Source organism: Cryptomeria japonica, chromosome 5 (genome assembly GCF_030272615.1).
Source record: "Cryptomeria japonica chromosome 5, Sugi_1.0, whole genome shotgun sequence".
NCBI classification, from domain to species: Eukaryota; Viridiplantae; Streptophyta; class Pinopsida; order Cupressales; family Cupressaceae; genus Cryptomeria; species Cryptomeria japonica.
Window position 1 is genome coordinate 817,101,855 of NC_081409.1, and position 72,089 is coordinate 817,173,943.

The 72,089-nt window shown below is 32.9% G+C and overlaps 1 pseudogene; it reads left to right on the forward strand.

Moving 5' to 3' along the window:
* Nucleotides 1-39,712: 39,712 nt before the first annotated feature.
* LOC131043140 (proline-rich receptor-like protein kinase PERK1) lies at nucleotides 39,713-49,005 on the forward strand (annotated as a pseudogene).
* Nucleotides 49,006-72,089: the final 23,084 nt, after the last annotated feature.

Genomic DNA, 72,089 nt, shown 5'->3' on the forward strand with positions numbered 1-72,089 from the left:
GGGATTGAGATGTCAGTCAAGGGTGAGACTGAGACTCCTTAGGGTGGTGAAGGGATTGGGATGTCAGACAAGGGTAAGACTCCTCAAGGTGGTGAAACTAAAGGGATTGGGAGGCCATCAAAACACCCAAAACTTAAACTTAAAGATACTACCATAAAGTCTTTCTTTGCAATTGGCAAAGTTTTTGGTCCATCAACTTCTGCAGTTGCAGAAGCCATTCACAATAGCTCACCACCACCACAAGGTGGGATTGTAATTGAGTTAAATGCATCAAATGAGGATGACAATACTGACATGAAAGAAGATGTTCTAAGGGATACACACAATGAGATAATTCACTCGGATGCAAATGCTAGTACTGAAGATGATGTTGGTGGAAAGAAAAGAAAAATGAAAGTAAAACTGGGCCGAGAGTGGTAGATGACAAGGAGTTTTAAGATTGATTGGGTAGCAAAGTACCCATTCATTGAACTACTCCCAAACAATGATGAACAACCAATATAATGTAGGTGTAAGATTGGTAGCTAGAAAACTAAAAGAGAGAAGAAGATGCAGCTAAAGCTTGACACCATAGAAAAGAATATTGGTAAGTTTTATGAAAAACAGATCATAGACGGAAAGGAAACACCAATAGTAATATGAAAATCAAAGGAAGAATGTCTTCATGTTAAGTATGTCACGAAATATGAAGAGCATAACCACAGAATGACACTGATTGGTAATAGTGGATTTCGAAATACAATCAAGGCTGGGCTTGAACATGCAGCAAAAGATGCAAACTTGGCAAAGACTATTCAGATGAGTGTTATTTTTCATATTTTGTCGAGAGGGCGTCCTATGAAATATTTCCCAGAATTTAGTAATTTATTATCTTTTTTTACTGTTCCTCACTATCCTATGTCACAATAAACGATAGATGGGAAATGACAAACTGTCTCGCTGAGGTGGAAAATAAAAATTTACAAGAGAGTGTAAAAGAGTCAAATTTCATTTCATTATCCATAGATGAAGTTATTGCGGTAGATAACACTTCTTGGGTTTGTATGCATGTGTATATTGTAAAAGAAAATGTCCGCTGAGCTCATCTACTCTATGTTCATAAAATCAGGGGCAATTCAACAACAAAGAATTTATATTTGGAAGTTAAGAAAGCTTTGAATGAAATTGCTGGTATGGATGACTTGACAATTGCCAAGAAGTTGGTGTGTGTTGGAGCTAATGGATCTGTAGTAATACAAGGTCAAAGGACTGGTCTTTGCGCAAGATTACAAACAAGTATTGCACCATACATGGTTGGCATTCACTGCATGGCCCATCAAATGAATTTAGCATATAGAATTGTAAGCCATTTCCCTACAGTGTCAAAAGTTAAAGATTTGGTCCGCGAGCTCCACTCATACTTCTGCCGAAGTCCTAAATGTTTTGTAGAATTTTAGATTTTTTTTGAGGGAGTAACATCAGGAAAAAAGATTCTCAGGGATGTTGAGACCAGATGGATCTCCATGCATGGACTAGTGAAACGAGTTCTAACAGAATATCAATCCTTGATTGGACTAATGTATGAGCAATGCCTCATAGTAGACAAAGCTCTCGATCTCTTACATAAGTTAAGTGATATAGACACTCTATTAACTTTAGTTAGTCTTCTCCCCATGTTGGATTCAATGAACAAACTTGTTAAGAAAGCCCAAGATAGAACTATGTATATCAATGAGTATAGCACTACGTAAAATGACATGCTTGAACCTGGATGGTCTATGTTCAGATCTAACAGGGCGAAGCCCAAATTTTTTTAGGTGGCAAATAATTACAGATTTGAATCATGCTAAAAATGTTTTACATTTCAATACAAAAAATGAGTTGTGTCTTTGTAAAAGGATTTCAGATACCAATGCATCAATCTAAGACGGGCAAGTGAGGAAGAGTACAACCAGTTAAAAAGGAAAATTTTGATAGGATTTTTTAGTGATAATTTGAAGTCTATTGCATATGAACTTTCAACTGAGATTCATGAAAGATTCCCTCAAGAAGAAATACTTGAAGTCATGGGTTGTGTCTATCCGCAATTTTGACATTGAATTGGAGATAATCCAAATGATGCAAAGGTGTTTCATAAAAAACTAGAGGAATTGATATTGACATTTTCAAAAGATTCATATTGCAATGGATTGCCAATAGAAGGAATTTTAAATTTAGATCATCTTAAAAACAATGTAAGCACTTTGCATTGTTTATGAAACAACAGTTGGTTGACTTGAAGAATCCATTTGAACTTGGATCAATCACAAGGCTTTGGAAAAGGATAGATCAAAGTGAAGCATTGTGTATTGCAATACCAGAATATTTGAAACTTGCTGATTTATGTCAAACAATGATATTGGGGTTGGTGGAAATATTGGGGTGGGTGGAAAATGAGAGAGTTTTCAGTGCATTAGGGATTTTGAAATCAAAGATCATAAACAAATTAGACAAAAATTTGGAAACTTGCTTGAGGTTGTTTGTAACTCAGTATAATGTTAGAGATTTTCCATATGACAGGGCATTGGCAATCTGGAATTCCATGCGTGAAAGACGAGGGATGTGCAACACTTTAAAAGCTGGTGGTGCTACTGCTAGTGCTAGTGCTGAGACAAATGATGGATTGCAGACTTAGAGTCAGCATGAAGACAAAGAAATTTTTGAATACCCGACTCAGAATGAAGATGAACCTGTTAGTACTAGTCAGTTTCTGGATCTTGAGTCCATTTCAGATATAGAATAATAGATGCCTCACACTGAGTCCCTGAAGTGAATTAGTAGTCAATTTATAGGTATTTATAATTATACTACAGTTCCTAAGTCATATTATAATTTAAATTTGCAATACTATAGTTGTCATTGATGATTTTTGATATTGTATTCTTTGAATTTGTCAATCAGAATGGATACTTATAGTTATTTCATATTTTATATTGTGAATTTGAATTATTAGTAAACAATTAGAATTTATTTTCTGAATTATTAGTAAATTGGTTCCACATTATGCTGAACATGAAATGCAACAATTTGTGTCACAAGATCCATAAAATTATTCGTATTGCATAACTGTTAGAACATTTCTACTATTCTACATTAAATGCTTAACATAATGTTCATGGCGATTATGGTTTTGTGTTTGTTTTTTGTCTTAGTTGGCTAGTAAACCAAAGTTGTCATGCGTTGAAAATATGAATTACCCTCTCTTTATTTGTCCATGTCAATGTCAAGTGTGGTCAAACGGTTGGTCAGACAATGAGACATGTTTAATGTTTCATCTCTAACTCGGAAATAAATTTCATCTTTAACAATTTAAGTGGCGAGTTAGCAAGTGTTCGTTTGGATTTAAATCGCAAGGTCTCTAGTTTTTTGGGTGTTAGCATTTTATGTTAGCGAGCTGATATTGTTAATGAAATTGCTTTGGTCATGAGGTCTCGAATTGGTTTGATTTTATGCATTATAGCCATGAGAGTTAGCAAGTAGGTCATTAATGGTTTGTGTACCACTGCTCATGCCTGTTTATGAAGGTAATTAACATAAAACATCAATTTTTGTTGGTACTTGCTAGGTCGTTGCGATCAAGAGATAAATAGTTTTGAGATTTTATGGTTATCACTAGCTCGTAGGTCCTTTATCATCAAGTCAGTTTAAGTCACGACCTTGCGAGTACTAGGAGATTTTAGTTGTCACTACCTCGCAAGATGTTTTGCACTTGACCATTTTATGTTGCGAGGTTGCGACTAGGTGTGATTTTATGTTATCGCAAGGTCGCGAGGTTTTCATGGTTAAGTCATTTTTATTTGTGATCATGCAATGTGGTTGGTATCACAACTTAGTTGGTTTCATCTTTAGCTCGCAAGTTTTGAAGTTATTTAGCATTTTATGTTGCGATCTAGCGACAAGTAAGTTTTGGTCTGATTTTGTGGTCATCACATGCTTGCGGGTTTGTAAGTCTTAAGTCAAAAAGTGTTGTGAGCATGCGATGGCTGTTAAGTGTCTTGTTGTCGTGGTATCATAAGGGTTTAAGTCAAGTTAAGTTTTGAGTTGCGAGCTTATGATGAAATAAGTTGTTTTGTTAGATTTTCAGTGGTCACCAGCTCGCAGGTAAAGAAAGAATATTACAAATGTTGTTGCGAGATTGCGACTAAAGGGCTTGATGAAGATCAATGGCTATCGCTCAGTCACGAGATTCTTTGAGGATTCATAAAAGGGGTTGCGAGCTTGCGATTAAGAGGATTTGGTAGCATTGTCACTAACTTGCTAGTTACTTTGTAAATTGTTATAACCAGTTGCGAGTGTGCGATTAAAGATGGGGATTGACACGTGGACTTGTTTGCCAGGTTTTGTAAAAGTTTTGAATGGCAATTGCCAATCAAATAGAAGGGCATGAATTCAAATTCCACTTGAGTACTTCAGCTTTGAATTAGTGCCATAGTAGCTAGTTCATGCAAGTGTGGTAATTAATGAGACTTGAGAGAAGTGATGACGCCCAAATGCCATAAATTGCATGATCGAGGCAAGATTTTGTATAATTGCATTAATGCATTCTATCTTCGAGATAATCCAGTGAATTGAGCTCTACAACAAAATTGGAGAATTTGTAGTGTTGGGTGTGGGAAAATTTCAGAAAATTGGTTAAGTTTTTCTCCTGCAGCTAAAATGAGCAAGGTGATGAGTGGAACTGGAGGTTCCAAGCCCAAGGCCACGATAAGTGGAGGACCTTGAGGTTCCAAGCCCAATGCCACTAAGGAAAAGAAGGATAAGAAATACAAAGAAGAATTTGTAGACTTGCTACTAGGGACTCCTATTGCTTTGAATACAAATGATTTGGCATGGAATGATTTATGGAGCCAATGTAGAAAACTGACCACGCTTCATATGACTGGTTCTGCTTTGTTTCATTATTTCTGGAATAATAGGGTTAAGGGTGTCTTGATGTCAAACCCTTAGGATTTAAATATGGCAAATTTAATTGTGCTAGATGTGAATGTTGATGTGGATTTGATCAAAGAGTTGGCCAAACACTATTGCCTAGTATCTAGGGTAATCAGAAGAAAGAACCAGTCTACACTAGTTTCAATTAACAAATCTAGTTTTGTTGAAGCTTTCTAGATTATCGGTCTTGCATGTACAAATATAGATTTGGAGCAGATTGCAGAGGATTATGACAAATACAAAGGTGTTATCAAGAAGCATGCAATGCCTAGATACATGCCTAGGGTGAATAGGAAACTAGTTATAATTCCAGATAGTATCGAACCACGATTATATGCATTGTACAATCTATGGATTATGTAGTGTGTTGGGTTTTGATGGAGATTCAACAGTGTTAGCAGAATTATTGATGATGGCTATGGACATTCAGCACCTAGATGTTAACAAAGATTATGGTTATGTGGGATATGTGGTTTAATACATTCATAATGCTCTAGTTGAAATTCAGAGTGTTTCACCTAGCCCTACATTCAAGCATTATTCATTGCTGATGCATTTAATCTTGTTCTATAATGTTGAGTTCATGGATAAAGAATTAGAGATTTTCAGAGAAGAATTGGGTGTCTTAATTCCAATACAAAAATGGACCTAGGTTTGGGACAATAGTTCTCCCCATTCTTCTTTCCTTTTCTTTGAAAATTAGATTGTTTTGCTAATTATGGAAATGCTAGGAATAAATAGGGAACGATTGTCAATTAATTTTAGGAGAGTTTTGAGACTTTACCAATATGTTCCAAACTAGTCTATTTCACATAACTGGGGGCACTTTTTCTTTTTTGATAACTTTACTATGATTAGAGTCTATGGGTGTCCTCAGCCTCCCCATATTTTGCCAAACTTTGTTCTAATTAAGACTTCTTTTATGGAGTTTATTTGGCAATTGACCCTAATTGAAAAAGAATACCTTGACAAACATAGGAAGGGTTCTCTTCTTCCTAGGCTTTGGGTTGTGTCTAATTTTACCATTGGTAGGAGTTCCTTTGATGAAGTAAGCAATTTCCTTAAACAGTATAGGTTGGTTAATGTTGTGTCTAGTTTCTGTGATCCTGAACAATTTATTAAATGTGTATTGCCAAAAATGACACCTTGGACCACAATAAAGGACCATGAACCATTGGATGATGAAGATGTGGTTAGAAATTTGCTGAGAAAAGAGGAAGTACAATAAAGGAGAAGAAAAAGGAAAAATTTGATGAGAGTTGAAGTAGAATTGAAGGTTATTGACCCTAGTTTCTTAGGTCTTTTGCCCTAATAACCCGTACCTAGAGAGGATTAACAAAATGTTGAGTTTATATGAAACTCTGATGGAACAAATGCCTCAAATTCTTGAAGTGGTTGCTTAGCAGCAATACCCCCAAGATGGACATTCTTCACATGGCAAGAGGCCACTTAGTGTGTCTGATAATGATGTACAGAGTAGGGATGAAGTTCAATCTACTCAAGTCCCAACTACAAAGAAATAAAAAACCAAAGAGGTCAGTACAATTGTGAGGTGAGACCCTACTAGAGCAATTGTTACAGAACAAGGCCACTACTTTCATCAAATAAGGACACATCTCAGATAAGCGGGGTAGAAAGAAGAATGGGGAGAAACAAACGAAGCCATTTCTCAAGGCTTTGATGAGTGTGTGATGTTGTCAAATGAGTTCATGAGAGATGATGACTTTATTAAGTCAGATAAATTTAAGTTTTTTGACAAGGTTGAAACAAAAGCAATTAAGACAAAATCTGATCATTGAGGAAGGAAATGTAGAAAAGAAAGAGGAGATCATCAAGGCACTGCAAGAATATGATCCTAAAAGGGAGAAAATATATGTGGAACATGCAAGACAATTGTTTAAGAGTACTCATATGATTATGATGCCTAACTGGGATATCTAGTCTATTTTTATTATTGATCGGATTAGGAAGTAAGAAGACACAATGTTTAAAACTGAATTTGAAATTGGAGATGTAATAAGAGGATCAAGATTTAATCCTAAGTCAAAGATGCTTGTTGCTTGGTCTTTCGCCCCTTTTTCTCAAAAGCCCCACCTTCTAAATATTCAAGTAGAAAAGAAAGTTGATAGAATGATCTAGAATTTGCAGAACACAATTGACATGGAGATTGCCTCATTTTTTACTCAAGTTTCTTTCATGAACTTATCAAAAATGGAGGATTTGTCAAGAAGATACACAGAAATATATAGCCAATTGATTGCATTATCTGAAAAATATGAAGAGACACTCATGAAGAAGGGAACTCTGGAAGAAGAGTTAGTGGAGTTGAAAGAAAAAATTACAAATGAGCCCCCTCCAATATAGATTACAAAACAAGTACAAGAAATACCAGCTAATGTGACAACAAAAATGGAGGAATACATAGAGAAAATTGAAAAGCTTGAAAAGGAACAAAATGTCAAGGCTATCTCTATTGTGTTAGCAATTTTGAAACACAAGATTAATGTATTGAAAAGAAAATTGATGGTAGTGCATGATTTGCACATTTCTTTGAAAGAGGCAAGTAAAACATCCTCTGAGGCTGTCACTTTTCTTGGACATTTGTTCAATGTTTGGTCAGGAAGAAGCAGATTAATGGATAACCTAGATATTGTAATGATGTATAGTGATGAGTTTCCTCCCAAGATCAGTGACACTAAAGACATGGTGGAGGTAATGAATGCAGCTTATGCATTTTTCATAGGGATGGATGTGCTTATAAATGAAAAAATGTAGACATTTGGGGAAGGTTATAGTAAATTGGTGCCTTCAATTTATGGTAGTAATGGAGATTTGAAATCAGTTTCTAATTGGACTAGTGAATTTGATTTGATTCTGGAGGAAGAAGATATAATCAAGCATATAGATGAACAGGTTGATGCTGATTTCTTTAACGATATGCTTGATTAACTGTTCAAGGTTGAAAATTGACCATGCAAAGTTTATTGTTGACGTCGGGGCAATTATAGATGCCAGATGGACATATTTAGTTGCAAATTTGGAAGAGATAAAGGCATTCAATTGGCCAAAAGACAAAGAGGTAGACAGGTGGCAAGCCATGCTAAAGCAAAAGAAGAAATGTTAGGTTGCTACCCAAGATTCCTCACAATAATTCTAAGCTTGTTGAATCCTCATCTTATACAAGGGTTCCAAGATTAATTTCAGAGGGATGGCCATTTTTTCTTTTTTATTGATAGAGAGGGAGGGCTAGTTGGCCACTTTTATTGATGTTGAAAACTCTGATATAGTTATAATAGTTCAAATGTTCATGAATTTGATAAGTGCATAGTTGAATTACATTTTGAATTTACTTTCTGATATCATTATAAATATAATACCAATATCATTTGCAGTTTGAGATCTTCACATAATTGTCTTTGTGTTGAATTTATGTTTTCATTGTGAGTTGAATGGTCAAGGGTTTTTCAATTTATGTATGAATCTGGGTTGTGTATGTAATGGCATATTCATTCCTACTTATCTGCAAATGAATCTTATTGAAGTTTATTATTAGTTTGTCTTTGAGTTGTAAGTGGCTCTATGCCCTAGAATAAGGCACTGGTCTGTTGTCTTGATGTTGACTTGGTGAATTGACCTTCCAATTATAATAGTTGATTCATTGTGGGTAAATATGTTTTCTTGTTTGCCTTTTATTATGAAATTGTGATTTGTCTATAACATCTATCATGGAATTGGATCCTCAAAAATGAAAAATTACATACACCATAACAATGCAACAAATGAAAGAAGTTAAAACTCGTGATTCTGATCATTTGAAAGAGATAGAATTATACACCAGAGAGAAAGATCGGAATTTAATTTCTATTGAATAAAATTGCTACTTCCGTCGACCGTCACAAAATAAATTTATAAATAACTCCTTCAAGAACCTGCATAAAGCTTGACACTAAATGCTTTTAATTTTCTCTGTAAATGACTATAAAACTTGCTCCCTTCATCTAGAGTCTAGAATCACTACTGGAACCAAAAAAGGAACCCCAATGACTATACAACTTGCAAAACTACTTGATCCATGCCATTATCACCCTGATACCTTGAGATGGAATGTGAGATGTTACGTTCTATCCAATAGATCATTTCCAAATAGAGGAGGAAGCCTTCATGCCCAAGAATAGAGAAAATGGAAAGAGGAGCTCGAGCCTTCATGCCCATGATCAGGGAAAGTGGAAAGAGGAGCTTTAGGGTAAATGTAATATGTTGGAGAGGGGTTGTAGCTTCCATGTCATCACAAAGATGACTGTCTGCCACTCCCCACCCAAACAAATCCTTCTTTCATTCCTATGTGGGCTCCTTCTTCAAACCCCTTGCCATCCTGTGGCAAAGTAGAAGTAGAGGATGGTCCATGCTTGGCCTTTCTTGATAAGAAAAGGCTTTCACACCCCCTTTGGTAATCCTTCTCACTTTCACAACCCCTCTGATAATAAAAAAAATCACATAGGAGAAAAAAAAATACCCATTCGGTATCATAGAGCACACAACAACTCCATGCACGATCCTGCTCAAACATCATCTTCCTTTCTCCATGCACCATCGTCCTCGCTTGTCTAATCAACCTTGACTTAGGAGAAACCTTCAAACTAGTCCCTCAAGAATGAGTCGACATCCAAGCCTTAAAAATTCCTCGTACATATTAACTTGCCACCACAGTTGTCTTTAGCTCTCATGTTTGTTTAATGTTAGCATTTTTAGGTTGCGAGCTAGCGAACATATAGTTTGTGGTTAAGTTTTATGGTTATCACCATCTTACGAGGTAAAATGTCTAAAGATGTGATCAAGCTGCGAGCTGGCTACAAGTTGGTTTGGGTTTACATCATGAGGTCTCTAGCTTTTTCGGTGTTATCATTTTATGTTACCGACCTAGAGATTGTTAATGAAATTGCTTGGATCACGAGGTCTTGAGTTGGTCTAATGTCATACATTATAGCTGCGAGAGTTAGCGAGTAACTCATTTCATACAGTTGTCGCTAGCTCTCATGTTTGTTTAATGTTAGTACTTTTAGGTCGTGAGCTAGTGACTAGATAGTTTGTGGTTAGGTTTTATGGTTATCGCCAGCTCGCGAAGTTAAATGTTTGAAGACCTGATCAAGCCGCAAGCTTGTGAGTGAAGTGATAGCAGTTAATAGATAAACAATTTATGTTGGTGAGTACATGATAAGGTTTAAAGTAACCACTATCTCCAAGTCTTTGCGGTGATGAGGACTTAACATTTTATGGTCGATAATTAGCGAGTGGTAGTTCAGTTTCCCTCAGTCGCTACATCTCGAGGTTATGAAGGATTAGCATTTTCAGCTTGTGAGTTGGAGATAGAGTCGTAAGGGCTTGTCGCTAGGTCGCGAGATTTTTTAATGGGCAGTCTTTCAGGCAAAGAGTTGACGACTGTGTGCCACGTGTTTTAATAATTTAATATCTTGAAACCAACAATATTTTTTTTTATGGTTTCAAAATAGCTTGAAATTGCAAATATTTATTTTTATGGTTTGAAAATAGGTTGAAATCGCCAATATTTTTTTTTAATGGTTTGAAAATAGGTTGAAATCGCCAATGCAAATATTATTCTGGTTTTAAAACCATTACAATCCACCCATGCAAATATTTTTTTGGTTTTAAAAACATTACAATTCGCTAGGATTTTTCACAATTTTTGAGTGATCATGGCTATTTCGCCAATGGAGATTATTATTTTTTCTCCGTAAACCGCAAAAAATCACCAATAAAATTAAAATTTGCCTTGGGAATTATACAACTTTTGCCAAGTTTTTACACCTTGTCCAAGAGGGGGGGTTTCTTAAAGTTTTCCCTGCTTAAAACACCTATGATAAACATCTACCACTTTAGCTATTCTTGAATTTTAAATTCTAAAACTTTCCATATAGACAAGTGTGAGGCTTCCTCATGAGACTTGAATCACTCCACCCTCTCTTGCCCAACTTGGGTTTCCCCTAGAAGACCTATCAAAATTGAGCTTCAAACAACTAGTGTTGGGGATAGAGTGTCCATCTGATAGAATTATGGAAACCTATAGGAGGGGAAACAAATCTCGAAAGGATTGGCTCCATGCCCAACAATCTAGCGATCACTTAGTGCATAAGAAGCAATGGGTTAGAACATTTCTGTTTCACAAAAAACCATATTCTCCTTAACATTAGAGATAATCCTATTGGTGAGTTCTTCCCGTTTACACATTCTTTCTTTGAATATTCTATTATTGTACTTTTCCCTTAATCTCCATCTAGTGTGAAAAAATGATTGCCACAACAATTAATTAGATAAAGGGTGAGGGGAAGGCACATTCAGACCACTGGGCAAATTATCCTTGGCCATGTTATTGCAGATGCAATCAAGGATATTCATACCAACAATCTTGTACCTAACATTCCAAAAGAAAGGTTAATGGAACAAAATATGTTTGATACTATCCTCTTGTTTTCCATATAGCACACATATGTTAGCCATATGAATGTCATGGCTCTTTAGATTATCAACTATTAGAATTATTCCATGATAGACTATCCACAAGAAAAAGTAGATCATGGAAGTCATCTTACTTCTCTAGATCAAGTCTCATTTAAATAAAGGCATTAGGGAAGGCAAGGTGTTATCATAGCTAGATTTAATTTTAAAATTGTCATTTTTTTAGGGTGCCCAAACATGGACATCCTCATCTTCTCTAGTAAAAAACCTAATAGAATTGAGAATTCTAAGAAGCTCTTCAATTGAACACTTATTTTATTAGGTAAAGTCATGGACCTATAATCTCCACTCTATTGGTGAAGAATAAGGGACTCAGTAATCATAAAGGAAGGTTCCAAGGCTCATGGATATATAAAATTCAATAGCTACATAGATAGGATGAAATTCAAGAGGGATGGGGGAGGCCCACAGATCATTCTAGAACTAAATGTTTTAACTATTTATAGGTTTCCAAATCAAACCTTTGGAGAGAATGTCATGGGTCTTAAGGGGATTATTTCAAATATGAGACCCTTTGGGCACAACGTTTGAGTCCACTTTGCATCCCCAAAAATAAGTCTCTAGGTAATCTTAGCCAATAAAGCATCATTAAGGGAGCCAGCTCCCCTCATATTTAAATCCTTAGAATTATTAGCATGGTAGACTTTCTCATAGTCCACAAGGGACATACAATTATGTTGTTCCACTCTAGCCTAGAGGAATATTCTTTATATTTGGTATAATTGCTTAGCCCAAGAATAGGAATGTGAAAGAGGGAGAGAAGGTTCATAGAGGTACACTGCAAGAATGGTTTTAGAAGTTGGAGCTTCCCTACGCTACTAAGAATTACACCGTTTCAACCATCAAATTTATGTTGAAATCTTTCCAATGGACTCGACTAGACCGAATTGTCCACCTTACTAGCAATGAAAGGGAGACCCAGACACATAGAGGGTAAACAAGCCACCATGGAATTAAGAATATTTCCTATATTGTTCTATAGCTCTTGGTTGGTATTCATAAAATAGAGCGCACTTTTGTCTAGGTTGATATTTTTACCAAAAGAAATGGCATAATTAGAGAGGATGGTCCTCAATCGTTTGACTTGTGCAATAGATGCCTTAACCATTAGAAGTGTCTCTTCTACAAATTATTAGTGAGAGGTCAAAATGGGAGCCGGTGTAGTTTAATACCCTTTATAGAACCATTTTGTAGATATAGCATGATATCTCTACCCAAAGCCTCTACCATAAGAATGAAAAGGTAGGGGATAAAGGATCCCACTACTTCAATCTTCCAAAAGAATTGAATGACACATGGGGAACTCCATTTATTAACACCAAATAAATCAATGTTCAACTCAATATTTTGCCTTTAAAGACAAACTTACTCCAAACCAAAAAAAATGAAAGGCCAATCAACCATATCGCAAGCTTTAGAAATGTAATGTTTGAGAAGAATACCTTCTTTACTATTGTTGTCCATTGAGTGCAGCATTTTGTGAAGTTCTGGAATAGTATCTATGATTTGACGTCCAAGGAGAAAACTTTTTTGGTTACCATGAATTAAGGAAAGGAGAGAAAATTTAATCCTATTAATAATGAGCTTGGAGAAGATCTTTTATTGGGTATTACAAAGACTAATAGGCCTAAAATTAGACATTCTATTAGTGCAATCTATTTTAGAAATCAGTTTTCACATTTTTGAGGGAAATAAGAGAGTGTTCAAATCCCTCATAACAAGCCAATAAGAAACACGATTGAGATTCTAGTGATCAATCAAAGAGCACCATAGTTTCCTCCTCTAAACAACATTATTAGGGGCATGAACATTAGTGAGTCTCCAATTCTTGTTAGCCGTAATATTTTCCATGTCAATAGTCTGTATCTTAATATAAAAATCTCATTGTAATGAATTCATGTGCTATCATTTTTTTAAAAATTACATGATGAATATATTATTAAAAATTGCATCTTAAAATTTTATCTATAACACAAAATAATACATAACACATATATACAAGTAAATTTATAAAAATAAAAAATAATTAAATATAGACATAAAGAAATAAATATTAGAAGGCCTCACATAAATATATATATATCCCTCTCCCCTCTATTTTAAAATAAATGAAATAGTTTTATAATATTTGGAAAAGAAAATTAATAATTTTTAAATGATTTTTATCCATAAATATGTCTCATTCCTCTTACACAATTCTTTCATAAGAAATTGCAAACTATATTTTAAATGATATATCTCATGTATATTATAGAATTCTTCTATAAGGATAGGTAAACTAATTTGAATAGGTAAACTAATTTGAAAAATTCTCATTAATACAAAGGAAAGTAAATTTAGTTAGAAAATATATAGGACTGGCAAGATAGTTGAAAAATTCTCATAAGTATAAAATACAGGTAACTTTGAATATATTTACCTTTTTAATGTTGAAGAGGCACCTTGAAAATGGTATGTCTCATGTCCCTTACACAATTCATTTAGAAATATAAGTAAACTATGTTTACTTTTTACAAGGTTTATGATCAAAGTTCAAGAGGCACCTCTATAAATACAGGTAATTTTAATGTGTTTAATTTTTAGGAGATTTATGTTAAAAGTTGAAGAGGAATCTAGATAATGAAATAAAACAAAAGTAATCTACTTTGAAAGTATAAAAGACACATAAGATAGTAATCTATTTTGAGAATGGTATCTCTCCTTTCGGTTACACAATTGTTTTATAAATCTAGGTAAACTATATTTTTTTATCATTGAGGCTTATGATCAAAGTTCAAGAGGCACCTCTATAAATATACGTAATTTTTAATGTGTTTACTTTTTATGAGATTTGCAATCAAAGTTGAAGAGACACCTTGAGAATGATGTGTCATGTCACATAGTAAAATCATTTATAAATATAAGTAAACTATATTTAATTTTTATGAGGTTTATGGTCAAAGTTGAAGAGGAACCTCCATAATGATATGAAAGAAAGGTAATCTAGTTTCAAAGTGTAAACGATAGGTATGACATATATATAAAATACATGTAACTTTCAATATGTTTACTTTTTTGTGAGATGTATGAAAGTTGATGAGGCACCTTGAGAATGGTATGTGTCATGTAATCCCTTACAAATTTCTTTTATAAATATAGGTAAACAATATTTACTTTTTATGAGGTTATGATCAAATTTCAAGAGGCACTTTTATAAAATAGAGGTGATTCTCAATGTGTTTACTTTTTATGAGATTTATGGTCAAAGTTGAAGAGGCACCATGAGAATGATATGTCTCAAGTCCCTTAGGTAGTTCTTTTAAAAATATAAGCAACTATATTTACCTTTTATGATGTGTATGATCAAAGTTGAAGAGGAACCTCAGTAATGATATAAAGGAAAAGTAATCTTGTTTGAAAGTTTAAAAATCAGCTAAGGTAATTTGAAAATATCTCATATGTACAAAATAAATTTGCTTTATTCATGACATATAGAAAATATAGGTAACTTTTAATATGGTTAAATTTTACCAAGTTTGTGATCAAAGTTGAGGAGACACCTTGAGAATGGTATGTATCATGTGGCTTACACAATTCTTTTATCAATATAGGTAAACTATATTTACCTTTTACAAGGTTTATGATCAAAGTTGAAGAGGCACTTTCAAAATGATATGTCTCATGTCTCTTGGGCTATTCTTTTATAAATATAAGTAAACTATATTTAATTTTTACATGAGGTTTATGACCAAAGTTAAAGAGGCACCTTGAAAATGATATAAAGGAAAAGTAATCTAGATTGAAAGTATAAAAGATAGGTATGGTAGTTTGGAAACATCTCATATGTACAAACAAAATCTCCTTTATTGGTTGTTATCAATGTTGCAAGGCACCTTGAGAATGATATGTCTAATGTCCCTTACATAGTTCTAAGTAAACTATATTTACCTTTTACAAGGTTTATGACCAAAGTTGAAAAGGGGCCTCAATAATGATACAAAGGGAAATTAATCTAGTTTGAAAATATAAAAAACAGGTAAGCTAGTTTAAGAACATCTCATATGTACAAACAAAATCTCCTTTATTAATGACATATATATACATAATTGTTGTAATCTAAACAATATTCCTCTTTTTATTAAAGCTAATCACTTTTGACGGATCTATGAATCAGAAATGGATTTTGAAAGTACCCAAAACCCTTTACAAGAAGAGCATCAATATGACCTCATAAAATAATATCATGTATTATTCCTCTTATTCAATGTTATTTATAATTTCTTTCTTAATATTCTTCGCAATCAAACTTGTAGATTTCCAATGGCTGTGAGAGCACATGATAAGAGTTGTCTCACTTCTCTATATTCATCATCTACTGCATCTTCATTCATTCTAGTTGCTATATAGAATCAATCAGTGAGTCATTATCTCTTGTTGCATAGTATAACATGGATTGTGATGAACGTGTGGAGAGTTCAATGTGTATTGGTTTAGGGTTTCACTTTATGGACGGCCCTACTTTTCCTCCCCCTTTGAAGTTGGATCTGTTTAGGGTTTCACTTTATGGATGGCCCTACTTATCCTCTGGTCTCGACATTCCTCTCATTGACGTGGCTCTGGTTTCCCAACAAAACAAAAAGGCCAAGCTTCACATGGCTTACCAAGATTGGGGATTTTTAAGGTACATACACGCGTGAAGTGTTAAATATGGATATTTTGGTTTTCTCTTTCGCCCTGGTTTGAGTTTTAATGTCAGTTTTGTGACAATTAACATTGATAAAATGGTAAAATTTGAAATTATTTCATATGATTCTATAAAACATGTGCAATGGAATTGTTTTTCCTCGGCAGCGAACCATGGTATCCCCATGTCTTATAGAAAGACTAAAGAAAGTATGTAGAAAGTACTTTGAACTTCCACTGGAGCAAAATAGGAGATATGCATATGGAACGCTTTAGTCAGGCCCATGTTCTCGAGATCAAAAGATATGATGTACTTGTTTTTGTTGCCACTGAGTTTTACAAAAGTAAACCTGTGGCCGTCCACACCTGCAGACTTCAGGTACCTTCTTTTTGGATATTCAAAATCCATTAATTTTACAGCATCACATAATGATAATATTTAATATGTTGTTCTATTTTTCAGCTTCTCCTTTCCCTCTTAACTTGAATATGTTTGCATCATGCTTCGGCTTCATTGGTGTCTCTCCCATGGGTGCAAAATTCAAATTCTTTTTACTAACTTCATAATATATTGAAATGTAAAATTATAATGTATTTTAACGAATTTTATAATTCACTATTGATTAGGATAGGTATTGATATCGTTTTGTTCAGTAACAATCTAACTGTCCTTTACATCTCATTTCTGTCTTGAAAATATTACATACAACAAGATACCGCGATAAGAAGGAATCACAAATTACTCTTGTAAACAATCACATGGCTGTCATTTTGGCTCTACAGAGATCAAAAATACTGAAATAATTCTTCTACACAGATCAAAAATACTGAAATGTTTCTTCAGCCACAAGATTTTGTTTCTGTTAGAAAATACTGTCATGCTGCCGTTAAAACGATTCTTGGGATCTTTGTGATTCGTCCAGCCACCTCCATTTTGTAGGCTTGAATATTATAGGATGGTTTGAGTATCTGGCTCTGAAACATATCGTCTACCATGAATAATATATGTGTGACCAGCAAACACCAAAGGTAAGTTCGTTGCACACAACTGTCCCTTCCACTTGGATAAAAATTAGTCTGAAAAATAGATTGTAAATTAAATTTTTAAGCCGTCCATTGAAGAAAGGAAGACCTCTTGGCCACTGCATTAAGGACTTGTTTTTCCCTTACCATGCTACTTGCTAGATTGTTTGGTCATGCTGCTAATCTGGATCAGTTGCATTTTTAAAATCATGCTGCTAATCTGGATCAGTTGCATTTTTAAAATCATGCTGCTAACCTGGATCAGTTGCATTTTTAAAATTAGCCTCAAAGCCTCTGAGTTGAACCTGCAAATTGTCTAAGACCTTCTTGAGATTGGAATTGGCCTAAAGAGTGATTGAAGAGTGAGGGTCTCCATGGAGAAGTTAGCACAAATAATCGTGGCCTCAAGTTGAAGAGAATGGAAGGTTTGAGATAAGACAAGCAAACAATGGAATCTTCAATGATGCTTAACGGTGATCTATCTCAAAGTCTAAAAATAATTGTGTCATATGGGGAGAGTCCAAGCAGGGCAATTCACAAGACCAATTCGAAGGAAACATCGAAGGGAAGGTGAAAAGGAGAAAGTTTCAAAGACGCTGAGCATGGGGAAAACCAAAATGCATGCTTGATAGTTTCTTTTTTATGACAGAAGGGACAAGATGGAGGGGATAAAATGAATGTGAGCCCATCACCAATAGGGATTTTAATATGGAGAATTTTCAAGTAACCAACTTATCTTGCGCATCAAGTTTAGAAGCCCAGGTTAAAGAAACAGGAAAGAGGAGTTGTTTATACTAAAACATGAGAGGGGAAACTCATATATTTTTATTAATTGCCCACTTCCAATCTTTGAGAAAGTTATCATGACATGGTGTGGACAACAACCAAACCAAGTCAGGTTTAACCATCTATTGGAGTTTTTTGAATTGGGGATCTATATTTGAGGGAGGACTATATTGAGACTTAAGTTGCTGTCATGTTTTCCAATTAGAAGTCAAGGGATCCCATAAATCCAAAAAAAATGTGCATGTCCCTTTTAAAGAGTTGTCTACCTTTGATACTCCTAATTTAATTGTAGCAAGAGGACTACAATCTTGTTGAACAAGACAATTCCACCAAATCGAAGAAGAGGCAAAACTTAACCCATGGATTTGCTAGGCTTTCCAAATGGAGTTGAAGGTGGCAGATCCATGGATCTTAAAATACCAAGCAAGAAGAATCTAGAATATTATCCTTCCAGCTAACCAGACCCTAAGAGCATCCAGTATTGGCAGTTTGAATGGGATATCAAGGAAGATGTTTCCAAAGAGCATCACCATCCAGTGCTTTTATAATCCATTTTGTAGTGAGAAAATGCCCTGAGTATAGGGGTCTATAGTTTTCCAAGTCCTTTATTTCTTGGTTGTATACAATGTGACCATGATGTAGCCGGTATACCTTTTTTATTGCCTCAATTTAAGTAACCTAGCTTTCATATTCATAAGTTTTAATATTGGATTTCAATTCATGAAGTGTTTGACCATCTTTCCATAAAAATTTACTCATATGCCTATTGAACCAATCTATATCTTTGGAGAAAATGTTTGACTAATCCATGTTCAAATGTAAACTTGTGCAATTTTCAAGACAACAATTTGGTAACACATCTTATCCCTACTTCTATATAGTGGAATTTATCAAATTAGATTTTATATTATTTTGCATTTATTCAGATTGTCTTGGATAGGTTGGTATTCAAGTACATTGATGCATGTAGCTATTCTTAAACTGTTCTTTGAGCTCTTAATACAATCTTTTCATTTAAATTTTTTTACAACTCTTGAAATCATAGTTAACTAATTAATTTATTTTATTTATAGTTATATATATTCTTATTAAAATATTTCATTTATTCATTTGTTCAAGTAATTTATAAAAATGTAATGTTTTCACTTTATGTGTGAAAGTTATGCTAGCTGCAAATAATGTAAGGTCATTTCAAAAGTTTTACAACTCATGTAATCATAGATAACTAATTATTTTCTTTTATTTATGGTTTTATATCTTACTTCTCTTATTCAAATATCTAGGTTACAATTGTTCTTTGGTGAGAACAATAGCCCCTTGGAGAAAGAAACCTAGTGGCATGTGGGAAGTGCCACTAATTTAATCATGTTCAGCTGGTTGAGCATCAAGGGCAGAGGTTTAGTGGACTATGAGTTGAGGACTTGAATATGAGGTATATTTGAATAGTGGTATGTGGTCTAACCAAGAGGAATTAAGTGGCTAAATTCCATTCGCAAGTTCTGCCATGTGGTACAATAGACTTACAAAAGGCCTCCAAACTATGTGTGACATATTTGTAATATAAAGTTATCTTATTCTTTAAAAATCTATATACTTTTAAAAATAAAATCTATGAAACTAAAAAAAATTAAATTTTATAATATTTTATAGAAATTTTCTTTGAAGAAATAATGATGCCAACAATAGATAGAATGATATATATAGTATAAATGATCATATAAAAGAGTGATAGAAAGAGATGACTATATACTATATAGGGGAAAGGACCCAGTAGTTGAGCATGTATCAATTGTTGTGAGGGTTGTTGATACCTTTTGTTCCAAAAATTGAACAAATAAAACCTATTGTTTGAAACAAAAAATATCAAATTTTGTTAGGAAATGTATCAACAGTTGTTAGGAAATGTACCAATAGTTGTTAAGAAATGTACTAATATTGTAAAAAGTAACCAATCAGGTGTTGCCACATCAGCTGCACAACTATTGGGGTCTCTTTTGCACGCCTATTGGTCTCGCTTTTTTTTTGGGCTGTTTTGGATACCTTGGCAAAAAGCATGCTGATGTGGCATCATATTTGATGATGTGGCCTTGAAACCTTAGTTATAAGCAGGGGACTTGCCAAGTAAGCTGCTGTAAAAAAATCGGAATGATTTGAAATTTCCAAGTAAGATTTTGAGAAGTGCGAAGTTAGGGTGCACAACTACTGGATCCTTTCCCCTATATATATATATAAAAAGAGATGACTATATATAGTCTATGGTAAAGAAAACATTAGAATAACGGAACAAGAAAGAGAATAAGTTAGATTAATCTGGCCATTCTTGATGATGTTTCGCATGATAAGGAGACTCCAAAGAAGCGGAAGCATGAACTTATGAGGAGAAGCATTAAAGTGGAGCCCTAAAACAGTATTAACAACTTCATCCCCCTTACCTACTTGCACTATTATAATGGCCGACTGACTGATAATAATATATAAACTAGCAGTTGCACGCTTTTGCTGTGCAACGGTGAGCCGATATGTTTTAGAATGCAACTGTTTCACGAATAGTGTGCCAACAGTATTATTTGGGGAGATGCTAAACAGTTGATTCAGGAAGGATATCAAATTTCTAAGAAGAAGATTTGTACCTTGGATTTCCTGTTCGAATTTGACTTGAAATCAAGATGTAAAAGCACTGAAGAAATATGCAGAGCCTGCAGATGATGCAATGTAAATGATCTCCAAGTTAGAGAGGAAGAATCTGGAAGGATAGTTCAACATGCAAGCTGATTTTGCAGGTGGAAAGTTCAACATGCCAGCTGATTTTGCAGGTGGAAAGTTCAATATGCCAGCTGATTCAATGCTCCTTCATAACAACACTTTTCCCGTAGAAGAGATGGATTACTTGTAAGATGGTGCTAATTTTAATATTAATCAAATATTTTTAATCTCCAAAAAGCATGCAGATTTATGTTTTTACATTTCATTTTAAAATTTTTTTTTTTTTTTTAACAAATGTGATGTCTTGAAATTAGTATTTTATTTTTTCTTAAAAATTGTAAGGAAGACACCAAGATAAATCATTATGAAGGCATTTATTCCACTCAAATCACAAATATTTTAAAAAATGAACATTTTGAAAATAATAGATAAATACATTTGATTTACTTTTCATAATATGTGTCATTTGATGACAATAAGCACCTTGAAAATGAATGTAATTTCTAGGCATTCTACAAAAATACTTTAAAATGTTATACATAATAAGCTATTTTTTCCAAATATATATTGACTATGTTATATCTTTTATGTACACATTTATTTGGAAACTATTTTATTTATTTAATTTATGTGTATATGTAGAGAGGAAAATTTATATGTGAATAATATAATATTTCTTTTTATTTATTTAATTTTAATATTTATATTTATATTTTATATACTATTATTGAGTTATATTATAACAAAAAGTAGCATATAAAATATAAATATAAATATCAAATAAATAAAAATATATATTTTAATATCAACATATAAATTTTCCTTTCTATATATACACATCCAAACCTCAATATATATAACCCTATCTATAGAAATAGATAAGCTAGATGAACAACTTCACATTTAAATAAAAAGTTTTTCAGTAAATTGATATATTATTAGGTAAAATAAAATAGTTTCAAAATAATTGTATACATAGAAATTATAACATAGCCAATATATATATATGGCAAACAAACTTATTATATGTATTATTTTCAAATTATTTTTGGAGGGTGTCTAGCAAATTATTTATCATTTTCAAGGTGCCTATTCTTATTAATTGACACATTGTAAAAAGTAAACACAGTAAGAATGATAAATATATTTATATATCATTTTCAAAATGTTCATTTCTCGAGAGATTTGAAATTTGAGTGGAATAAATACCTGGATAAGGATATGTCTTGATGTCTCTGTTAGACAAAATTTTCTAAAAAAAGATATGCTAATTTCAAGACATCACATTTGTCAAGGAAATATCAACAAAGACATTCACTTTTAGAAAAACTTGAATGAAAAAAATGAATTGTGAAAAAAATGAAAAGTTGTCATGAGATATTTTACATTCTATTTTCAATTAATTAAAATTGTTATTATAAATAAAAGAATTATAGATATACAAGATAATTTGCCTCGTTATTTCTCCCAATACCGAGTTGTTTGTGCCTACTTTAATTGGGCATTTTCTCTTTAATTAATATAAATTGGGCATGTGCCTCGTTATTTCTCCCAATAATCGTTGTAATCCAAGCCATGTGCCTACTTTAATTGGGCATTTTCTCTTTAATTAATGTGATTTTCATAGTTTCTTTAATGTCAGCAATATGCAGCTTCCAGCGAATTACAGAACGATTTTAATGGTAACACAGCCTCCACTTCAGCAATATTAAAAGGAGGCTGCAATTGACATTTCAGCAATATTCGTATTTGAATAAATGTTTCAGTGAGAGCACTGGCATGAATAAGGTATGTTTTAGTTGGCTGTACGTAACTTGTTTCTTTATTTATAGTCACAGCAATATTTAGTTATTTATAGTCACAGCTATATTTAGTTATTTATGTAGTTATTTTCTTCTGATGTTTTGTTTACAGATCCGAAGGAAAGCTCTGGCCAGTGAGCTAAATATTACACCTGAAAAGGTTCAGAATTGGTTTCAAAATAAAAGGAAAAGATAATAATCTCTAATCATGGAATTTCATTTCATCGCCTTTATTATAGTTATGAATATTGCAGCAAATGCAGTGGTGATGGGATTTCTGGTAGTGGTGATGGGATTTCTGGTAATGACTGGATTGTTAGCGTTGAGTAAGCTCCAGTCTTTTTAGCTAACAACGAAGAACTATGAGTTTAACTCACTTTGACTATATCAACGATTTCTGCGTGATCTATGTTCATGCGTTGGTTTATTTTTTTTATAAAATTATGCTTTGGCATATTATAATTAATACAATGGTTGATGAGTTCTTTGCTCCTGTTTTTCTTTCTGTAAGTTTTGCTTTTATTTTCCAGCTAGATTTTTTCTCTATTTTGCAGGATTAGCTGCAAAGTTTTACATGGTATCAAAGCAAGGTTGCTAGGAAGAAGAAGCATTAACGATTATTTGCAGGCAGATTTCTGAAGATTAGCATCATCATAGAAGCTGACCTAGATCTCTATTTCTAAATGCATGCATATTCTTCCCCTTATTTTTGCATGCTCCTTGATTTTTTTTCTATATTGATTCTTTAAAATTGTACGTACTTTGCAAGCATTGCATATGAAGATCTGGAAAATTTGGGGCTTTGTAAAAATTAAACTTTTAGAAAGTTTATATGAGGTTTTGCTTAATGCATTTAGTATAGGTTTCTTATATAAAATAGAAGATTAAAGTTGCTTGCACTCTTCTTTCAATTGACAGCCAAAAATGTTCTTTTGTTCTAAATTCTTGTCTACATGAGATAAAGATTCTTTCTAGCAGGGTTCTTGACTATATGAGATTCCAGAGTTGCATCTCCAAGTGCTTCCAAAGTTTCTTTCTAGCAGGACATTATTGAGCAATAGATATACAATGGCATCATCCCAACCGGACGTCATCTTTGCAGTTCTTCAGTTTGGAGCACATTTCTGCATATTCATATCTTCTTCATATGATTAGTTTCTGTACTCAAAGACTGTGTACCTGTCTGTACTCTATAATCATGCAGCGGTTTCTATGATTCTGTACAATCTTGTTGTAGTGTGAATTCTTTTGCAGTTTGTAGCTTTCTTCTTTAGTTTGAATAATGGTTAAGAGTTTTCTCCTATCTTCTTTGTAATTGGGTTCCCGATCAAGCTTGTTGCTAGGACTCAAATCTCTCCTTAATTAGACTTAAAGCGGGGTGTTAGCGTTGAGTAAGCTCTAGTCCTTTTCCATGATTTGTGGAGATCACGGTGTACTTATATTGCATGCTCCTTTTACATTAAGCTAACAACGAAGAACTATGAGTTTAACTCACTTTGACTATACCAACGATTTCTACATGATCTATGTTCATGCGTTGGTTTATTCTTTGTATAAAATTATGCTTTGGCATATTATAATTAATACAATGGTTGATGAGTTCTTTGTTCTATTTTTCTCTATAAGTTTTGCTTTTATTTTCCAGCTAGATCTTTTCTCTATTTTGCAGGATTAGCTGCAAAATTTTACATGGATGCGGTTAAAAACATTATTTCGACAAATTTGTGTAACTAGTTTAGCGGCCTTGATTTAACAAACTTTATGTTGAGTTCTTATCAAACCATCCTATTTTGTGCACATGGTTCTAGTGTATTCATCTTCCTTTGCAATCTGCTTAGAATGGGTGTGATTTTATATAATCTATTTTTTTAATACATGTAATATAATTTTTTATATAAGATTTTTGATACATTTATATATTCAAACGTTTATTAAATTAAGTTTCATATAATGTTTAATTTTGTTTAAAAAATTATGTTTCAAAATTTTAAAAGACATTTAAAAGATAATGTTTCTTAATTGTTCTAATCTATTTTAATCAATTATTTTATTTTGTTAATAAACAAGATTTAACACATTTATCATAATATTTGTGAATAAAACAAAGAAATGAATATTTAAAATTTAGCATCAATTTTAAATAAATATTTACATAAAACCACTATATTATTTAATAAAGAAGAATGTGAATTTTTATGTATTTACATTAAATAAGTTCCTATTATCATTAAGGTCTTCCTTGCTAACCTAACTAGCTCATGCTCATTCCCTTGAATGTAGATTTGGGGGTGTATACTTACCTAGTGTCACATCCACTTTTATGATTATTTCTAGCCATTAAGGACAACATAAGGTTTATAATGCTATCCAAGTCAAATATTGTAAAATTAATCATCAGTCCATGTGATTGAACTATATTTATCTTTACATATACATTGTTTATTTAATTTTAAAGCTTTACAAATTTGCATGTCTTAGATATATTAATATTTCATGTACCATATCTCCTCTCATCATATTATATACATCCAATATATCAAAAAATATTTGGAAAAACATTATTTCCATAGCATTCTTATTTTGAAATTGTAAGATAGTTACAAGTGGTTACATATAAAATCTTCATTGTCTCAACATGGATCATTCACATACCATGACATGGTAATGACCACTACTCTATTTTGTCCTATCTTTGCCAGACCAAGTGGAGTTTCAGAATGTAATCTTCTCATGGTATAATTTTCTATATTCCACAAAGTGTCTATGGATCCCATATGTTGAAGGATAAATTGTGCAAGTAATTAATAACACTAGAACACACCAAAATCTTTTACATGATTTCATTTTTGGTTTATTCTATAGAAAGAAAGTTCACATTCCTAGGTTGGAAAGGATATGGAAATTAGATTGAGAGCATGGAAAGTGACCATATATGAACATTATCCTTGCCCAAGTGAGGAAGATATGAAAATTTGCATTTAGGAAACTAATATATTTTATTAATGTTAAAAAATTACATATATATTTAAGTTTTCAAGTCATTAAATTGTACTCATTACACAAATACAATAAAGGTGTAATTAGATTCATTTTCTTGTTGATTGATACACCTATTTGTGCAAAAAATTTAAAAAAAGGTCAAATTTTAATAGCAAAATTTTAGGTATTACATGCACTTTGTTTTCCCTAGAAATCAAAACTATATTATGATGACATTATATTACAAATGTCATATTGTAATGTACTATTAGTGATACTCATGTGAGAATATTTCTCTACAAGTATATTGCAATATTTTGTTGATTTTGGAATTATATATTGGATGGCTTTTGGAGTGTGGGGTTTTTCTCTTGCAATGATTTTCCCCATCTAAATCACTATGTTGTCATACACAAGTTGCATTAACGTTTTTGGGATTTGGTCTTTTGTTTTGAGGAGGTAGCATGGTTTCTTTATTCATCTTACTATTAGGTGGTAGATATTTTTCTTATTTCTATTGACTTGTAATTAAATTAGCTATATGAAGGGTAGATAATCCTATTGTATTATCATAGACCATGTTGTAGGAGTTATTAGTTCCAGTGTGCATCTTGACATTATGTGTACTATATAATACATTGATTGACTCTACAGACTTTGGACTTAACTTTGGGTGATGCATGTGCACCCTCATCTATTTGCATTCATAGATGATCTTGCAAAATATTATCTCATTGGCCTTGCATATTCAAGTTGCACAACCCTTGATGATGATACTTTAGAGGACCTTGTGTATATCATATGTCTTGTATATTTTGATGGATTAGATGTTTTCATTTCATTTCCTATCCATTACTATATGCATCATCTTCTATTGTTCTTAATCATCTTTACATTGGCTCATACAATCCCCCATTTATTTAGTATAGCAGAACATTCATCTTCATTGTCAATAGATCTTGTTCTACATTACTCTTTATAGGTTTTTGTATTAACATCATATCATTCAAACATAAGGACACTTGAATAACTTTAGATGGATTGTAAATCATTTTTCATTAGAACTCCTAATTCTTGTAGTTCATGGAAATTGCTCTCATATTAAAAATAGATTTCTTTCTTTCTAAGGGGACAATTAATTTTTGTAGGCACTGGATTGTTTTCCATCTTTAGGTGTTAATTATTGACCGGGAGCTATTTATTTATAGGGTGTTTATATTCTTATTTTCTATCTAATATGGAAAGAACATTTCTTAGACTTGTGTGATATAAGTAGTCATCAATAGTGACATCAATTCCTCCTTCCATTCTTCTCCCACTAGTGCAGTTATTTTATTTCCTCTTTCTTAGAGATGAGTATTTCCTTGTTTAGTTTTCTTTTTTTAATTTTTAGGAGGGATTTAATTTTTTTGTATGGATACCTTTTCAAGCCTTGTATTGAAGACCCATCTATCCATCCATCATTATGCAAGTATCTATTATCAAGTTTTCAGCTTCTCCTTAAGTTGATCTTAAAGGATGATTCATTATATTGATTAGGAGGGGAAAATAAATGTATAGGTGAGAATGTAATTTAGTGTACTAGTATGATCTAGAATAGAAAACTGAACATTACCTTACAACTTCTACAAATTATTTGCATTTACCTTCAATTTATTAAGATCAAGCGAATGTTAGTATCATAAAATTAAATGAGAAAAGGGACCCATTTGGAAGAATGTAGGATAGTGGTCTCTTAAATAGGTTCCTTATCCAGAGACACGAGATATTTACATACCTATAAAAGAAATGTTAATAGAAGAAAAAATTACAATAATGACCAACTTATCAAAAAATAATTTCTCAAATTATTTAATAATGATTTAATCACATTTTTAATATTATGAATCATCAAAGGAAAGTGATATCCCATTTAATATATTTATTTCAATACACTTTCCTTTAAAATTTTAGTAATTTGTGAAGAAAAAATATTAAGACCCAAACATTATTTTAACACATGTAATTAGTTAAAATCTCCAAGATAAAATAAAAACATCATTTTCAAAAAAATTGCATTCAATAAAGTAAATTTTAAATTAAAGTTAACTAACTCTTATGTGAATAGTTGTAAGATTTTTTATCTAAGAAAGATCTAAAAGAAATAGAGAGATATTATTTTTTTAAATCAAAATATTAAGAGAGTTTGAATTAATAAAAGCAGTATAGGCTCATACTATTATAAATTTGTAGAGAAACATCAAGAGTGCATGAGGGGTGTACAACCAACAAAAAAATCTCCCAATAATGTATAGCAAAATCCAGGAAGGCAAACAAAGAATTGACAACTAAACTAAATCACTAGTAGACAGAGAAAAAGTAGGAACACCAAAAAAATGTAAACAACTACCTAGCACAGACACAAAGTGATGGTCTACTAGATGGGGATACCCTTTTGCTACCAATCTTGGCACAAACTAAGATTTTTATCACAAAAATATATTTTTACTCAGACCAATCCTAGAACTAGAGGAGACTAGCGTTGAGTCAGGAGTGGCCTTAAATATTGAAGTAATGGGGCTAGATCCTATTAGAAGTATGTGTTGATATATTTTTTTGGTTGTCATTAATGTCAAACTTGTTATTCTGAATTGGTCTAGAATGTTTGTGGTGTAGAGTTATCTTGTTGTGTTGGTTGTTCCAAAAGTGTTTGTGTTTGGAATATGTTGTTGAAGTTTAGTGTTGTTGTTATCTTCATTGAATATAGTTTTTGTATCATGGATATGATGGATTTTTTGTTCCAAAACATCCTTATGTTCTTTGGGTGTTAAGTCATTCATCATTGTTGGTTGTGAGATTCTATGTTTGACCTATCCTTAGGTCTGAATATGATTCGTGGAAGCGTGTTGGATATGTTATGAGTCTCAACTTAACATGTGGACATCCAGATTTGAGTTATTTACATTGAAGAGCATGTCTTGATTGTTAATTGTTTATATGGATGCATAGCATATGGATATGTTGTTGATTATATTTTCGTGATTGCAGATTGGCGAATTGGTGTTTGGAAGATCTGTTTCATTCCCCTATTTCTCTTAGAGTGGATTATCTTCTGTTTTTTTGTTTCAAAAATTATATTTTGATTCAGGCCTACTTGGTTCAATCTTTGATGATATATCTTGTAAATAATGCATATGTGTGTTTGAGTTAAGTGTGAGATGTGAGTGTAGATGATGTGGTTAATAGAGATGATTAGAGGAACTTTGAGTAGTGAAGAACAGTTGTGTTCAAATGATATGCAAGTTGTGTTGAGACTATGACAAAGAGTTGAGATAGAGTGTTGGTAGTTGAGATTAGATTGTATGTTGATGTCAGTCGCTTGATGTAGAGTTAAAGGACATCTTCACGATTAGGAGATCCTTCTTTTCAGATTATTTTTCCATATTTTGTCTTGAGTGCAATTACCTTTAGATTTTGTAAGTCACCTTTGTATCTTGACCCATGTGTAGTTAGCCTTGGTGTGCAAGTCTGTAGCACTGAGGTCCCTTTTGTAATCATTTCTATTTATATTGGATATATTCTTATGGGTAGGTGCCCACTGTGGTTTTTCCCTATTTGGGTTTTCCACATAGAAAATCTTGGTGTTCATGTGTTATTGATTAATTGTTTGTGTTGCATTACTTATTTGTTTGGATTGATTCATGCCTTCTCCCAGTCTTGCCTTGGGTTCAATATATGTTATGGCCAAAGACTCTATGCATATCCTATTCTTCACCCTTCACCTTTCCACTTCATCATGGATAGCCTTTAGGGAGGCATTGTGATTACCCACCACATTCCTATAAGTAACATTGCCCTCCTCAATTTTCTCTTTGAGGGCATCTTGGGTTTTCTTAACTTCTTCTAGCTCAAGCTTGCTACTTGCCATGTTAATCTTGGAATCCATATCATCAATCTTACTGCCAACCATTTCCCACTGCTCCATCGTCCCAATAAGATCATTGTTAATTTTTCAAACCCTGTCCTCATCCAAATCACCCACCCAAGTGTTGGCCTTGGCCTTAGCCTCACCCATTACCTCTAGCCAATTGATTTTTTTAATGGACACATTCATTTGAGTGAAGAGATATTTAATCAAATCTTCCTATCTTTAAACATTTTCAAGTAGGTCCCTCCCAATATTAGCCAATGCTGAGATGCTTCTTGAAGGATTAGGCATATTAAACAAGGGAGAGTTTGAGGTGGGAGGGCTAGGGTTACCATCCATTTTAGTGGGGGATCAATTTGACCCTGAAGCATCCAAGGAATATAAATCCTCTAAGGAAAGAGACTCAAAAATAAAATCATTCTCTATCGAATTAACCATGCTTTATTGAAATTCAGTCTAAGCATCCACATCTTGGTCCTTCTTGGTCGCAACAATGGCCTTAAATTTGGCCATTCTAGCAATTTTTTTCCTTTTCAAATTTTATAGCTTTAATGAAGAATAATTTATTACCCAAAATTGGAGGGGGTGACACTAAGTTCAACAAGCAAACGGGAGTCATAGGTAGACCCAACTGCAATAGAGAGAACCCCACTAGAGGGGGATAAAGCTAGGTAGAAGTTATACATTATTTATTTGTGTCCCTAGTGGAGAGGGGGTTTACCCTTTTCAATATATTTGAAAATAGACTGAGACAAAGGATACATAATCCATAAGCGGAAATTCATTCTTACCCCATATTGAAGATGACTTAGCATAGGAAAAATCTGCTTGTGCAAGCTTATTTTCCTTCCATCTAAGGTGAAGTACTTCATGATCACTAGAGCTACATCCTTATATATTCTGGGGAGCTTCTCCCTACTGTATCCACCTTGACACCTCGAGCCACCTTGTCTTGGTTCAAAAAGTTGTTCAAAATTCATTCTTGTAATTCCCTTTGGGTTTTTTTGCAAAAGGACACTCCATTAAGAGAGTTACCTTAGATCTTTTTATTTCATTAAATTTTAAAACCTCATTCATATATATTGTAATTTAAAAAAAAAAAAATTTCACTATATCTTCATAAGTCATAAATCTTATGAATTTTGATACTTATTGATTTTCAATATTGATAAGTTTATTAATATTAATCTTTATGACAAATCCTATTTTAATGAATTTATGTGATATTAATATGAATTCTCATTATTTCAAATATTAAATGACCAATATACTATTAAAAATATATCTTAAATTTTAATTTATAAATAAAAATAATACATAAAACATAAAAATAAATAAATTTATAAAAATAAAAGATAAATAAAAGAAAAAAAGTTATAGAAATCTCTCTTTAATGAAATAGTTAAAACAAAAAATTAATTAGAAAAGAAAACTTACAACTTCTAAATGATTTTTTTATGTATGTTTGTATCTAAAATATGTGTATCATTTTCAAGATTTTCTTTTTATGAAGTTTCTCATTAAAGTTGAAGATGTAATTTGAGAGTGATATATATTATGTCTCTTACACAATATTTTCTTAAACTTCTCGTAAGTATAAAAGACAAGCAATTTCCTAAGTGTTTACAATTTATGAAGTTTGTGACCAAAGCTCGAGCACTACCTTGAAAATGATGACTCAAGACAAATAATATAATCTGAAAATTTCTCACAAGTTTAAAAGAAAGTAATTCTTACATGATTTTCTGATCATCTTGAAGATCCGCCTTGACAATGATATGTCTCATCTCTCTGCACAATATTTTATACATATAAATAATATAATTTGAAATCATCTCAAATGTGTAAAAGATAGCCAATCTAGTTTAAAAACTTCACAATTGTACCAAAAAATGTTACCTATAAAGAGATGGAAATGAGAAAAGTGGGTCATAAATAATTTAAAACATGTCATAAGCCATAGTTTTCTCTATTAGAAAAACTTGTTTAAACTATGACATTGTAATGAATATTAACATTGAATGTTTGCTAACTTGGAATTTTGATATTGATGATCATAATGACAAACTCTCATTGTAATGAATTAACTTCATATATTTATGAACTATCATTATTTGAAAAATTACATGATTAGTGTTGTAATGGCACTTTTCCTCTATGGTTAATTAAATATTTGCAGCCGATTAAAGAGATCAAATATTAAATTTAACCTAATGTAATTAACCTTTTCACCTAATATAAATAATCTTGAGAGTAAGGCAATTTAATTTATTATTTATTATAATCCTTTAATACCACATTTAATACATTTACAAAAGTAAATATAATAATAGATAAATTAATTGTAAATTTATTTGAAAGAAACATTTGAAATATAACCATATAAACTTTATGTACTCTAAAACCATTAAAGATGAAATCTTTATAAACATTAATATATATATCAATAATAAAACATTAAGATAATAATAAATCATGGAGAGGTTGCTTTCCCTCACACAAAGGATTAGTTATAGGCCTAGAGTTTCCAGGCAAGGAAGCACTCCAGGAGGACACGGTTCCTACATAGAACCCCACACTCCACATGCCTTCACGACATGATATAAACACAGTCATGGCCAAGACATTCCCAGGTGTACGTTGTACCCCCAGTTGGACACACACTACATGCCACTTCTCCAATTTCCAATGCCCAACCACCAGACCTTAACTATCCCCTCTCTTGTGCTCCTTCCAATTTATCTTTCTCTTGTATTCTTCTCCTTCTCTAGGTATAATCTCCACACCTCCCCTATTCTCTATTAATTTATGCATTTTAATAATACCCCAAGGGTGATTGTAAAAGTCACACCCTTTCATTATAATAATATTTCTTAATTACTTTGGTTTATATATTATTTTATAACATTTCTCCCCTTGTAATTTAGCTATTGTCCTCAATAGAAAGAGATGCATCTACATCACAACTCAAATAAAAACACATAATTAATAACTAAATAAATAGCTTTTGAACATATTTATTCTTCATAATATTTCTATTTGTTTATTTTTTTCCTTCATTCGTAGATATCCTTCTAGTCTAGCTTAAATTAAAAATTATTTCCAAGGGAGTCACTTTTCCAATCAAAATTATGACAAGAACACATATGTCTCTTCTATGGAAAAAAATATAATTGAATAAATTAATTTTATTCTATATGTTTAAGGTCATATATTTCAACTTCATCAATTTTTGATTCATTCTCTTTAACATATACATTTAAATAAATTTGTAACTTAAAATTTATAAACTTTTTATGTCTTAACATAACATTTTACTAGGGAATGACATGCACATCCTATACAATGTAGTGGCTTATCAATAAAAATCATATAATATATATATATTCAAAATATAGTCAAAGTTGATAATCATGTCCCCTTTTGCTATAAATCGAGTATAAATGTAAACTTTTCAGTATCACTGTCTTATAAAATAAAGGACATGTACAATGTTATTAGGTTGATCAAGTCTAATAACACAGGACACTAGGTAAAGATAGTGCTACAAATTCATTAATAGCATCTTAAAATCAAACTCACAATACATTATGAACACCCACAAGATTTTTTATAGAAAATCTTGTAACATTTCTTTTGTTTAAGTAGCTAATGTACTTCTTCTTCAAACTGAGAGATGAGACTTTTGCGGCCTCTTAAATGAAAATTTTTATTGCGTATTTATTATTTTTTATTTTTTCCTGATATATGTGATGCATCCAGATATGGGCTATATATGGGCATTCTTCCATGAGGTTGTGCATTATTACAAGAAAAATAGTTGTTCAGGGCCAGCATCGTATATCATTCCACTCATCAATAATACTCAAAGAGTACATTTGTTGCTTAATCTTTTGGAAGGATGTAAAAATACATCTGCCATGGACTGACCTCGAAAGGTTAAGAGATCCTGTTTTCGCTTTTTATGCTTGCAATATTATCAATCTTATATTATATTGCTGATATTTTAATCAACTAAAGAGCATGATCAACCTCTATTTTACAACAGAGTTTTCAATTTGGGATTCAATTACGAGAATTTGTGTTTTTACAATTTTATTATAGGCTTGTTTATTAGATAAAATATTCTATAGAATAATATACGATAACTTGGGATTCCATTTTTAAGGAAGATACCAAGTGATACAATTTGAAGAAGAAAATTTAGAAATATCATTAGCTGAAACTTGAGAAGTTCATAATTATTTTATAATATCAAAAATATTAGAAAACTTTGATTATAAAATACTGTAGTATGTGTGTGTTGAGTATTACCCCTACTATTTAAATTGGAATGCATATTTTCATAGCCAATGATAAGGGTAATGTCTATATTGGATGGCTTTGTAAATTTATCTTGGATTGTAATTTATCTAAGGTAAATTTTAATTGTAGTAGGGGCCTAAAATACTTTTCTATGTTAATAAAATTGTGATTTATTTTCAAGATTTTGATTTAAGTTTAATCTAATATAATTAACCTTTTCACCTAATATAAATAGTCTTGAGAGTAAGGCAATTTAATTTATTATTTATTATAATATTTTAATACCACATTTAGTACATTTAGAAAAATAAATATAATAATAGATAAATTAATTGTAAATTTATTTGAAAGAAACATTTGAAATATAAATAAAACCATATAAACTTTATGTACACTAAATACATTAAGGAGGAAATATTTATAAACATTAATATATATATCAATAATAAAACATTTTTTTATATTAGATATGGAGAGTCCAAAATGGGAGAGCTTATACAAAAAGAGAAAGTAGGAGGTAGAGCGTCAATTGCCAAACTGTGAAACCAAAGAGAGTAATATATACATTTATCTCCTAATCATATCAAAATATGGGGACACAGCAGAGTATAGCACTATTGGAGAACCTCATCTTGGTCCTCCAACCATGTAGTCTAGCCTTGTACTCATTCCATCCATACCACCTTCTTTCTTGCAAGGATCTGGGAGCACATCTCTATTATGTTGAAGGGAGGAGGTCTTCTATCTTGTAGATCCTTTATCAGTTTCTTTACTGCCTTATCAAAGGAGGTTTGATTCTCTGCAAGCCTGGCCCATTCGTAACCATCTTGCATCTCATAAAAAAACATGATTGCTTTGCCATCTTTGAGGAATCGCAAGAGTTTGTTTCTCTCAATGTTCATCAAAAAGAAAACCTCCACAACAATTTTGTAATGTGTGAGTTTTTTAAAAAACTCAGTATGTTCCCTTGTATTACCTTGAAACTTCTCCTCATTCCTAAGTTTCCAAATAAACCAAAGAATGTAAGAAGATAAAATTTGCCAAACTAGATCAATATCCTTCCTCAGTCCTTGAATAAAACCAGTAACTATATCAAGAGTGTAGACATATTCTGAAATAGAAATTCCAAATAGTAACTAGATTTCTCTAGCAAAAGGAGAGTCAAAGAAAATGTGGTGCATTGTCTCAGGTTTTCTGTAGATAGAACACTGATCATATGCAGCTGATTTATTCCTAATAGGTAGTTTGTCCAATATAAGTTGCCATGTAAAGCATTTGATCTTAGGGGGGATGGGGGATCGCCAAAGCTTCTCAAAGGTTTTGTACCAAGTGTGGGGGGATGGTTGACGTACCACAAAGTGTTGATATGTTCGATCACCGAGGTATCACTATTAAGCAGGGTATAGATAGACTTGGATTTGATCTTGGGGAGGGTAGAGACATCCTTCCATAGCAATGTAAGGTACCTATGGGCATCTACTTGATTGTTCTTATGGAGATTAAAGGGAGTGCATGCATTTTTAATCATGTTTAAGGTCCTCTTATGTGATGTAGGGAGATCATACATAGTGCTAAGAGCCTCCTAGCTGATAAGGTCATCATGTTCTAGGATATCCATAATATACTTGATTCTTTTATTATGCCAGTGCTTAGCAGAGCAACCTTGGGTTAATGCAAGGGGTTTAGAGTTTTGAAGTAGGTTCCACCATATTGACCTTTCACCATGGAGGGTATTGTCATAGTTAATACTAGAGTTGTTAATAAGACCACGCACATGCTCCTAGGCTTTCCAGATGGATTTAAACACCCAGGTACGTTGGATAGACATAGGGAAACCGCCTGCAATCAAGTCACTGATCAAGAGGGCTTTCTAGGATTTGGCAGTTTTGGGAACACCATTTTGTATGTTTCTTCTGATGAGGATTTTCCAAGGTTTTTGTCCTTCTAGTGAGTGAAATATCCATTTGGCCACGAGGGAGATTCCTTGTAGCCTGAGATCCTTGAGGCCCAACCCACCAAGTTTTTTGTCTAGGTGGCACCAGGTCCATTTGACTGCGTGAGCTTTTATTTTACCCTTGCCATCAGACCATAGGAATTACCTGATAGCCTTTTGGATTTCAAAGACTTGGTAGTTGCTAAACATCCACATAGAGGAGTAGTATATGCTGTAGGAAGAAAGGCTTTTTTGGTAGACTTGAATCCTGCCAGCAAGGGAGAGGACCCTATTGTCCCACTTGTTGAGTTTACTATCTATTTTTCCCTTGACCCAACTCCACATGTCTATAAGAGAGGGAGATATAGAAAAGGGGATACCAAGGTATCTAACTAATTTATTTGGTCCTGCCCATGCATATCCAAATTGGTGAAGCTAGTCCGGAGGGTTATCTTTCCACCCAAGTAGAATGGATTTGGTGCTAGAAATCTGGGCTCTAGATGCTCTACCAAAGATGTCAAGTTTTTGATTAAGGGAATCAATATTGTGCCTTGAGAGCTTTAGGAACAACAAGGTATCATCAGCAAACAAGATGTTGATCAGTTCAAAGTCATCTGACATAGGAATGCCTTGGACTCTGGGGGATAGGGTGTCATCTCTAAGGAGATAGTACAAGGCATCTGATGCAATGACAAACAAAGCAGGGGCAAGGGGGCAGCCCTGCCTAATTTATCTAGATAGAGGAATAGGTTGGGAGAGAGTCCCATTGACTTTGATCAGGGCGGATGCATCCTTGAGGAAGATCCGAACATAATCATAGAACTCACTAGGGAAGCCAAAGGTGGAGAGCATCATGAGGATGAAGTCCCATTCCACCCTGTCATAAGCTTTCTCAAAGTCGACAAGGAACATGGAAGTGTCTTGGTTCAAGGTTCTGGCCCATTCCATGGATTCCCAACTAGTTACAAGATTCTCCAAGATATATCTGCCTTTAATGAATCCTGTTTGGGTAGAGCGAATGAATTTGGGAAGGATCTTCTCAAGGCGAGAGGCTAAGGCTTTGGCTAGGATTTTGTAAGAGATGTTGAGGAGTGTGATTGGCCTCCAGTTTTTAATTAGAGATCCCCCTAGGTGCCAGTGTTAAGGGCTCTATTGTATATATCATAGAGGTCATTAGAGATCCAGTCAATGTTGGTTCTGTAGAATTCAGCAGGAAGTCCATTGGGGCCTAGGGCCTTGTTATCCTTGAGAGCCTTAATGGCATCCTTAATTTCTTACATGGTTATCTTAGCTTTGACGAGGAGAGCTTCATCCTTACAGATTATATTAGGAATAATGGTCCTACACTTGGTATGAGCATCTATCGAGGCCTCATTATCCTCCAAGGTAAATAGAGTCTTGTAAAACACTTCAAAGGCTTCTTTGATATCATTGATATCCAAGAGTTCCTTATCATCTACCGGTATTCTATCTATTTTTTCTCTGGTCTATTTTTGCTTGAGTAGAATAAAGAATATCTTGGAGCCTTTATCACCAAATTGGAGCCAGTGGTTATGGGATCTGATGAAAGCACCTCTGATTTTAACTTGCTGGTGTTTTCTAAGGATATTTCTAGCCTCGGAGACCTGATTGGCCAAGGTAGGGAAAGAGGGCTACAATTGAATTTCTTATTTGAGGGAGTGAAGCTAAAGAGTAAGGGTTTTTTCTAGGTATCTAAAGTCGTTATCTTTTTTCTGGCCAATGGTTTGGAGTAGTTTCTGCCAGGAGGAAATGTTCCTCTTCCATCTAAGAATGTGGGATTGGGGGAGATGTGGTTGCAGATTGAAGAGTCTAACTATTTTGATGGCATTTAGGACTTCCTCATCTTGTAGCAGGGAAGTGTTAAGTAAGTATTTCTTATTGCGAGGGTGGCTAGGGGTGATGGAGTTCCTGATGTTAATGATGGCTAAGATGGGGAAGTGATCAGAGAGGGTAGCTGGTAAGACTGCAACCACATTCCCAAACTGATTGGGGGAAAAGGAGAAGAAGTCCTTATTAGCATAGAATCTATCTAGCCTAGAGTAGATTCTATTAGTGTTTTGGTGAAATTTGCACCAAGTGTACCATAGGTTAGGGGTATCAGGTTTGGTGCCTTCCAAGGGGTCAAATAACTGCAGATGTTGTTTAAACCTGTCCCAGTGCAGTCTTTTTGAGGTTTTCCATTCAAATGGAAGTCCCCTAGCCTTGTCATCCTGGCATTCAGTCATGTTAAAGTCTCTAGCCATGACCCAGGGGATATTTGGGAGGGATGTTAGCCAAATCCAGAAGGATATTCTTTCCTAGTAATCGTTAGATGCATATATGGAGCATATGCCAAAGAAAGTTCCTTTAACATCTAATGTAACCCAAGCCACTCTGTTACAGGTGGAGGTTCCTTTATCCTTGCATCTCTCCAGATGAAGTCAAGTGTTGTGTCGAGAGAGAACCCAACATATTTAAGTTCTTGTAACATCGGAAAATCTAAATTTTTATGGCAATCTAGAAATCTTTTAATAACAAATTTCCTATCAGGCAACTCAAGGCCTCGAATGTTCCATTATATGTACTTCATTAAAGTGGAGGATTTAAGAGGGGCTGGTAGGGAGACCTTGTTGATCTCTAGGATTCTTCTTGTTTTTGGAGCCCACAGGTCTACCTTTCTTTTTATTTAAGGAGTATCCTTTCATAAGGTCCTCATCATCTTCACTATTTTCAGGAGGCTCAGCTCTAATATTTGAATTTCCTCTTATGTCAGGCCCAGATATCTAGGAGCCTGGAAAGCCAAGGAGCATCGTGCTAGATCTAATTTCTTCTAGACCCTTATTGGCATAAATAACTTCTATAATATGATTGTCTTCTAGTTCTTTGAGTGTAGATGTTATCGAGGGGTTAATGGTGCTAGTATCAGTAATAAGTCCTGCAAGTGTAGAGGAGACCGATTGTTTGGGGGTTCTGTATCTGAGGAGCATTGCAAGGTTATCACTAATGCTAGCATCATCAGTGCCATGATTAGGGTTTTCTAGATTTTTGACCATATTCTTAACCACAAAATTGACAGGGGTTTGTGCAGGGTCCTGGGGTTTATGATTAGAGGCCAATTGGTTGGTAATTGAGCGGCTATGGTTTAGGGCATTGTGATGGGTAGTTTTATGGCTTTGTTTCCTTGAGGTAACAAGTTGAAAGCAATCAAAGGGTGATTCTACAAGGTCTTCTAGAGGGTCAGAAACAGGGATGAGGGGCTCAGGGGCCATAGGTGGATGGTCAGGATTTAATGGGTTTAGTCCATTAGAAATGGAACTAGGAGCCGCAGTCACCACGTTAGCAGAGTGAAGAGGAGGAGAATTTAGGTCATTAATGGTTTTAGGGTTTACAGAAGTCTCAGCTGAATTACTCTTTTGTTTCCTACGATTAATAATTGGGCAGTTTTTACGAATATGCCCTTCTTTCTTGTAGAAAAAACATGCATTCAATCCACCAAGCATTTCAACCGGGCAGATGAATGTGTCTCCATTAATATTTAGGTTTAAAGATGGTGGGATGTCGATTCCGGGTTTAATTGAGACAATAATTCTTGTGTCAAGGTTGGGTACTAGCCAAGCAGTTTCATCAATCCGAATTGTTTTGCCAAATGGTTCCATTAATTGGGGAAGAAACACCACAGAAAGGGAGAGACATCTTTGAGGATGACCCAACTCAGAGAGGATAGTGCGAGGACTTCCTCATTAATCGCCTCTGGAGACCAGGCTAGGGCTCAAAAGGAGGTATTCCTAACCATCCAGTACTGGCATTTAAGTGCTTCCAATTGGGATTCATGCGAGTTAAAAAAAATGAGGAAAAGACATCTCTGTATTTGCCTACAGAACGTGATTTTAAGCCCTAATTTAAGATTTCATAGATTATGAAACCAATTGTCTACGAATTTCCTAGGTGGGCATTTTTGAGCATCAACACAAGCAAAAAAGATAGCAGTGTCACATAACCTAAGCTTTTCAGAGGCAATTTCATTCAACATATCAATATTTGGCGAAATTCAGAAGGAGTCTAAGGAAATGCAAGGGCACTTACCATCCTTACTGGGTCCTTTGTCTATAGGAGCCTTAAGGAATTGTGCCGATGAGTGGACTCCATTCACAGGCAGGGCGATGGTCTCAGCAAAAGCCTTTTTTCGGGTTTAGATCTATTAATGGTATCTTCATCTAACTCTAGCTCCATTGGAGACCAGGGTTAGGGTTGCACGGGATGAGCAGATGGGTGGTGGAGTTAACTGTATTAATTGTTGTAGAGTAATTAAAACATAGAGCAAGTAAAGCAAGTGGATGGGGTAGGAAATGCAAACTGGGTGGAGGAGCTTAACTCCTCCATGTAGATGCTGAGGTACCCACATCAACGCCTGAGTACCTCGATGCTGCTTCCACCTTCAGGGAGAGATCATGGCCGAAAAAACGTAGACAATTCACCCTGAAACATTATCAATAATAAAAATATTGAGATAATAATTTATAGTAGTGAAACATTAGGGCAATGACTATATGAAATTAAAGCAACCCTGGTACCCTGGGTTGGACACACACTACACCTTCTTCAATGCCCAATGCCCAGCCACCAGACCTTAACTATCCCCTTGTCTCATAACAAGTGTACTATTAAAAAATACATCTTCAAATTTTATCTATAACACAAAGTAATGCATCATACATAAATATAAGTAAATTTATAAAAAAAACTATAATATATTGAAGATGTAAAGAAATAAATTAATAATTCTGAAATGAATTTTATGTATGTATGTATGTAAGTATGTATGTATGTATCCATGTATGTATGTCTATATGTGTTTATATAAAATTATCTGTAAATATGTCTCACGTCTCTTGCATAATTCTTTAATAAAAATAGGTGAATTATATTTACCTTAATGAAGCATATATTTCACAATTATTTTATAAAGATGGGAAAACTAATTTGAAAATTTCTCATTAGTATAAAGGAAATTTAATCTAGTTTGAAAATATAAAAGAGAGGTAAGCTAGTTTGAAAACTTCAAATAAGTTTAAAATACAATAACTTTCAATGCATTTACTCTTTACAAGGTCTATGATCAAAGTTGAAGAGACAGGTTGAGAATGATGTGTCTCATTTCCCTTATACAATTATTTTATAAACATAGGTAAATTATATTTACTTTTTACGAGGTTTATGATCAAAGTTCAAGAGGCACCTAGATAATGATATAATGATATGCATCATGTATCTTACACTATAAAGATACTTAAACTAATTTGAAGACCTCTTGTTAGTGTAAAGAAAAGGTAATTAGGTTTGAAAATGTATAAGACAGGTAAGCTAGTTTGAAAATTTCTCATAAGTATAAAAGACATGTAATTTTTAATGAGGTTTGTGATCAAAGTTGAAGAGACACCCTGATAATGATTTATATGGTAATCTAGTTTTAAAATAAAAGACAGGTAAGCTAGTTTAAAAACATCTCATATGTACAAACAAAATCTGCTTTATTGGTACCATATATATACATAATTGTTGTAATCCAAACCATATCTCTTTTCGATATGAAGCTAAGCACTTTTGACGGATCTATGAATCAAAAATAGATTTTGAAAGTACCCAAAAACTCTTCACAACAAAAACATCAACATGACTTCACAAAACAATATTTCTTATTCATTATTATTTATGATTTCGATTTTAAATACTCTTTATATGGTAGGAGTCGCCTCTCTTCTATAAATTCGGTATAAATTCATCATTACTCCAGCTTCATTCATCCTAGTTGCTATATAGAATCAATCAGTGTGAGTCATTATCTCTTGCTAGATCTGTATTGGTTTAGGTTTCCACTCTATGGGCGTCCACCTCTAGCTAGATCTGTTTCCCAACAAAACGAAAAGGCCAAGCTTTACATGGCTTGGAAGATTGGGGATTTTTCAGGTACATACACATTAATATAGTGTTAAATATGGATATTTGGGTTTTCGCTTTCGCCCTGGTTTGAGGTTTGATGGTCAGGTTTATGACAATTTAAAAGTATTTCATCCGATTCTTGTTTTTCTGAGGTACTTAACCGTGGTATCCCCATATCTTATAGAAAGATTAAAGTTTAAGTTAGATATGTTTGCATCATGCTTCGGTTTCATTGGTGTCTCTGCCATGGGCGAAAAATTCAGCAAGTAAATAAATTTGACTTTTTATATCTGCAGATGAAACGTGGAAAATGGATAGCGAAAATGACCTTCTTCCGATAATGAATTGATAAAGATCAAGAATGAACCAGAGGAGGATGGTATTAAAAGGAGGCCCAGATTGTCAGGAGACAATATGCTTATTTGGAAGAATGCTTCATATAGAACACTAAGGTAGATTATGTATGTATACTTTATACCATTTAATAACAGCTTTTTTCTTTCATTCCGTCAAAGTCTTATATTAAAAGGACGCCCAGAGGAGACAATATGCTTATTTGGAAGAACGCTTCAAACAGAACATCATTTGGGTCATAGAAATTTGTCCCGTTAATGTTGGCTCAGGTTTAGTTTTATTTTATTGTTTCAATATATCAATTGGTTTTAACAATCAATTGTAAATAAATAAAATATTTTTTAATTTTCTGGAAATCATTTTCTGTTTAGTAATTCTGAAATCATTTTCTGTTTACATTTCATTTATATGTTCAACACTTTTTTACATTTCCTATTTTAGGATATCTAGCTTTCAGATTCATAATTTTTAGTATTGGATTACAATTTATGAATCGTTTGGTGATCTCACAATAAGCGTTTTCTTGGAAAAAGAAATAAGGCCTAGTGACATGTGGGAAGTGTCACTGATTTAATCCGTGCTTGGGTAGTTGAGCATAGAGGTCAAAGCTTTAGTCGACTATGAGTTGAGCCTAGAGGTCAAAGCTTTAATCGAATATGTGGTACATTTGGATATTGGTATGCTAAATGCCTAAATTCCATGGCCAAGTTGAGCCTCATGTGGTCCAATAGGCTTATAAAGTGCCTCCAAGCTATGTGTGACATATTTGTAATATAAAGATAGGTTAATCTTTTAAAAATATATATATTTTTGAAAACAAAATTTAAAAACATAAAAAATATCAAATTTTATAATATCTTGTAATTTTTTTAATTTTAGATAATAATTAGCGATACAAACACTAGATATAATGATGTAGATAGTATAGATGATCTTATGGAAAATGTAGAAGCCACACTATATATATATATATATATATATAAAGAGATGACTATACACAGTCTATACACACAACTTTGACTTAAAAATTTTCTAGATCATTTTTGCATGATTAGGAGAGTGCAAAGACTTTTCTATGTTTAAACATATTTTATTTTAATATATTTTGGCTATAGCTTCTTATTGATGAAAAAAAAAAACCTTTTAATTTATCACATATTATTATTGATCATCATACTTCTTTTTATTTAGTTATTTTTCCAATATATTAAAAAAATTATATTATTTTTATCATATATTATAGTTTATCCCTTTGAGCAAAGTATTGTTTATGAAGAAATACCTATTTTTGACCATTTATATGTAGGAGGAAATTAAATTATTAAACACAAATTAAATGGGATTAAATAATTCATAATTATGAATGATGACTAAGAGAAAAAAATATTTAATTTGAAAGACAAATAAAAGATTATATTAGTATGGGATTAAAAAATTTTAACACTAGAATAAAAATAATAGATCTTTATCTATAATTCACTTTGACACCAAAATATTTTTGTAACTTTATTATAAATTCAATCCATAGATTTAGGTAGATTTTATGGGCATGCATGCTCTCCAATATATCATGATCTTGTTACATTGTATTAGTATTGTAACTTTATTGTAAATTCAATCCATAGATATAGGTAGATTTTGTGGGCATAGATGCTTTCTGACATATCTTGAGCTTGTTCCATTTTATTAGTATTCTATATCACTAGATATATAACAAGGGTCATGTTGTTGAAGGATAGAATCAAATTTAGAATGTTGAAAAAAATCAAGAACAAAAACCATTTAAAATATCAATAATTTTGGATGATAATATGTTGAATTAAGTAATCTTTACTTAAATTATTATAATATAAGTAAAAATAAACAAATAATTATAATTAAAAATATAACTTTTAAAACTTACTAATTGTTTTGGTAAAATATGTATCTTAAATATTGAAAACATGTTAGTAAACTTTTTAACCTGAAACACTTTTGACCTCAAGCTATGAACTAGTTGGTGTCCATGCTTGTGTGAGTTTGATATGCAGACCAAGTCATTCAACGTTTAGAACAGATCTTGTTCAAGTAATAAGTAGTTATTACATATTATCAATTAAAAATATAATGAATTACTATTCATAAAAAAATACCAGTTAAAAATATGGGATCAAAATGTTACACTCAACAAAATTTATCTGTAGTTAAGAATATTTTAAAAAGCTTTACCAACAAACTCAGAATCGATTAAAATCATTTTTAAATAATAACTTTAAATATTTTTAAAATGAAAAAAAAATTTAAAAATAAACCAAAAAAGAAAATAAAGAAGAAATCACATAGAACTTCACTCAATAATGTATATATATGAATGAATGAGACAGAGCGCTCTGACTTGTCTCTTTAAGAAGCGTGCAATGTGCGACCAATTCTCTTGATGCCAGAGATTTACGAGATGGTGTTTCCTGCGGCTGTTTCCTCTCTTAATTCTTTGTTGTAGGTCTTCCACAAATTACCTTGCGTTTCGTTTAACTTTGATTTGTTCTTGTAAATTTTATTGACATAAATTAGTTTTTTTTTAATTCGTAAAAGCAGAGCTGAGATTTATATTAATTTGCATTAAATACAGTAATTTCTTAGCTGAAAGTCATAAAATTAAAAACCTATTCTCAAGGATCCCAACAAAACATGGTTTCCACAACAGACATGAAACCATTGAACTTATGAATTGTCCATTTTTTAACAGAGCCATCAACTGTCTAGAAATAGAGAGTTTAAGCATAATAATAAGAAATCAAAATAAACTTTATACAATTATGTGTTAAGTATCAAGAAGAGAAATTGACTCAACAACGAAAAGAAAGCCTAGCTTGCAGTGGGAGGATCAGATTGTATGTAAAACTTTGATGGGTATGATAAAAAGAAAAGGAATAAGTTAGATATCGCCAAACTGAAAACTGTTATTCAATGGTGAAAAGTATACATACATTATCCAGATTGGTGTTCTGTTTGAAGCATTCTTCCAAATAAGCATATTGTTCTCCTGTCAAACTGAGCCTCCTTTTAATACCATCCTTGTCTTTTTCATTGCTGATCCTGTCCGTAATTTATTTGGACGGCACACCTCAGATTTCTCGTCTGCAGTAACAGAAAATCTTAGTAAATGACACTGATTGTTTACTTGCGGAATGTTGGGCACCAATGTGGAACCCTAAATCACTACTCGTTGAATGCTCCACCCCTTCATTACGACCTAGATTACTGATTTCCATTACTGTTAGCAAAGCAATTGATAATGACTCACTGACTGATTCTATGTAGGAAGTTAGATGAATGAAGCTAAGGGAGATGCAGTATTTTATAGCAGTGAGGCAACTCCTATCACGCCATCGAAAATCCACAATTTTGACAAATCACACAAATATGAAGGAACATGGTCTCGATTTCAACCATTATAAACCAGATTTCCGAAGGAAGTATACAAATTATACTACTTTTTATTATAGTTTTGTTACGCGTTTTAGATAAATAATCATTATATGAAATTTTAAAATCTTTACATTATTTTTTAATAAAATATGCGTTGGATACATATCATCTTCTATCCGTTATCTATATATCTATAATTTTTTCTGTTTAAATTTCTATCATTTTAAAATTGATTTATAATCTTTTGAAATTTAATATTTTATATTAAATATTTTTATCTAGCATTGTGATTATTTTCAATTAACCATATTAAAAATCAATGTTTCTTGAAAATTTTATATTTAATATTTATATTTATATTTTTTTATAGTAATTAGAAATCAAATTCAAAATGACGAGAATATGTATTTTAAGACTTTGTAGACTTAATTACTTTTTCCAATAAAATAGATATCACTTATTATAGCTTTTTAATTATATATGACACGTTTTTCATTCAAGTCCTTTTAAACAAATATTTTGTTTAAATATTATGTTATTCTTACATAATATATCTAAAATTAGAAGAAAAATATGTTAAAGAATATCATATATCATTCTCAATTTCATGAAATGGAAGCAACTTGATATCCATTGTCCCCATATTAAAATATCATTAACATAAAAAAGTGGGTTTATCTAGTAATCAACCTTTTGCATTTCCAATGGCTTTGATAACACATGATGGGAGTTGCCTCTTTCCCTTTGATAGCACATGTTAGGAGTAGCTTCTTTCCTATATAGAATCAATCCGTGAGTCATTATATATTGCTCCATAGCATAACGTGGATTGTGATTAAGAAGTGGAGACTTCAATGAGTCATTATATATTGCTCCTTAGCATAACGTGGTTTAGGGTTCTACTTTACTGAGGGCCCTTCTTCTTTCCCCCCTCTAAATTTAGATCTGTTTCTTTCATTAACATTCTCCTCTGGTCTTGACATTCATTTCATTGACAAGGCTCTCGTTTCCTAACAAAATGAGAAGACCAGGCTTCATATTCGGGTTTTTTTTGTTTCGCCCTGGTTTGAGTTTTAATGGTGAGTTTTATGACAATTAACATTCACATAATGGTTAAAATTTGAAATTATTTGATCGGATTCTATAGAACACGTGCGATGGAATCATTTTTGTTAGGTAATGAAACATGGTATCTCCATGTATTATAGAAAGACTAAAGAAAGAATCTAGAAAGTTCTTTGATCTTCCACTGGAGGAGAAGAGGAGATATGCACAAGCACCAGATGATATGTACTACTTGTTTTTGTTGCCACTGAGTTTAACAAAACTAAACCTGTGGCCATCCACACTTCCAGACTTCAGGTACGTTCTTTTCGCATATTCATCATCCACTAATTTTACAGCATATGATAATGATAATATTTTATATTTTGTTCTATGTTTGCATCCTGCTTCGGCTTCATTGGTGTCTCTCCCATGGACGCAAAAATCACCATGTAAATAGATCTCTCCAAAGGTCACATTAATTTGATTTTTTTTATCTTTTGATGCATGTTATTCTAAGACCTTCCGTCTCTGCAGATGAAACATGGGACCTAGCCTGGACCTCAATAAATAACATTCTTCTAACGGCCAGGAGGATAAGCAGAAGGATTTTAATGGCGATGATGTATTGATGAAGATCAGAAATGAACAAGAGGAGGATGGTATTAAAAGGAGGCTGAGATTGTTAGGAGAACAATACCCTTATTTGGAAGAATGCTTCAAACAGAACACCACGGTGGATTATGTATGTATACTTTTCACCATTTAATAACAGATGTTTTGTTTCATTCCATCAAATTCCTACATTTAAAAGCTCGGTAAACATTTCTTTATATTGATGGGACAATAAAAACAGAATATTCAATATATGGTCGACAGAATTTTTTTTGTTAGTATCCTTGTCAGTCGGTTTCTTTAATACAAATTTTCTTTTTCTTACTGTCATAAATTGTTCGATCTGTCATTCACTATCAAAGATCTACAAGCTCTTAGTTATATCTAACTATCTACAATGACATCAAAATGTCTGTAAACAAAAATTCAGTTTTGAAACAATTGGACATGCAAATGAAAATGCATGAAATATGTCATCTTTTGATTTTTGTGGAGGTGTTATTTTATCACTTCAAATAAAATAGAACCCTTGCCACTTGTCTCTAATTATATGAAACCATTACAATCAAGAAAATCAAGTGGCATTGTGAGTATCCTGTCATCTTAGATAATGCTGGCACATACTTAAGCAACTCTTGTATACTACTAATATTGTTGCAATCCTCATATTTTTTTCTATGATAATGTATCTCTTGGCATAATTTACCTATATTTTTTAAATATAGATACAAACGGCAATGATACTCACAGACAACCAACTATAAATAAATATTGATTTTAGGGTTATATTTTAAGACTAGCTCTAGAATCAATGTCTATCTAGTAATTCTGAAGCACATTGAAACCTAAAATTTATAAGGAACTTTAATGAATTTTTTAATTTAATTTGATTAAGACAGGTATTGATATGGCTTTGTTTATTAGAAATCTAATTTGTTTTTATATTTCATTTATTTGTTCAACATGATTTAATATCTCTCATTTTAAGAGACTTAACTTTCTGAATTTGTGCGGTTTCCAGGCTATCCAAATATTATTCATCGTGGCATCAAATCATCCAATATTATTCTAGCTTTGAACTTTTAAACTGAGGTAGGATACTGAGAAACAAACTATATTTATAACCTTAAACATGCAATACAATCGGTCTTGATGGTTTTTGGCTTCAGGTTGCAGATTTTCGACTTGCAAAGCTTGCTTCTGATGGCTTTACTCATCTGTCCGCAAGGGCAATGGGAACTTTTGGGTAAGGACATTTCAAGTGCATAGTCCATTGTGCTTCCCACTTTCCCTACTAGCCTTCATTTCATCTGAATCTATTTGTATGGGCACGTATTCGGCTCTTGAATATGCTTCAAGTGTGTAAATTGATACACAAATAGGATGTTTTCTCATTTGGTGTCATGCTCCTTGAGTTGATTACTGGTCATAGGCCAATAGATATAACTCCATCATTTACTGAAGATAATCTAGTAGATTGGGTTAGTAGCACAACTGTGATTATAACGTATAATGTAATACCGTTACTGACAAATATCTTCTGCCAATTCATCAAATATCCATTGTTTAAAGCTGATATGAGGATTTATCATTGTGCAAGCTTGACCCACCCTTACTCTAGCACTTGAAGATGGCAATGTTGATGAACTTGTTGATCGCCAGTTGCAGAACTATAACTCAAATGAAATGATGCAACTGGTTGCATGTGCAGCCTCTTGTGTCCGATATTCTGCAAGAAGAAGCCCTCGTATGGCACAGGTATGTTATCTATATCTAGTGGGTTATAATTTGTCAAGCTTTGAATTAAATTCTGTGTGCAGCATGTTTGTATTTCAATGCTATTGTATTGAGTGCTTGGTCTGAAAGTAGCCATGTTTTCCAGATGGTTCGAGCCTTGGAAGGTGATGTTTCTCTTGATGATCTAAATGAGGGAATGAAACCAGGGCATAGCGTATAGATCATATGGAAGCACACACTATGATTCTAGCCAATATCTTCTTAAAGCTTTTCATTATTTTGGCTTATTCTATAAAATTGTAAGCAGAGCATTGAAATTGGTTGTCTAAAATTTCCTATACCTCATTGGCTTGATTACAGCACATTGTGAAAAAAGGCTGAAGGTTTAGTGCATTGTCGCTGTATTTCCCTCATTGAAAGCATGAATGACAAAAAATTATATCGAATCTCTTTTTTAGCATTGTGGTTGGTTAATTCAGCTCGTATATTTTTCTTTCTGAATATACGCACTAAATTTACCTTGTTATGTTCTGGCATTGGTTTCTATTGAAGAGTTATGAATCAGAATTGATTACGGATACGAATATTTAGAACTACGAGTATTTGTCTCCTAACACCTTTAGACTCAAACAGAAAGGACAATGCAGGCTTTTACTGGAATTTGTCTTCCTCCAAATGGTCTGCTTGTTCGAATGCTCCTAAGTTTCCAAGTTTGGTTACGATACTTTAACAATTTATAATAAGTTTTCTTACGATATGTTATGTGAAATAATATTAGCAATTTTAGAATAAAAGAATGTGAGGAATATGTAAGATGCATTATATAGATTATTTGTATATTTTTTATTATCTTAAGTTCATTTTATTTCTTAATACAAATCTATCTATAATGACATCTATTAGCAAGACCTTATATTATATCTACAAACATATGAATGGGAAGCTTGGGAAGCTTTTCCAAGGGAAGCTTTAAGGGAAGGGAAGCTTTGGCAAGGAGCTAAACATCCGACCTCAAAAGATGAAAACTAGGAAAAGCTTTAAGGGAAGCTTTGGCAAGGAGCTAAACATCAGACCTCAAAAGATGAAAAATTGGAAAAGCTTTAAGGGAAGCTTTGGCAAGGAGCTAAACATCAGACCTCAAAAGATGAAAAATTGGAAAAGCTTTAAGGGAAGCTTTGGCAAGGAGCTAAACATCAAACCTCAAATGATTCCAAGGGAAGCTTTGGTAAGGAGGTAAACATCAGACCTCAAAAGATGAAAAATTATTCCAAGGGAAGCTTTGGCAAGGAGCTAAACATCTTGGTAAGGAGGTAAACATTAGACCTCAAAAGATGAAAATTGATTCCAAGGGAAGCTTTGGCAAGGAGCTAAACATCTTGGTAAGGAGGTAAACATCAGACCTCAAAAGATGAAAATTGATTCCAAGGGAAGCTTTGGCAAGGAGCTAAACATCTTGGTAAGGAGGTAAACATCAGACCTTAAAAGATGAAAATTGATTCCAAAATAAAAAGATTATGAATCATCAAAACTTTAGAAAAATTACTAACATTAGTGATAGGATTTCTTGTAGTGGTGATGAGATCTAGAGCACTAAGAGTTTTAAGGAGGTAAACATTAGACCTCAAAAGATGAAAAATGATTCCAAAATAAAAATATTATGAATCATCAAAACTTTAGAAAAACTACGAGCATTGGTGATAGGATTTCTTGTAGTGGTGATGAGATGTCGGGTAGTAAGAGTTTTCAGTGAGATATCCCATAAACACTAAAGGAAATCCCATCACTGCTAGAGGAAATCCCATTGCCAATAGTGGTGGCTTTTCTTGTACCCTATTTCACAACTTGATGTTACAGCTGGCTTTTCTTGTACCTTATTTCACAACTTGATAATACAAGTACACATACTTATTCATTTCAAGGCTCTTTTGGAAAGACTGATTCAAATAAGAATATTGTTGATATGTTAATCGCTGCCTTGTTTCCTTCTTTTAATACTGATATTGATTGAGGTGTAGGTTGCATCCCCATTAAAATCCTTTGGTATGAGTGGTTCATTGAGGTGAAGGTTGCATCCCCCTTAAAATCCTTTGGTAGGAGCGGTTCATTGAGGTGGAAGTTGCATACTACTTATTTACTGCTTATTTGTTTACATGTTAATTGCAGCCTTCTTTCCTTCTTTTAATATTGATATTCATTGAGGTGGAGGTTGCATTCCATTAAAATCCTTTGGTAGGAGTGGTTCATTGAGGTAGAGGTTGCATCCCCATTGTAGGAGGTTCATTGAGGTGGAAGCTGCATACTACTTATTTGTTTTCTATTTTCTGCCGAGAGAAAATGTCAAATTAATGTGACCATGCAAAAAAATATTATTTATTGAAGGATTCTAATGGCCATGCAACTTGACCTCAATAAAGATAAATATTAAAAGGAGGTTGAGGCTATTTCAAAGAGACCACTAAAGTCAATAAGTTATGTGTACTTTCCCTATTTAATAACTGTTTTAAATGGTTGTACATTACTTGTTGATTTTATTTATATATAAACTATCAAAAGTTTTCAAATAAAAATTAGGTAAACATATCTTTATATTGTTGGGACTATACAATAAAGGATTCTATAGATCACATGTAACAATTTGTTTCCATTGATATCCTTATTGATCAGTTTTTAGTAAAGATTTTCATTTGCTAACAATTCTAGATTGTTTGATCTGTGAATTATGTTTAGGCTAAGGAAATTTGATCAATGGATAGGTTTTGAAAATTTGTGAATTCTAGATTGTTTGATCTGTGAATTATATTTCAATTGATCAATGGATAGGTTTTTAAAAATTGTTTGATCTATGAATTATGTTTAAGCTAAGGAAATTTGAGATTTAAAGGAAATTTGAGATTTATTGTGATCTTGTTTTAGGTTAATTTTTATATTTCAATTGATCAATGGATAGGCTTTTAAAAAATTATTCACATTTACAAAGAATTAACTGTAAAAAATATTGATTTTAGATTTAGATTTTAAGATTACCTATTGATATATAGGAAAATAAATAGAAATTGTTTCTGATGAATTTTACAATCCACTTTGATTAAGATGGGTAATGATAAATTTGGAGTAGCAAACTATCATAGATTCATAAGTTTTGTCAAAAACTGTTCTATTAAATAATAATAACATTTTTGAAGTAAAGGAATGTGAAGAAAGTGTAAGATATACTATATTGATTATTTGTATCATTTCTTTAAAATCTTCTGATCTATAAACATTCAAATTTTTTAATGAAACATTAGTAAGCCAATACATATTGTTTGTGTAGTTATTTGTTTCTAATTTTGTATTTACAGACTTAAAGAAAGCTCTGGTCATAGAGCTAAACATCACAACTCAACAAGTTCAAGATTAGTTTCAGATTAAGAACCATATAGAAGTTCAATTCAAAATTAATTTAGTTCTACAAAACTTGTAGGAACAAGTGGAAGGCTCTGAAACTTGAAGCAAATGTAATGGTGATGGGATTTCCGGTAATGGCGATGGAATTTCATGTAGCTGGAGTTATCAGAACTCGTAACCTATGCTTATAAAGTTAGCTTTAAGTTTTAGGATTCTTAAATCTTTTCGGGGATTTTTAAATGTAATAAATGTCATTTTCTGTGGATCAGAAATGACCACTATTTTTTATTTTGATTCAGTGGATTTTATGACGAGTTCTTATGAGATTTATTAACAATAAAGTTTGTAGAATTTTTTTGATAAACCATGTGACATGAAGACCATTCTATTTTTTCGCACATGGTTCTATTTTTGCTCCTTTTTTTAATATGTATAATATAATTTTTTTTATATGATTACTTTAATTTTTTTTATATGATTACTTATATTTTTATATATTCAAACATTTATTAAATTAAGTTTCATATTATGTTTAATTCATTTTGTTTAAAATTTTAAACAAAATATTTCTTAATTGTTCTAATCTATTTTAGTTAATTGTTTTGTACTGTTAATATAAATAATATTCAATACTTTTAACATAATATTTATAAATAAAATGAAGTAATGTATAATTATAATTTAGTATCAAATTCAAATAAATGTTTACATAAAATCATTGTATTATTTAATAGATAAAAGTAAACATTTTTTATGCACTTATATTAAATAGGTTCTTATTAGCATCAAGGTCTTCCTAGCTAACCTAACGAGTTCATGCCCATTCACTTGAATGTAGATTTGGGGGTGTATACTTACCTACTGTCACATCTACTTTTATGATTGATTCTAGCCATTAAGGATATATTTGTAATGTTAGCCAAGTTATATGTTGTGAACCTAATCATGAACTCATGTGGTTGAACAATCTTTATCTTTCAATATGCTTTGTTTATTGATTGCATAATTCAATTATTAGGTTTGAAGCTTTACATATTTACATGTTTGTATGCCTAAGATATATATTCATATTTCAAGCACCATATGTCCTCTCATCATATTATATGCATCCAATTTATTCAAAATTTGAATTAAGATTTTATTTCCATAACCCTCCTATGTTGAGATTATAAAATAATTACATAGAAAATCATCATGTCAACACGGAGCATTGTAATGTCTAGTACTTTATTTCATCCTACTCTTGCCATACTAGGTGGATGATCCTTGGTGGTCTCATTTGGATCCATTCAAATTCACCAGTAGACCAAGGACCCATTGACAACTTGAGTTGTGTTTATCCTTACTTTCACAATGAAATATTCTCATGGTATAATATTTTTTTATTTGAAAAGTTTCTATAGATTCTATATGTTGAGAGATGGAATCACATGATGTGTTCTTGTTGAAGTTATGATATATTGAAAACAAAATCTTTAGTAATAAATTGTGCACAATTGGTTAGCCTTACTTTCACAATGAAATATTCTCAATGTATAAATTTTTTCCATTTGATAATTTTCTATGGATTATATATGTTGAAGGATGGAATGTAGTACCCCTGCCCTAATCAATTTTTAATCGTGGTTTAACCTTGGTTAGTGTATCATAATATAATGATTATAGTTAGATATTTTTATTAAGTGCATACCTGTTAATGTGGGTTTTGCGCCATTTCGTATGGAAGATTGATTAATTCTCCTATTTCATGTTATTATCTCGGGCTAACGCTTTCATTAAGTTTATATATGTATGCATGTATGACTCTCTTGGATGCAGGAGATTTCAGGTACAGTGCCACATGGGTGCGAGGTTCATCGCTGCCTGGAATTAGAGGTTTGAGTGTACCTCTTTAATCCTTAGAATTGGATTAGGTGGTTGGGAGTTTCTCATTTGACCATAGTCGTGCTCAAGTGAGCGTTGTAAATCATCGTCGGTATTCCCTTTTGGTTGGGTTTGCGAGTCATTTGTGTGGTTGACCTTCTTGGTTTACGTGTTTGGTGTGTATGGTTAAATTGAGTAATTAGTCCTTAGTATTTAATTCAATTAAATATGTATTTGCGAATTAAAGATTAAGAGATTATATTGAACAAAGTTCCTTTATGCGATTATCGTTAAATTGAATTGCTTGATTTAAATTGGAAGCAAGTTCAATTAAATAGAGAAAATCAATTTTTAAATTGAAGAGAAAATTTAAATTATTGATATAGTTTAAAAGAATGATTTTTGTGAATTATTTTAAATAAAAATTTTAACTCCAAAAATAAATTTTGGTCAAATCTTTCCCATTTAACCTAGACTTTTGGAAAATGTTGGGGATTGAATTTTTTGGGGAAAAGTATATTTTTGGAAAAATATTTTGGAGGCAAATTTGGAGGTTTTGGAGGAGGAGAAATTTCTTGAGCTGCAGGTTGGGCCTCTTCATCAGATCCTTTCCAGGAATGCTATATGAGGTAAGATTTTGGTTTATATTTTTTTGGTTTCTTTGTTTATCAGAAATTGTTTTGATTTTGAAGAAATCTGTTTGAGAAGTTTGAAAGATCTTATGCTTTTGGGAAATGGAGGAGATGTAGTTTGAATCTATGGATCTTAAATCCTCCTTGCTTCCTTTCCAAACCTCCAGATGTCAATTTTGTTTGTATAAATGGACTCTCAAAAATTAAAACCAAATTTTGGGGTTTGGCTATTTTTGAGAAATATTTGTCTAAAACTCTAATGAATCTCTCTTATATGAGTTTAAAAATGAAATTTAGATTGGGATTTGACAGATTTGATGTTAAATTGTGTAAATCCATCTCATTTTGCGAGTATGGTATTGTGTTGGAAATATTTTCCTTTCCAAATCTAGGTATTTGGAAAATAAAAAAAATAAAAAAATAAATTTTTCCTTCATGAATAATTTGTTATTAATTAATTGTATAGTGTTGAATATACATTGATTAAGATTCAAATCTCATTTTATTATTAATGCAGATTTTTTTCTAATTAAATACTTGATTTCGTAATTTCATCATTAATAATTAATTTGTTATATTTAATTAATCGTGGATTAATAAATATATACATTAATTAATATTTAATTTTGGTAATTTTCTATATATGCACAAGGAAATAATTGTTAAGTAGGAATGGACTACCTTTAATTGGACTCCTTATATGTTTATGTTTCCTTGATCCGTATAGTTTAACTTGGTTCTGAAAAGATGAATTTAAAGGAATTATTCTTGAACCAATATGACAATGATGTTTTAATTGAGGATTAAATATCATATTTAGTTGTTTAATGGTTGTTTAATTATATTTATGTGAAATTGGATTAAAAACTCATAATGGCATATTTATGAATGTTCAAGGCAATTGAATTTTAGAGAGTTAGAAAACCAAGAACAACATGTACCTAGATGAGGTAGATAACTACAATCTAACTTAGATCATTTAGAAAATTTGATCGACATTTAATGTTTAAATCAATTTGAAAAAAAAAAAGATTGTATTTACCAATGGTTGCCTATGCGAGTTTAATTTCTATATTCGCTTGTGCTTCAGTAATGGCAAGCCTTGCTTTGTTTGATTGGACCCTGTCATATAGTTGATTTGGGGTACCTATTTCTGTCCTCAGTCTTGAGTTGACTTTTATTTTGTTGTGGTGTTGTATTGATCATATCCTTTATGTGGGTGTCGAATGATGATTCGTGGTTGACCATAATTGGTCAAGTCTCTGGTTAGAGTACCGTCAATAAGTGTACCTCTTTTGAGTTGTGTTTGACCAAATGGTTGTTCCCTCCTTTTTGAACTCCGTTTGCTTGACCATGAGTATTCCTTGGTTTGTGAGTTCATCTGAGTATAGTCTTGTGTCGTATGGGAAAGTGGCTTTTGATTGGGGCCGCACCCAAAATGGCTACTTGGTAACCCATCAAAAGTGAGTCTAAAAAGTGATAACCTAACAGTAGATTAGAATGTTAATCTCTAAGTAAGATAATTGTGCCTCACACATGGGACGAGTGCTAACACAGACTCGACATGTTGTGAGAAGGCCTGAAATGGCAACCCATCATCCTTGTCTTCATGAAAGGATGTGTGGGTCCACATGAGGCTTGGATGGGCCAGAGGTTTGGATTAGGTTGTGAGGGTAACCCAGTGTATGGGGCCGGAACCTATGAAGACCTACCAGGGTAGCCATACCAGGTTGTGTGATGACACTTATCCCTACGTTCCCTAGTGTGTGTTGATGTATGGTCTTGATAGGAGCACTTTTGTGGAGTCATCCTGTTGCTTATTCCATTGTGAGTACTTGGTTTCATGTTAGACCTTGGGATTACGATGACTTGGTTTTGTGGATGCTCTAGTGGACCTTTGTTTTAGCTTTGAATATGTTCAGTTGGATCCTTTCCTTTTCAAGGATCGTTTATGTATTAATTGATTGATGTGGTCGTTTGTATAATGATTATGTTTCGTCTTGATGGTAGGATTGTAAATTATGAGAACCTTATGTATTCTTAACTTTATTAATTATCGGAGGGGTCTTCCAGTTGAGTAGACCTGGAGATGTAGTCCTTTAGGGGTGAACTCCAAGATCATTATGGTGCTATATGGTGTTTATTCTCTTATGTTTTCCTTATCCAATTTTATCATGAATGAATGAAATTTTAATAGAATGTATGAGTGGATAAGATGAGATTAATTTTAAATGCATGTATGCAGTCCTCTCTTGAATGTAGTAAATTGGAATATGAAAGGATGTATCTTAGGATAATGGATCATATTCAGTCATTGTAAGGAAATTAAGTGTGCATGGAAGATCTCATATAATATGATGAAATTCTAATGTGTTAGAATATTAGATGCATGGCTTATATTTTAATGAAAAGCTTGAATGTAGGATATGAATAAATATTAATGGATGAACCTTATCTTGTGAATTATATTTCCAACTTTTGAAAGAAATCATCCTTGTTTAAGAATTATCTCGTTATTAAGATAATCATGTTATTGGATTAATTGTATGAGTTAAGTGAATTATGAAATTTAAGTAATCACATTGGCAAACACTTTAGGTGATAGTTGATGTCTTCCACTATGTAATCTAAACATTGATATCTTGTTGTATCTTATGTTGTGTTTAACTTTAAAAAAAATAAAATTATTTGCAATCTATTCTTGTGTTTAGCTTTATCCCTTTAGGGTTTCCTGGCGGGGCATTACATGGAATCACATGATGTGTTCTTGTTGAAGTTATGATATAATGAAAAAGAATATTGAGTAATAAATTGTGCAAAAGTAGTTAACAATACTAGAAAACACCAAAATATTTTACATGACTTCATTTTTGGCCTATTCCATAGGAGTGTTCACATTCTTAAGTTTGAAAAGGATATAAAACTTGGAACTGAAATCATGGCAAGTGATCATTTATGAGAATTATGCTTGACTGAGTGGGCAATGTATAATATATTAAAAAAAATTGTACAAGAAATTGAAAATACTAGAAAATACCAAAATAATTTGATGATTTTTCTTTTCTATGTTAAATAGTGAGCAAATTCATATACATAGGTTTATAAAAGAGAGAAAAAATGGAACTAAAAATATGTAAAATTCTAGTATAGGAGAATTGTCCTATATTGTAGCTCAAATAATCAATAATTAACTTTATTAATATATTCATGTACAACAATTTTATATGGCGCCTTATAAATTACCAAGGTATCTTATGGATAAGATTATATTGTTGGCATAAGATATTGTAGTCATATTCAGAAGTTGTCATTGATGGTAACTCATATCAGTCATGGTATCCACACTTCATGTTTTCGTAATTATAGAAGATTGAGTTAATATTGATTGAGTCCGGTAAGGTCGAGTAAGTAGAAAAGGTATCCGGTAGTGTACTATTTTTCTTGGTGGGTTATCTTGGTTGTGCATTTTACTATATGGATTTTAGAGAAGGTTTGTGGTCATGTAATATGCCTTATTCTAAGTTTATGGTCTCCAGTGATGAGATTCATGATAGTTACAAGATTCGATAATCATGGTTTTGGGTAAGAACAATGTATATCAATTGTACTGCATGGAGATTCGCCTTGCGAACTTGCAGATTAGTTTTGTTGATTGTTTACGTATTCGAGGTTGATGAGCTATCATGTGGTAAGCATTTGGACATTTTGTTTTGTTCTGCATGTGAATTAGACTTAGATTTAAGTTGACTTATTTGCATATTTTATCTTTTATGGCATGTTCTTGAAGCCGACATGAAATGGTTCTTAATCTGGTAATGCGGATATATAAGACCATTTGTAATGTCTATTTTTATGAATATCAATGGTATGAGATGTATGTATGAGCAAATATGGGTAGTATCACATGTGAATGGTGAAGATCTATGCTCTTGCATATAGCAAAGTGTTTGAACTAAGCAATGTTGTAGAACTGAATAAGATCATATATTTTGTAGTTAATCAAAACTACATCCAAGCATTTATAAATGTTATTTATTAGTTCAAAGCCATTTGTAGTCTCCTATAATTATTTTTAAGGTAGTGGGCCTTCTGGTGTTGTTTGTCTTAATTATAATTTGAGTAGTGGGCTCTAGGTTGTGTGCCTGAATGCATGTGCATTCCTCTCATCTAATATTTTAATACTTCTAACAAATTATACTAATATTGTGGGTTTGAATCCAACCATGGTTTTTCCCTTAAATAGGTTTCCACGTAAAAATCTTGGTGTTATGGTGTTGTTGTTCTTTGCTTTATGTTTCTTCACTTTACTTTCTTTCATGTGCATTAAATGGTTCAAAGATTAAATTGGTAAAGTTAAAACTTGCATAACACTGATTCACCCCCCGTCTCAGTCTTCATTGATTCCAATAATTGGTATCAGAGCATAGTTTCTTGGAAAGAGCCTAGTTCCTCAGAAGAAGCCTAACAACTGGAGTTTGATCTAGGAAAATGAATCAATAGATTCTAGTAGTTTGAAATAATAGTTGGTTGCTTCTCTGGAAGATCTTGATCATGCACAAGATGAGAATTGACAAGTGAAAGAAAATGATGTTGAGGAATACATTGAGACATTGAGAGATCATTTGAACAAGTCAAGGGATAAGAGGAAGGAACTTGTTGATAAGCTAAAGGAGAAAGAAAGTCAAAGCATTGATGAAGAACCCCTGAAGAAGAAGACTAAAGAATGTGAAAGGCTTGCTAGAGCCAATATAGTCCAAAAGAATTAGATGGAAGCTATTGTGATTAGATTGACAAAGAAGATAGAAGAAAGAAAAGAAATGAAGAAAAGCTTACCCAGTTCCTAAAAGAAAAATTAGATGAATGCTGCAGACTTGAAAATGAAATTGGACAGTTGAAGAATGACCTACAAGCTGCTAGAGATCATGAAGAAGATCTTCGAAAGTAGGTTCTACATTTCAAAGGTGATCTTAGTGTTGCAAATGAATACAAGGAAAAATTCCAGAATAGTTTAGCTAGACTTGATGAGATGCTTGCATGTCAGAACAATCCTAATGACACAAAAGGTCTTTTATTTGAGGAAGGTGAAAGTTCTAAGTTATCTCAGCAAAAGAACAACTCAAGAAGGCCTCCAAAAAGGAAACCTAATGCTCATAAATTTAATGGGAATTTTTTTGCTTACAATAAATTCAGTCATACGGCTAGTCAATGAAGAATTATGATGATCAACAATGGTCCATCTTATTAGATAGTTTAGATAACCAAACCACAACTAAGAGGGGGGGGTTGAATCAGTTGTTACAAATTACTGGAAGCATTAACAATATAAACATTAATACCGGAATCTAAAACAATAATACCAGAATAGCAGTTAATCCAATTAAGCATAAACAATAATCACAGAATAAAATCCATCCACACAACACTAAGATTTGTATGTGGAAAAAATGGTAAAGGTAAAAGCCACGGTGGGAAACCTACCCACAGTCAGATACTACTTCTGCAATAAGTATGTAAATTGCAATGAAGGGGCCTACACTTGTAGGAAGGCCAACAGCCTAGAGCACACTGCTCATCACAAAAGAAGTCTCAATGATTACATACAAGTCCAAATTATAATCCGAAGAGGTGTTGAACTATAAAAGATATCATCTCTTTTGCCTGAGTAAAGTTCTGGTTAAGCTCAATACCGGATGAATAAATCCTCTTACAGAAACCCAATTGAATTTCCAATGATCGACCAACTCATCTTCGTGAATGATATTACATTATTTGCGCATTAAATTCTTTGACCATGACCTCTTACAATAACCATGATGATCTACAATGAGATCTTACATCTTATTTATAAAAAACCCTCAACCATAAACAATCAAGTCGGCTACTAGACAATAAACCAATTACATAATTACAAACCATGTTGGCCTTAGACCAAAACAAATAATATCCAACACATAAGACATCCTGGAAATACAACAATAGGTCCTATGCACACATTTAATTAATGTTGGTCCATAACCAAGATCAACCGAGATGAAGTAAAGGTCCACATGCTTCAGCAATGATCTCCAAACACCAAGTCTCGAACATGATCACCAATAACATCCTGAAACTCCATCAGAAGCTGCAAAAACACAAATTATGCAGTGCATCAAAGATCTCCACCAAAATCTCTATCGGTGAAACCCTCGCCAAAACAAAAAACCAATCTTCTAAGTAAGCATGATAGCATCCAATCACCATACCAAAACCAACTGACCAAATATGAGTATGAGTATTACGAACAACCCAATTCCATCACCAGATTATACCAAAGTCTACCAAATCATGTCGAATCCAATTTAACCAAAAACTAGTCAACCTACCGGGTCCAGAAGGGTGCCGGTAAAGCATCCAAATAGCTAGTGTTGACATCAATGACAAAACATCAATGCAACATATAATCAATTCCACCAAATGGACAACCATATCCCCCTTTGGCATTGATGGAAAGACTAGATGTGAAAAACATCTAAGTACCAAGAAATACCAAACAAATCTCCCCCTGTGGAGGACAACAAACAATCAACTGCATATCAATGACTCTTCCCCTTTAAATAATATCTCTATAAAGTTCAGAATTTATTTTTCACATCACTATCTCTCCCCCTTTGAAAACAATGCTATAAATATGATAAAAATATCAAAGCAAAAGCATAAGCCTTTGAATCTCAAAGATGACTACTCCCCCTGAGTAGTAGCATCCCACATTAGTTCCATAATGAATAGTATCTATGATAATGCATGCCAGACTAATGCCAAACAACATCAATCAAGTCTCTACCGGAGGGGCAGAAACCTCCAATATGTCTCTCAAGTACTCAAATCATTCCTTGGATAAAGGTTTAGTGAAAATATCTATAGTTTATTCTTTACTATTCACATAAACTAGTTATACTTGATAGATATGTGCTTTGTCTTATAATAAAATACCAGATTCTTTGATATATCAATAGCAGCAAAGTTATCATAGTGAATAACTACTGGTGCATCACAATCCACCTTTATATCTTTCAACATTTGCTTCATCCATAAAACTTGTGTACAATTAGTAGCAGCAGCAACATACTCATCTTCAGTAGTAGATAATGAAGTACATGACTTTTTCTTGCTGATCCATGAAACCAACGTCTTTCTAAGAATGAGAGCTCCCCTAGAAGAACTCTTCCAGTCATCAATATCACCAGCCCAATCAGCATCTGTATATGCACATAAAGTAAATTTATCATCCTTAGGGTACCATAAGCCATATTCTGATGTACCTTGCAAGTATCTAAAAATCCTTTTCACCACCATCTCATGATTTTCTCTAGGGATCACTCTAAAATCTTGAAACAATACAAATAACATTTATAATGTTAGGCCTAGTCTGAGTCAAATAAAGTAGACCTCCAATCATATATTTGTATTTGGTAGGATTTACCGATGTAGAAATATCTTTCCTTGTTAATTTCTCACTTGTAACCATAGGTGTACTTATCAGTTTAGAATCTCCCATACCAAATTTATTCAACAATTGCTTAGTATATTTAGTTTGACAGATAAAAATACCTTTGTCAGTTTGAGTAATCTACAAACCTAATAAATTTTTTATCTCCCCAATCATAGACATCTCAAATTCTTTCTTCATATTCTTAGAAAATTCTATTTATAACTTATCTTCACCTCCCAAAATAATGTCGTCAACAAATACTTTAATAATCAATATATCATCATCAGTGATTTTATAATATAAATTACTGTCAACACTGCCCTTAGTTAGACCAAGCTTCAAAACATATTTATCCAACCTTGCATACCAAGCTCTAGGTGCTTATTTCAATCCATATAATGATTTCCTTAACCTGCAAGCCATATCAGTACCATTGGATAGTGAAAACCATCAGGTTTCTCAATATAAACTTCCTCATCATGATCCCTATTCAATACTACACATTTAACATCTATCTGATAAAGCTTGTAGTTTTTATAAGCAGCAAAGACAAGAAATAATCTTACAACTTCAGTCCTAGCTACTAGTACAAAAATTTCTCCATAATAAATTCCTTCCTTATGAGAATATCCTTTACAAACCAATCTAGCCTTATTTCTTTATAACTTTACCATCCTCATTCAATTTATTCCTATAAACACATTTAGTTCCAATGACATTTTAAGTTTTAGCTCGGGGAACCAAAGTCCATGTGTTATTTTTCTCAATCTAAACTAATTCTTCTTCCATATAGTTTAACCAAAAATTCATCTTTACATGCCTGAATTATTGATACCAGTTCAACTTATGAAATTAAATATACCTCATTAGTTATCGGTCTTCTTCTTGTCATTACTCCATTGCTCTTATCCCCAATGATTTGATCTACAAAATGATTCAATCTCACATACCTAGGAGTCTTCTGACTCTCTGTTCCTCTTCCCGATTCTTCAGTTACTGTAGAATTATTTGATGTTTCCAAAGTAACTGGTTCAACTCTCTATTCTAGTAAAGGTTCTACCAGTTCAGATATAATCATTTCCACTGCCGGTTCCTTCTCATAAATTTTGATTTGACATTTTCTCAACTCATCTACTTTGACATTAGCACTCTCCATAATTCTCTGCACTCTTGTTATAACATTTATATGCTTTTCTTTCATTAGAATAACCAATAAATATGCCTTCATCACTTCTAGGATCAAATTTACCAATAGTATCATCTCTCCAGATATAACATTTACTACCAAAAATTCAAAAATATTTAATTGTAGGTGTATTGCCAAATCGTAATTCATAAGGTGTCTTACTGGTTTCTCCTTTGATATGTACTTTGTTGAACGTGTAAACTGCTATACTAATTGCTTCTCTCCAATAGATATGAGGTAGATTTTCCTTAATCATCATTGTTCTAGCACCATCTGAGATAATTCCACTTTTCCCTTCCACAAGTCCATTCTATTGAGGTATCTACGGAGTAGAAAATTGTTTTCTTATACCCTGCTTGTCACACAAGTTATTAAACTCACCCAATATTAATTCTCCACCATGATCTGATATAAAACATTTAATCTTCAATCATGTCTCAATTTCCAGTTTAGCCTTAAATATTAGTATGAATAAGATCAAGAACATCATTTGATTTATCTTGTATACTCCTAAAATAGGTTCTGACCTATTTACCCATTTGACATTCTTTACATACCAGAGTATAGGGCTTCATAATATTAGGTATATCTCTAACAGCTTTAGTCGAACTGATCTTCACAATGCAATCAAAATTCACATGACATAGTCTTTCATGCCATAACCAACTCTCATCAATCTGTCTAATCAAACATGTCTTCTCACCAAAGTTCAAATCAAATATGTTACCTTTTGTCTGTATACCGGTTGCAATCTCCAAGCCATATCTATTAATAATTTTGCATTTTCCATCCTTGAGCTATAATTGAAATCCCTTATCTAACAATCTTCCTATACTCAAAAGACTATACTTCAAACCTTCAACATAATAAACATTGTCATTATTAGTCTTACCATCCAATGATATAGTTCCTTTTCCTTTGATCATACATGCCTTACCATCTCCAAATCTAACTAGTCCACCATCAAATTTTTGCAAAGATAGAAACTTCCCTTTATCTCTAGTCATATGATGTGAACAACCACTGTCAATTACCCATTCATCTTTATCCTCAATTTTAGTAGCAAGTGCCTTCTCCTCAGGTACATTCTCTTCCAGTGTTAGATCATCTTCCTTGATACCCAAGAATACCCATTCTTTCCTATTGCCAAATTCATTAGCAGAGTCTTTTGTTGGTTCATCATTTGAATCAGTAATGCTTTCCTCATCTTCTATGTAGCATGATTTATCTTTGTTTTTCTTGAATCTATACTTCTTCTGATATCCAGGGTTAGGCTTAAATGATATTGTAACTTTTTCTTCAAATATTGAATTTTTTTTAGGACATCTAGATGCAAAATGACCAATCTTATTACATACAAAACAATTAAAAGGTGCTTTCCCTTCATACTTACTTCCTACCCATCATTTCGGTACTCTTCTAGAAAATAGTGCTTCAAGTTGCTAAAACTCATCATCTTCTCTCTTCATATCTTCTAGTTCATTTGCATATAGAGCTTTCAAGTTTTTCTTACTGGTTATAGATGTAGATGCATGAAAAGTAGGTTCATTCTTTAGAGCTCCAGAAGATCCAAATTCCTCAAGCTCAAAAGCAGATAGTTTCCCAACCAAAGTACCTTTGTTGACATATGTATTATCCATTGTTCTCAACTCATTAATAGCATTAGCCTTCATTTTGTAAGCCAGTGCTAGGGCTCTCAGGACTTTAGAAACAATTTCATCTAAACTAAGAGTTCCACCACACCATTGGATTCCCATAAAAATTGCATTTACCCTTTCCATGAATGCAGTAATCCTTTCATCTTCTTCCATCTTTAGGTTTTCATATCTCACCCGGTAACCATCAAGTTTAGCAATCTTCACTATAGGGTCACCTTCATTAAGAGTCTACAACATATCCTATATAGCCTTTCTAGATGATTTTTCTATTAATCCCATTATTTGCTTATCAGAAAGTGCACACAAGAGGGCTTCTCTTGCTTTACAATTATCGTTAAGCTCCTTGTCTAGGTTTTCTAGAGGAGGATTGCCAGATCCCAGATTATATGGTGTGACACCATTTTGTGTGATCTCCCAAATATCCTTGCCAAGACATCTCAGATGAGTCTGCATCTGAATCTTCCATGCTGTGTAATTTGTTTCTTGAAGCCTCAGTATATATCTTCGAAAGATAATAAAAGGCATCCACACAACACCAAGATTTGTAAATGGAAAACCCCGTAAAGGGAAAAACCACGGTTGGAAGCTTACCCACAGTCAGATAATACTTTTGCAGTAAGTATATGAATTACAATAAAGGGGCTCATTATAAAAGGAGTCTCACTGACTACATACGAGTTCAAACTACAATCCGGAGAAGTTTTGAACTGTAAAAGACAACATCTCCTATGCCTGAGTATAGGCCTGATTAAGCTCGATACCAGAGGACTAAATTCTCTTACACAAACGCATTTCAATCTACAATGATTGACCAACTCTTATTTTTGAATTATATTACATTATTCCCACATTAAATTATTTGACCATGACCTCTTACAATAACCATGATGATTTAGAATGAGATTGTACATCTTATTTTTACAAACCCTCGACCATAAACAATCAGGTCGGGTACTAGACAATAAACCAATTACATAATTACAAACCATGTCAGCCTTAGACCAAAACAAATAATATCCAACACATAAGACATCCCATAAATAGAACAATAGGTCCTATGCACATGTTTCATTAATGTCAGTCCATAAACAAGATCAATCGGGACCAAGTAAAGGTCCACACACTTCAGTAATGATCTCCAAACACCAAGTCACAAACATGATCATCACCAACAACATCTTGAAACTCCATTAGAAGCTATAAGAACACAAATTATGCAATTCATCAAAGATCTCCACCAAAATCTCTGTTGGTGAAGCCCTTGCCAAAACCAGAAACCAATCATCTAAGTAAGAAGGATAGCATCCAATCAACAGACCAAAACCAACTGACTAAATATGAGTATGAGTATCATGAACAAGACAATTCTATCACCAGATTATAGCAGAGTCTACCAAATCATGTCAAATCCAAGTTAACCAAAAACTACTCAACCTACTGAGACAAGAAGGGTGTCAGTAAAGAATCCAAACACCTAGTGTTGACATCAATGCCCAAACATCAATGCAACACATAAACAATTCCACCAAATGGCCAACCATCTCCCCCTTTGGTATTGATGGTAACACTAGATGTGAAAAACATTTAAGTACCAAGAAATGCGAAACAAGTCTCCCCTTGTGGAAGACAACCAACAATCTCTTGCATATATCAATGACTCTCCTCCTTTGAATAATATCTCTGTAAAGTTTTGAATTTATTTTTCACATCACTATCTCTCCCCCTTTGACATCAATGCCATAAATATGACAAAAATATCAAAGAAAAAGCAAAAGCCTTTGAATCTTAAAGATGACTACTCCCCCTAAGTATTAGGATCCCACATTAGTGCCAAAATGAATAGTATCTCTGATAATACATGTCAGACTGATGCCAAAATGCATCAATCAAGTCTCTGTCAGAGGGGTAGAAACCGCCAATCTGTCTCTCAAGTATTCAAATGATTCCTTGGATATTGGTTTAGTGAAAATATCTACCATCTATTCTTTAATGTTCACATCAACAAGTTTAACTTCATTTGCTTCCAGCTTCTCCTTCAAAATGTTATATTTGATAGATATGTGCTTTGTCTTAAAATGAAATACCGGATTCTTTGATATATCAATAGCAGCAGATTTATCATAGTGAATAACTACCGGTGCATTACAATCCACCTTTATATATTTCAACATTTTATGTATCCATAAAATTTGTGTATAATTAGTAGCAGCAACAACATACTCAACTTCAATAGTAGATAAAGAAGTACACGACCATTTCTTGCTAATTCATGAAACCAACTTCTTTCCAACAAAGAAAGCTCCACTGGAAGTACTTTTCCAGTCATGAATATCTCCATCCCAATCAACATCTATATATGCACATAAAATAAAGTTATCATCCTTAGGGTACCATAAGCCATATTCTGATGTACCTTGCAAGTATCTAAAAATCCTTTTCACCACCATTTCATGATTTTATCTAGGATCACTCTACAATCTTGAAATAATACAAACAATATTCATAATGTCAGGCCTAGTCTGAGTCAAATAACGTAGACCTCCAATCATAGATTTGTATCTTGTAGGATTTACCAGTGTAGAAATATCTTTCCTTGTCAATTTCTCACTTGTAACCATAGGGGTGCTTACTGGTTTAGAATCTCCCATACAATATTTACTCAACAATTCCTTAGCATATTTAGTTTGATAGATAAAAATACCTTTGTCAGTTTGAGTAATCTACAAACCTAAGAAAAATTTCATCTCCCTAATCATAGACATCTCAAATTCTCTCTCCATATTCTTAGAAAATTCTATGCATAACTTATCTTCACCTCCAAAAATAATGTCATCAACAAATACTTTAATAATCAGTATATCATCATCAGTGATTTTATAATATAAATTATTGTCAGCACTACCCTTAGTAAGACCAAGCTTCAAAATATATTTATCCAACATTGCATACCAAGCTCTAGGTGCTTGTTTCAATCCATATAAAGCTTTCCTTAACCTGCAAGACATATCAATATCATCTAATAGTGAAAAAACATCAGGCTGCTCAATATAAACTTCCTCATCAAAATCCCCATTCAAGAATGCACATTTAACATCGATCTGATAAACCTTGTAGTTCTTATAAGTAGCGTAGGCAAGAAATAATCTTACAACTTCAATCCTAGCTACCAGTTCAAAAGTTTCTCCATAATCATTTCCTTCCTTCTGAGAATATCCTTTACAAACCAATCTAACCTTATTCCTTATAACTTTATGATCCTCATTCAATTTATTCCTATAAACCCATTTAGTTCCAATGACATATTTAATTTTAGGTCGAGGAACCAAAGTCCAAGTGTTATTTTTCTCAATCTAATCTAATTCTTCTTCCATATCTTTTAACCAAAATTCATTTTTACATGCCTCAATTATTGATACCGTTTCAACTTGTGAAATTAAATATACCTCATTACGTGTCGGTCTTCTTCTTGTCATTACTCCATTTCTCTTATCCCCAATGATTTGATCTTCAAAATGATTCAATCTCACATATCTAGGAGTCTTCTGACTCTCTGTTCCTCTTCCCTATTCTTTAGTTACTATAGAATTCTTTGATGTTTCTAGAGTAACTGGTTCAACTCTCTATTCCGGTAAGAGTGCTCCCAATTTAGATATAATCATTTCTACTGCCAGTTCCTTCTCATAAATTCTGATTTCATATTTGCTCAGCTCATCTACTTTGACATTAGCACTCTCCACAATTCTCTCCACTCTTGTTATAAAATCTATATGATTTTGTTCATTAGGATTACCTAGAAATATGTCTTCATCAGTTTTAGGATCCGATTTCCCAATAGTATCATCTCTCTTGATATAACATTTACTACCAAAAATTCAGAAATATTTAACTGTAGGTGTATTGCCAAACCATAATTCATAAGGTGTCTTACCAATTTCTCCTTTGATATGTACTTTGTTGAATGTGTAAACTGTTGTACTAATTGCTTCTCTCCAATAGATATGAGGTATATTTGCTTCCATCATCATTTTTCTAGTAGCATCCAAGATAGTTCTATTTTTCCTTTCCACAAGTCCATTCTGCTGAGGTGTCTGGTGAGGAGAAAATTGTCTTCATATACCTTGCTTGTCACAAAAGTTATTAAACTCACCGGGTGTGAATTCTCCACCATGATCTGATCTCAAACATTTATTCTTCAATCCTGTCTCAGTTTCCACTTTACCCTTAAATATTTTAAACTTTTCAAATGCTTCATATTTTTCTCTAAAAAAGTAACCCATCATTCTAGAATAATCATCAATGATTATCATGAAATATCTATCACCATGAAAACTTTTAACTCTAGCAGGGCCACACAAATCAGTATGAATAAGATCAAGAACATCATTTGATTTATCTTGTATACTCCTAAAAGAGGCTCTGACCTGTTTACCCATTTGACATTCTTTACATACCAAATTATAGGGCTTCATAATCTTAGGTATATCTCTAACAGCCTTAGTTGAACTGATCTTCACAATGGAATTAAAATTCACATGACATAGTCTTTTATGCCATAACCAACTCTCATCATTCTATGTAATCGAACATGTCTTCTCACCAAAGTTCAAATGAAATATGTTACCTTTTATCTGTGTACCGGTTGCAATATCCAAGCTAGATCTGTTAATAATTTTGCATTTTCCATCCTTAAACTGTAATTGAAATCCCTTGTCTACGAATTGTCCTACACCCAAAAGATTATCTTCAAACCTTCAACATAATAAACATTATCAGTATTGTTCTTACCATCCAATGATATAGTTCCTTTTCCTTTGATCATACATGCCTTGTCATCTCCAACTCTAACTAGTCCACCATCAAATTCTTGTAAAGATATAAACTTCCCTTTATCTCCATGCATATGATATGAACAACCACTATTAATTACCCATTCATCCTTATCCTCAATTTTAACAGCAAGTGCCTTCTCCTGTGGTACATTCTCTTCTAGTGTCGAATCATCTTCCTTGATAGCCAAGAATACCCATTCTTTCCCATTTCCAGATCCACTAGCAAAGTCTTCTGTTAGTTCATCATTTGAATTAGTAATGCCTTCCTCATCCCCTATGTAGCATGATTTGTCTCTATTTTTCTTGAATCTATACTTGTTCTAATATGTAGGGTTAGGATTAAATGATCTTGTAACTTTTTCTTCAAATCTTGAATTTCTTTTAGGACATCTAGATGCAAAATGACCAATCTTATTACATGCAAAACAATTAAAAGGTGTTTTTCCTTCATACCTACTTCCTACTAGTCCTTTCGGTACTCTTCTATAAAATAGTGCTTCAAGTTGTTGAGAATCATCATCTTCTCTCTTCATATCTTCTTCATTTGCATATAGAGCTTTCCAGTCTTGCTTCCTAGTTGTAGATGTAGATGCACATGAAAAGAAGGTTCATTCTTCACAGCTCCCGAAGATCCAAATTCCTCAAGCTCAAAAGAAGATAGTTTCCCAACCAAAGTATCTATGTTGAAAAACATATTATCCATTGTTGTCAACTTATTAATAGTAGTATCCTTCATTTTGTAAGACGGTGGTAGGGCTCTTAGGAATTTAGAAACAATTTCATCTTCACTACGAGTTCCACCACAACATTGGATTCCCATAACAATCTCATTTACCCTTGCCATGAATGTAGTAATCCTTTCATCTTCTCCCATCTTCAGGTTTTCATATCTCACCTGGTAACCATCAAGTTTAGCAATCTTCACTATAGGCTCACCTTCATTAAGAGTCTGCAACTTATCCCATATAGCCTTTCCAGATGATTTTTCTGTTAATCCCATTATTTTCTGATCAAAAAGTGCACACAAGAGGGCTTCCCTTTCTCTACAATAATTGTTAATCTCCTTGTCTAGGTTTACTGGAGGAGGATTGCCAAATCCCAGATTATAGGGTGTGACACCATTTTGTGTGATCTCCCGAATCTCCTTGCCAAGACATCTCAGATGGGTCTCCATCTGAACCTTCCATACTATGTAATTTGTTCCTTCAAGCCTTGATATATGTCTTTGAAAGATAATAAAAGCCATCCACACAACACCAATATTTGTATGTTTAAAACCCGGTAAAGGGAAAAAACACAGTGGGAAGCCTACACACAGTCAGATAATACTTTTGCAATAAGTATGTGAATTACAATGAAGGGCCCTACACTTGTAGGAAGGCCAACAACCTAGAGCACACTGCTCATCACAAATGAAGTCTCACTGACTACATACAAGTCCAGACTACAATCCAAAGAATCATTGAACTGTAAAAGATAGCATCTCCTATGCCTGAGTATAGTTCTAGTTAAGCTCAATACTAAAGGATAAAATCCTGTTACACAAAACTAATTTGATGAAGAATGATTTACCAACTCCTTTGCCTAAATGATATTATATTATTCTTACATTACATTCCTTGACCATGACTTCTTACAATAACCATGCTGATCTACAATGAGATCTTACATCTTTTTTATACAAACCCTCGACCATAAACAATCAGGTTAGCTACCAGACAATAAACCGATTACATAATTACAAACAATGTCGGCCTTAGAACAAAACAAATAATATCCAAAACATAAGACATCCAACAAAATTTAACAATAGGTGCTATCCAAACATCTCATTAATGTCTGTCTATAACCAAGATCAACCGAGACCAGGTATAGGTCCACACGCTTCAGTAATGATCTCCAAATGCCAAGTATTGAACATGATCACCAAAAACATCCTGAAACTCCAACAAAAGCTGCACCAACACCAATTATGTAATGCATCAAAGATCTCCACCAAAAGCTCTATCGATTAAACCCTTGCTAGAATAAGAAACCAATCTTCCAAGTAAGCAAGATAGCATCCAATCACTAGACCGAAACCAACTGACCAAATATGAGTATGAGTATCATGAACGAGCCAATTCTGTCACCAGATTATATCAAACTCTACCGGATCATGCTGGATCCAAGTTAACCAAAAACTACTCAACCTACGGAGAACAGAAGTGTGTTGGTAAAGCATCCAAATAGATAGTGTTGACATCAATAACAAAACATCAATGCAACACATAATCAATTCCACGAAATGGCCAACACATCTTTTACTGGTCAATGTTTCAAATGTAATAAATATGGTCATAAATCATATGCATGCATAACTATGATGATTAATTCTCAGAATTAGAGAA